This window comes from Diplotaxodon limnothrissa, linkage group LG15 (genome assembly GCF_057381915.1).
Source record: "Diplotaxodon limnothrissa isolate DT_005_m linkage group LG15, D_limnothrissa_male_GT1.1, whole genome shotgun sequence".
NCBI lineage: Eukaryota > Metazoa > Chordata > Actinopteri > Cichliformes > Cichlidae > Diplotaxodon > Diplotaxodon limnothrissa.
The window spans coordinates 6,220,014-6,292,102 of record NC_140610.1 but is presented as its reverse complement, the minus strand read 5'-3'; the positions used below and the strand labels follow the sequence as shown (position 1 = coordinate 6,292,102).

Here is a 72,089-nt window from a genome sequence, read left to right as displayed (position 1 = left end):
CTTATTATTATTATTTACATTAATATTACTGCGTAAAACTGCAGTCACTATACAGTTTAAAGGATTTAGCAGTGGATACTATAAAAAAAAATAAAGGTACTGAGACATTTAATCATTCCATGCATTGTGTTATTACTAGCTTGTAATAATATATTCTTGTGTTTAATATATAAACTTTGTCATACATTGGGTTTTTGAAAATAATGCTCTTCTGTATGTATTCACATTGTATTAGCAGCAATAAAAGCATGAAGCAAAGCGGCTCGCTCCATCTTTAAGAATTCAAGCATGAAAGGATTAAGCAATTACTATATACCATAATTATTTGGTTCATTAATCACTGCTGAGTCATGACTGCCTGTTTTTAATACTCATATCCCAGAAACGATTAGCTCATAGCTCACAAAATAATAGCAACCGTGACATTCTAAATGGTTATCGGTTTTGTTTGCCCAGCATTTACATTTTACACTCTAAAAGTAGAAGAACCTCAAGGATCCTGTAGGGGTTCAGTCACAATTGCCACTGTGAAGGAACCGTGTTGATTCAAAAAGGTACCTTGAGATACTTCTCAGAAAGGTTCTTCAAGGACTCACCTTGTAAGGAAGATGATTTCCTTACTAGTATCACTTGTATTGTAACTAGTATAGCACTTTAGGAGGACCTTTGCACTTTATTAAAAGCACTTTAACCAGCACTTTATTTAGCATGGCGCTTTAAGCATAGATTTGCACACCGATAACCATTTGCACTCAAGAGGTTTAATTATATATTGAATATTTCTTGAGTATTTTAATAATTAGCAGGTAGCCTTTTGTTCAAGGTCCTGCACAGCTGCTCCTCATTGAGAAGTGTGGTGGTTGTCTGTGAGGAGGAAAGAATTGTTACTGCAGCAAATAAGTTCTACTGTTAAGTATAACGTATGCAAATATCTGTGCAAAGTCTAGAGGTAAGAGTGTTGGTGCAAAGAAGTGCTGTGAGATTACTCACCTGTCTTTTCTGTGTCCTCTCCAGGGTGTTTGGGCAAATGTTTCCCCGGGGTCCGGACACTGTTTAAAGGTTCCAGAAAGGCCAAGAGTTAAGGGAGTGTGGGGAATCTCTGTACAGGGTTTTAATTCTTTTGCAGTAGGGTTAAGGTATAAGGTTAAAATGTAAAACATTTAATTTTCAGAGAATGGTCAAATGTGTGTATATATTTAATTAGATTTGAAAAACTCACCTGAGAGTAAATAATGTTTTGATCCGTAACAGCTGAGAGTATTAAAGGCTGCCATTTTGTCATTGGACAGCAGAGTGATTGCTGTTGCTGTTAGCAGCTTGACCTGTCATTGATTGTCATGGCGTTAGTTATCTGTGGGCAAATAAACACCTCTTGCTTCCACCATACTTTGTGTCAGTCTTCATCTTCACTGTAAACTTGCTTAGTTTTGTCTTTTATTAAGTCTGTTTTATATTTTAGTTTGGTGGCGTGGTCAGACCTCTGTCACAGAGAAAAACTCACTGATTCAGATAGTGAGATGGTCCAGTGGTCTGAGGTGAGTCAGTCCTGTACTCTAAACAGGTACAACGGATGGCTTTATCAGTTCTTAAAAATGGTTTCCATCCTCTATGGGGACGGAGGTTTCTAGTTCCAAGATGCAGGACAAAGATTTCTAAAAACAGCTTTGTCCCTGTTGCTGTCACTGAATTCAATAAGAATTGTTTTTGATTTGATTCATTTTGTTTAGGTACTAAATATGTGTTTTGTCAGGTTTCATTAGGTGTGTGTGTTTGTGAAGGGATACCAAATGCTATCATTTTTCTGTAAAGCAAAATTACCCTTTTAGCAAAGAACAAGTAGCTCTTGGAGAGCACTGAGTAAAATGTTGGAGTATTGTCTTTGGATTCGGAGAATGTGTCTGCAAAGATAGTTCAAATAGCTTCGGCCAGAATCAGCCAGATATTGACATTTATATATAAATGTACATACTATAATATGAAGGATGTGTGTGCTTTATATTATAGTATTGTTATATAGTACTCATATTACATACTTTGTATATGCTTGTCAGTGTGAACAGTGAGTGATCAGGGAAAGGAAAGTGATAGTAAAAGGGATCAACGTAATACAAGAAAAATCATGTTTGCCAAGTCCAAGTGGTGCTTTGTTAGTGTAGGCAATTGCTTTAATAGTTGGACACACATATTGGCATGAGCTCGAAAGGGAGTCAAAAATGTGGATGGTGTCAGGCATTGAGTAGCTCAGCTGGGATTGTATACAGCTTGTGCCACAACATCAACTTACTGCCACTTACCTGCTCTATTGACTGTTAAACAACAGTCTGTAGTAACAATGGAGCTTGGAATGTGGAACAGCTCAGGGTCTGCACAATTTGGTAGTAAACAGGATCTGCCTCATTTCACAATCTTTAAACCAGTATGGCTACTGGAACAGCAGACAGCAGTATAGTTTGCAAAATGCACATGATGATTATTGTTCATTGTTTAGTCTGTAAACAGTCGAAAACTCAAGTTTAGAATTGAACAAAACAGAGAATAGAGGCCAGCTGGCACGTTTAGGAAGCTCGGTCCAATAAATCTATGGCACTGCACTTGATAAATGGGCTAAACAAAATGTAATGAAAAGTCTTTTCAACCTATTCTGTAAAAATCGACTTATTCTTTAAACCTTTAAAAAAAAAACATCTATTCATGGAAAACCAAAAATAAGTGTAGATGTAATAAATATGGCTGCTACTATTTCATATTGCTTATTTGGTTTTTAGAAGTACAGTTACATACTGTCATTCAGGTGATCGACTTTCATCAGGAGGCTCTGCAGTGAGACCGCAGAGTGAGTTCCACTTCATCTATTTTTTTATTTTATTTTTTTACTTTCTGAGTCTTAATTTTGTTCCAAGATTAGTCAGATTTTGATTTTACAGCATAAACCAGCACACAAGGAGCACCTGGCCCTGAACGGATCCCTGTTTTTTGTTTTTGTTGTTTTGGGGGGGGAGGTTGAGAAAAATTACCTTGGGAGGCCTTTTCATAACACGCATTTACAACAGATAGAACTAAGAGCCATGTTTCCATGGTAACATAGATGGCTAGAGTAACCTCTTAGGGACACGCTGTTGGGGCTTGCTCAACCCCAGAATACACTGCGTTCTTTTAATTGCTTAAGGCACCCAGAAACCAAACAGCGCTCTCGAGCTGAAGTGACTGATTGATTAACCAATTAAAAAATAGATTAATGATGCCAAAGTTCAGCTTCTCAAATCTGAAAATTTTCTAGTTTTCTACGACACTAAAGTCAACATTTATTAGTTTCTGACAGCTTGTTAGAAAACACACATGCACATGCACACGCTCGCACGCACACACACACACGTGCACACACTTTGTTTGAGCATATTAAACTTTTTTGCTTCCTCACAGTAAGTAAATGATGAAACTGCCTGAGGTTTTCCTTTTCTTTTTTGACACAATTTAACAAAACACTGCCTTTAAAAATAGTCACAACATCAAATGTGATAACTGACGATAAATGAACTGCTTCTTATATAGCGCTTTTCTACCCTACATGAGCACTCAGCATTTTATACAATATGCCTTTAAGCACTTTTATCTATGCATAAATGCTGTCTAGCATTCAAACTCTGATGGATGCATCGAAGAGCAACTTTAGGTTAGTATCTTGCCCAAGTATATTTGGCATGCAGAGTGGCGCAGGGAAGGATCGAATTACCAATCTTCTGATTAATAGATGACCTGCTCTACCCCCTGACCTGCAGCCACAATTAAGGTGTTACCACTAGACTTATGAGCTGTTCCTCTACACATGTCAGTAGACCCTAATGATATGGGGGAAACTTGAGGCTTCTTGGAGCCCTGGTAGTTAGGGTAATCCAATATTTTTTTTGGTAAGAATGAATGATATTTGCTGACTTTTGACAAATAACAAAAAGTGGTTAAAGTAGTGCTAAAAATATTGGGTCTCGAAAACTGCCATGCTAAGAAACAGAAACCACAATGACACCTTGGAAGCTCAGGATGTTGTCAGTTGGCTTTTGCTGCGACTGACTGACAAGTAGAAGAAGTAGTCCTGTCATATCAGGAAGCCAGTATTTTGTTTTTTCTACTGTAGCACTCTCCTCTTGTCTTTCCTAGTGATTCTCCCTTAGAAGGATTGAACTGCTTCAAAAGGCACTTCTTAGTCTTTTCATAGAGTTGCCTAAAAGAGAATAAAAGCAGCATTTGTGTTTGGTTTATTCAGTCGAAATACTAGAACCTGTTTGCTGACACATTTGCATGATCAGCGTATCCTTTATCCCGGATTAAAAATTTGATTGAGGATTACCGGTTTTTGGGCACGTAGCAATTCTAGTACACATACAAACACACACACACATAGAACTGCATAATGAGTCTTAAGTTCATCCTTCTTCTCATTTTTTTTTCATAAAAAACAATAAGTTGCACAATATCAATAGTTTTTTTTAAGTGTCTGTAGAGGGTCAACCCACCAATGAGCTGCATGTGTGGAAGAATAACAGAGGCAAATGTAAAAGTAAACAGCTGCAGGTGGTAAGAGTATTAGAGGAGATTATACAGGTAGCAGGCTGCGAGGCTGCCCCAGCCCCATTAGCATCAATACCTTCCTGGCTTTGGAGCAGAGGTGGCGTGCTGCTCCTAAGCCCTGCTTCTGGGGCTCCTAACTCCACTCCAGATGTTTGGCTCCACTAAGCTTGACTTCATCCAGTGCAGGGTGATAGAGGCTTAACTTCCCTCTTTTAATGCTGGGTTATGTGTGTGTGTGTGTGTGTGTGTGTGTGTGTGTGTGTGTGTGTGTGTGTGTGTGTGTGTGTGTGTGTGTGTGTGTGTGTGTGTGTGGCAGCAGCAGCATAATAAAATTAAAGTTGTGTGTTTATTTTGTATTTTATCCGGTGGCCCTAAGGGGGAAAACACAATAACTGTTGAGGTTTATGAATTAGCTGGCTGAAATTTGGGGGAATCAAACCTCCAGCAGCCTCTCCTCTGTGTGCGTGATTTCCTGTGTAACACAGTGCTACCAGATGAATGCAAAATGCCACATGAACATTTGTTCCAGCATTTGACAATCTGTGCAAACCTTTTCATGCGGCACACAAAGTGCATTGGTATAGCTTAGAGCAGGATTTGTGCTGACTTGTTTATGTCAAACAGGGTGGCGGTAAGTATTTAGCTTGAGTGAATTTTAATGACACCCTTATCTTTCACAGCGGTGCTACTTATTTATTTTTTAATAGAAAGACATTCATAAAGAAAAGACACCAAGGGAAGAGAGGTCTTCAATTTTCAGGATTTCTCTCTGGTTTTAGATTGATTGCCAATTAGATAGGCAGACTCTTGGTTCAAGTTTAGGGACAGGTATTGAAGATATTGACGCCCCAGGCCCTCTCCCTTTGCTTTTGTCTGGTATTTTTGATAGGGTGCATTTGTGTTACAACAGGGGCATAGAAATGAACCGATCTCTTATTTGCACTCCTCTGTTCTCTTGGAGGGAGCTGCTTTTTGAATGCTAAACAGTGTTGCTATATCTTCAAAAGGCGACAGTGGATTGATACCCCTGAGCTACAGAGGACTTTTCCATCAAATCTGGGATCAATTTACCTCTGTGCCCCACCCAGCATCCTCTATCTGAAAGTGAAAAAGCAGACCTAATTTCAGATCAGGATCCAGGCTTGAAATTTACTGAGAAATTTACTTTTGTTCAGTTCTTCGGAGGTCGTTGATTGCCTATTCAGAGCATACTATGCATGAAGAAAATAGGAAATTGCAAAATGTGTTTTCATTTAAAATGTATGTATTAAAATGAACACCAATTCAAACAAGCTAAATTCTTTCTCTGATGTATTTCACAGTCTGTAGAAAAAATGTAATGTAATAAATAACTGTGGCTTTTTAATTACAGTATTATACTAGGACTATAATATTGTAAGTTTATGCAAATGATGATTAGTGACTATTTGAACATCAGCATTGAAGTATCCATAGAGGCCACTTATGCTGTGTGAAATACCACCGCACACAAGATACAAATTGATAAGATTATTGCATTTTGATTAATTTGTGTATACATTTTGGTCATAATTCTTTCTTTCCAACTATCTCATACAGGACGTTAGGTACAGTAAAAACAAATACATGCAAATATATTCAAAATCTGTCAGAAACTTGTTGAAAGCTAAAAAATATATTGAGACAGAGAGAGGGAGAGAGAGAGGGAGAGAGAGAGAGAGAGAGAAAGAGAGAGAGAAAGAGAGAAAGAAAGAGAGAGATAGAATTGTACTGTTTTACAAAAAAGCAGAAGAAAGTAAAGAAATAAAGACATTACAGTCTCTGCTGTGTGATTAAATGTTGCTGAATATATGCTAGAGGTATTTCTGGTCTTTACATTCACATTTCTCCATATAATGAACTGAAACTCAATGTCTCATAGTTACTATTTAACAACATAAACCTAAAGGTTACAGCCCCACAAGTGCTCCATGTACAACACAAATCCCTATCCTAATGAGTACACATGTGATCTTTCTATTAGTATTTAGGTATGAACACTAAGTTGACAGCACGAATCAAAGGTGAAAACCAGCACAATAAAACTTTAAAGCGATTGTCACAGTGATTCTACTGTAGAAACATGAGCAGATAGAAACAGAGGCTGCACCCTGACTGCTCATAACTTTGTTACCTGTTGAAGTTCAGGGTCTGGCAGCTGGGCTGGCGTCGGTATTCACTCAGCTTTAACATTACTCTGGGTGCTTGGCTAGCTTAGCATTGGCATGCTGTCTGTGCAGATGCTTGCAAAGTGCCAAAGTTGTGTTAGCAGCATAATGCGATTGTTTCCATCCTGCATGCAGTTTGCAGTTTACCATCACACGCTTGCCTTAGGATTAGAATTGAACTTTATTGTCATTACACATGTATAAATACAGGAAAACAAAATGCAGTTTGCATCTAATCATAAGTACAATGTAAGTGCAATAGGAGCATAATATATACAGATAAAGGTAGCATAAAAGGTGGGAATAGTTATGAACAGAGCAATGAAAATAAAAACAATGTCATATCAACACGGTAGACTGTGTCACTATTTTCCTACATTGGCACATGAACTGATATCATCTGATTGTAACACAAGTGGAAGTGGAATGGATAAGTAGAATCGATGACAGGTCACTCTCATCCATCATTTTCTCCACTCCACCCCTATAGCACACTGAACATCTATAGTAACACAATATCTGCTGTCATGTGTTTCCTGAAACCTTTCCTACAAAGTCGGGTGGCTAGGTGTATTTTCAGTGCCACACCTGCTACTAAACAATCATAGAAATATTAAAAAATAAAGCTATATGAATATCATGGGAATGTGAAGGCAGCGATCCTACGTCAGCACCATGGACAGCGTCACGGGTTCCAGACATCTAGCTAAGGCACTGATTGCCTTAGCACTGACTGCATCTTAGCCTAACAGCAGAGCGACGAGTGATAAATGCAGTTTATTTTATAGCTCGGTAATTTAGATTAGTGATAGTCATGGCTTAAGGGAGACTGCACCCTCATGCGCATTCATAGGCATGTTTGAGATGTGTGTGAGCGAGAGTGATAGACAGGGTCAGAAAGAAGGTGGAGTAGTAATTACAGCCTCGCTTTTTACAGGCATCTTGTGTTTTTAATTATCTGAACTCTGCTTTGTCAGTTTTTCTCCTCCTGGACCCATGGGCTATTGGTCCACCCACACATCACTAACATGTTTCACACTCAGACTGGAGGACAGCAAAAGACAGATGGTTTTGAATTCACCTTAGGAGTCTTGATCCAGGGAGTTCAAAACCATGAATATCTTTTAAATCAGTGCTTCAGGGAGTAAGGCTTGTCTGTTTGACTGTCTTTATCCAGCAAAGCATGCCCACAAATCAACCCAAGCGCACTCACAAATTAATCAAACACGTTAAAAGATTGTATCTCACGCAAGTGCTCCGTGTACAAATTTGCCATAAAATATAGAGTGTTTTCTCCTCTGTGGCAACATCTGGGCTCTATACTGGACTTGAAATATTTTTTTAAAGAAGAATAAATCACATCTGTAACTCAACTAACGAATTAAGCAGGGTAGAATATTCAAGTATCTCTTGAATTTGCGTACCACTTTTAGGAGGTTGATGAACTTTAGAGGTTTTCTAAACCTCTTCTGAAGGAGTGGGTTCAAGTGGGTTTTGGAGAGGCCACTGAGTAAAATAGTTTTTAGAGTAAACATCAAACTTTTAGAGACAGGACAACAGCAGAAGGTGTGTTTTGCATAATCAAACACTTGAAGGAAGGAAGAGACAGAACAAAGAAAGAAGAGATGACTAAAAGAGATAATGACCAGAACAGGAAGTAAATCCAGGCTTTATTTCTCAGGGACAGCTTAGTGCACATCTTAAATATTTAGATGTATATGAATATAAGCTGAAAAGGCACAAAAATATGCATGGACAGGCTGGAGATCCTGGTTTTCTTACTTTATTATCACCAGATGGGTTTTATAAACACACTGAAAATGGTGTTTCGTTTTTACAAATGCCAATGATGCTGATGTTTACAACCAATCATATTCAACTGTAACACAATGGTATCCTAGAACAACAGAAAGTATAACTAGACCTTCTCAATATTTCTTATTTTTTGCTATGAGAAGAAAGACGTGTGCTTTGTGGAAGGGAAATTCCTGCGTATCTTTCACAGGCTTTTCTTTTCATAGAGGTTGTTCAGTTTACTCATGAGAAGCCATTGTGACAGTCAGTATTGTAGCTCAGACAGTAACAATAAAACTCCTTTACCATTTTTGCACTCTTCTGCTCTTTTGATGTTCTCTGCATCGCTGTATTTATCTCATCTCACCCTCCTCAGTGACATTTGGAAAATGCTACTCACAGCAATGGTGCATTTCTTAGTTCAGAGACTCAAATCTGATCTGTTCTTTGAAGTTCAGTCTTTGGAAAGATTGAAAGGAGAAAAAAATTTAGGACTCATTTGACAGTCTGCAAAGTAATTATGTTTTTTTTTCTCTCTTTTTATTTGGGTGTATCTCAAGCCACTTCTTTGTTTTTCCTTGCTGTTGTTTGGAAGCTGTTGATGCCTTGGTGGATATGCTGCACAAATAAATCATACTTTCATAGAGTAAACAAAAGCCGAGTCATGAGACAAAAAACAGGCTGGATGAAAGGAAACTTTACCCTGTTTATGCTTGAAATTCCTGAGAGCACTTGACGGAAAACATTTTCTAGACTTTGACTGTTTATTTATTTATGTTCAACAGGTAAGAGACAAGACAAGATGACAATGAATGTTCAGTGTTTCTTAGGGGAAATGAGACTATAGATATAGGCAATGGATGTATTACATTTGTCTGGTCTTCATTAAGAGCTGAATAAATGGATTGCATGAATTACTTTTCAAAGACAGAGGAAAGTTTGGAAGACATTGCTGAAAAGTATTCAGCGTTAGAGTCCAAGGAGGCTCTTAGGAGGAGACAGTTTCATATCTAGTGCTTTAAACAGACTTTGATCATAAATAATGATAAATCATAACCTTCATTGCCAAGAGTTGGAAAGTTCCATAGCCTACAGTAGGCTAATTAAATGGCTATAACAGGGAGTTAGCTTAGCCCACAGCAAGTGGATAACTAGATACCATCTGCCTCTCTCCCATGGTAACAAAATCCACTTTTTTAAAAAAAGTACACATTAGTTTGCTATCGAGGTGCCATCAGACAAGTGTTGTTAGTTCACATTCAGACAGAGGGTGGCATGGTGGTACAGTGTTTAGTGCTGTCGCCTCACAGCAAGAAGAGCCTGTGTTCGAATCAGTGATAGAAAATTCTACATGGGAGGGCAAAGGAGGGGCAACAGGTCTGGGCAGGGTGGCACATACCTCTTCAGCGAAGCATGTGAGAATCCCCTATATGGAAATGGAGTCAAGAAAACATCCACAAAAACACTTTAAGAAAACAAATCTTTTGAACAAACAAGCAATTTTACAAGTATTTTAAGGACATGAAAGTTGGGGGGCCACGGCTCTCAGTTGCTCCCCTTTGCCCCCCTGCAGATCCGACCCTGGTTTGAATCCATTCTGGGACCTTTCTAAGTGGAATTTTTGTGTTCTTCCCATGTATATGTGGGGCTTTTCTAGGTACTCTGGCTTCCTCCCAGAGTCAAAAGACATGCATAGCATTAATTGGCAACTCCTCCCAGTCTCAAACCAGAAATCTTTTTCATGTTAGGAGAATCTGTAAACTACTATATATCTAAATGTCTAAATCTTGGCTAGAAAGCCAATGCTATTTGTTACAGTTTTACTGTTATTGGGGTCTTTGTTCAAAAGTGCATTACTCAGAACATTACCTCCTGGCCCATCGATGCTAAATGATTTCTTGCCTTAAATGTATATTACACTTGATTGGAGTGTTTATTATTTTTCTTACTCATCTTTATTTATATAGAATGAGAAATTGGTTTCTGAAGCGTCTGAAGTTGATGTCATCGTCTTGTTTTCCCTTCTCCCTCTAGAAGAACACGGATTGGTGATGAGAAGAGCTGATTAAAAAGCTATAAAGCTACAGAGGAAGAGGGAGAAAAAGCGACAGATTATTTATGACAACGAAATAGAGACGGTGAGGGATATTGCACTGGGATCATCTCCTTGTGGGCGGACTTCCTCTTGAGTATTGGTTTTGATAGCTGAGTGAGAGTTTACTTGGAGAGACACTCGTGGCTGATAATGAGTAATGCAGTCAATATTCTCGTGACAGATTAGACCTGGATACATAGCAATGCAGCACTGCTCCAGCTGCATGCTTCAAATGAAAGATCTGGCCCAGGGGATCAGTTGGTCATCTGTTGCACGGCTCCCAGAGTTTGTTTCCAAAGCTAATCAGTCAAGACAGATTGAAGTTCCAGCCGACAGGGAAAAATGCCATTAAATTCAGAGTTAATGAAAACAAAGCAACTCCCTCTCCTTACGTTCTGTCCTCTTTGCTTGCTGTATTTATAGAGAAAACACATAATTAATTTTTAACCAACTGACAGGCCAGCCAGATTGCTTTTGGATCATAAAAGCAGATACAAGTATATCAGGTGAAATATAATATCATCTGGATGAACGTCTTTCTCTTACAAAGAGTAAAGGGAAAAACTCAGCAAAAACTGGAAAACAAAATGTAACATAAGCCGACACTTGAAGAGAAATTTTGGGTGAGATTTTAATTGATTCAATTTCAATTACGGTCATGAGTGCCTTAGCCCATCCTGTGCTTTCAACCTTCTGATATCTTCTTAAACGTCACATGCCTAATATCTAGTAAGTTGGTACAGATGACCAGTCTAGAGCGTGTTCTGTGCATTTCCACCATAACAGACTGGCGGCAAAAAAATAGCATCATCGCAAGAGCATAAAATTGGAACAGTGGATGTTTGTGGGTGTGAGAGAGATTATTGCATTCCAACAATTAGCAGATGTAGCCCATGATTTTCTTCTCATTGAAATCACCATAAATCCTGCTATGTAATGCTAAACTACATGCAATTGTTTCTGAAATGACACCCAGACTAAACTGTGCATGCTTGTACAGGGTCTAAATTCTCCACATCATCTAGGCCAATTAAAGTTTTTATGTTTTCTGTCATTAACAAAGCAACTTCCCATCAAGGGTAAATGACCCGCAGTTACAATTTGAATAGTATCTGAATTGCAAAACTGTATCCTTCCCATTGTATCCCAACTGTGGCTCTTAAAAGCATCAATGAGCTGTTATTTAATTATAATTATTATATAAACAATCATGCAAAACTTATTATTACTTATTATTTATGCTAAGCCTTTCCAATCTCACATGGGTCATACACTATATTGCCAAAAGTATTTGCTCATCTGCCTTCAACTTGAGTGACATCCCATTCTTAATCCATAAGATTTAATGTGATGCTGGGCCTGCCTATGCTGCCATAACAGCTTCAGCACTCCTGAGAGGGCTTTCCACAGGGTTTAAGAGTGTTTATGGGAATTTTTGAGCATTCTTCCAGAAGTGCATTTGTGAGGTCAGACACTGATGTTCAATGAGAAGGTCTGGTTCGCAGTCTCCGCTCTAATTTGTCCCAACGATTGTTTATCGAGTTGAGTTCAGGACTCTTTGCAGCCAAGTCAAGATCTTCCACACCAAACTATCTCATCAATGTCTCATCGGTGGCACTTTCAAAGATTCAAGATTTAAAGTGTTTAGAGTACGGGGCTTAGAGTACGCTTGGGGAGTGTGATCGTGTGTACAGCGTCTCTTTATGTCTGTCTCCACGTTGGTTGAGTGTGGAGTAAGTGTATATGAGAGCATGAGGGTGGGAATGGATGTTTGTATATGTGTGTGCCTGTATTTCTGTGTCTATATGTCAGGTTGGGTGTCAGGCGCCACCTCTCTGGGGACATCTTAGGCCCTCCAAGGTATGGAGGCCTATCTCCCCGTACCACCACTTCCCCTGCCAGTGGCGGACTCCCTCAGACATCGGTGCGTTGGTGGTTCTTTGTGTCCGGGGATGGGCGTCCAGGAGCACACCGGCTCACTCCTTGGCGGCCGCTTATCGGGGCCTGGAGCCTGGGGCTTGCTCGGGCCACTTCGGAGGTGGGGTGCCCCCGGCCTCTCGGCCTGGGGCTCGGTCACTCAGGCGCGTCACTGCAACTCCCCCTGGACTCCGCGGCTGCTGAGTGAGCCCTCATCTGGGACTCTCCTCAGCTCTTTCTGGGACAGTGGGGCGGCTGCCCCTCTGTTGGTCTTCCTTGGTCTCTTGTGTTCTGGGGGCCTCTGGATGTCTGGAGTTTTGATCTCCTCCATACCTGCTTCATGCCCTGGAGGACGGGGCTGTGGCCCCCCCACACCCTCTAGCAGATCATTACATGAAGGAACCTTTTAAAAAACAAAAAACAAGCGCGTCCATGCTCACAGGTGTACACACGGGTGATCACACCCACAAACTACACCCTTTTTGGCTCCTACCTCAAAGCACACTGTGTTCTGTTGATCTTATGTGCTGCACAATAATGTTTAATATTTAGTATTTACTGTCATATTCCCATATATCATTGTGATGTTGTTTATTCTATTACTCTTGTTCTCTTCTGCTTGTTTTCTTTTTTCTTTCTCAGCAGGTGACCCAGGTGATTGATATATGCATTTTTTTTCTTTTTTTCTTCTTTTTTTTCTTTTTCTGCTCATTCTGTTGGTTTTTGTCTTTTGCCCTTCTCCCCCGTCCCTCTTCTCAGTTGTTTCTCTTTCCCTCTTTCTTTCTCCCCTTCTTTCCCCCAATCAAGTCTGTCCCATATTCAGTAAGTGAAAATAAAATAAACAATAAAAGGTGAATCAAATGGACCATTATGGCAAGGCTGGGATGGTCAATTTGGTAAAGTAAATCCGTTGGGCATCTTTCTTTGCCTTTAGACAACAATTCTGATGGCAAAAGAGCCAAACGGGACAGGCAAAAAAAAAAAAAAAAAAAAAAAAAAGATTTAAAGTGTTTATTGTCATGTGTCACAAGAGAAAAGAATCAGAATCAGAATCAGAATCAGAATGGGTTTATTGCCAGATGTTGAGGTTTACAACATTAGGAATTTGCTGCATTTCTCTGTGCAATGAGAGTCTTTCTTTGCTGTCCACCCACAGATGCCGATGCCCAAAGCCGACCTTGCTTTGGGCACTGGTGCACAGTCATGTTGGAACAGAAAGGGACCATCCCCAAACTGTTCCCACAAAGTTTTGAGCATGAAATTGTCCAAAATGTATTGGTATTCTGACAGAGGAAAATTTAGCAGCATGGAAATTTCATAACTGGACATGTTGCACAGGTGACATTCTATCGTGGAATGCGCTGAGCTTCTGAAAGCAATCCAAATCTTTTACAAATAGTACAAATGGTGCTTGTTTACACCTGTAGCCATGGAAGTGCTTGAAAGACCTGAGTCCAATGATTTGGATGGGTGAGTGAACATTTTTGGCAATATGGTGTGCACACTTTACAAAGAAAACAAAGGGTCTTCAAATTTTAAGACACTGAATTGTGCACCAAGCTAATGAGAGTAATGCTGGCAGCTCTTAATTCTGAAATGGCTCAAATAACAACTGCTCAAGATTGTAACAAATCTTAATTTCACAAGTTGGCTGAATAAAAATGAACTTTTTGTTTAATTTAGTGAAAAATATTAAATTAGAGACAAAAGAGACAAACAAAAATGAACTGAACTGAGCAGAAAATTATCTGTATGACCACGTTTTCTGCTGCTTCAGACCAAACTTATATAAACACCAAGTAAAAAGCATCAAGAGCAAAATAAGCATTCCTTGAATCTTCAAAAGAAAAGGAGAGAGGGAGCTGTGTTTTAGTGCACAACAGGATTAAAGTCGGCATAAATGCTGAGCATATTTCAGGCTTTGATATGAGAGGTGAATTAAAACTTCAAGAGTACGAAAGTGGAAGCAAAACTCTCACCCTACTACTGTGGGTAGCTTTTCATGTTTGTTCCTGTATTTGAGGTTTTGCTGAGACTAAAAAGAAAAGTTTGCCAACCTTCCAAATCATTTTTCATAGCTGCCCTCTACAGACCTCTGAAAACAGCTTCAGCATCTGAAGATTACAGTAAACACACCCTCCCTTTGAACACCTCAAAATATTACCCAAAATATTTTCTAAAATATTTGCTGATGCAGCAAACCCAGAGCAGCTCCGCACTCCACCTTTTCTTACTCTTCGTCTTTGCCTCCCATTAAAGTAACATGATGAAATCACAATATCTTGATCTCTGTATAAATGAGAACATGGTGTGCTCAGCAAGCGTCCTTCCCAACATGAATCCAGACTTTTATCTTTAAAAAACTTTTGTGTTGTTCGCCCACACCCCTCCCAGCACCCACATCTTTTATACAAACCAGCAGAGTCCTCTATCCCAAAGCACATTTTTAATACATCAAAAACATCAGAAGCACTCCTGTGGGTGACATTATATCCATAACTACCTGTGCAACATAGGAAAAAGTTTTTAAAGTCTTCTTCCTCCTTAGTGGGTATAAGAAACAATGTGGTCCAATTCTCTAGATACAATCAAAGAGTTCTGCTTTTAGAGCAGGCAGATGAACAAATGCACTCAGACAGAGGATTTGGGACTCCTCTGCCTTTGTGTGAAATATTACAGACCTGATTGGAAGTGACACAGCTATAATTCAGCAGTGTGAGAGGAACCATAATTCAGTGAGAAGAACACACACACACACACACACACACACATGCATGCACGCACACACACACTCACAGAGACCATATGGGCACTTCTAAGGTACAGATAATTTTCTCCTGTTTTACTCAGTATATCTTTATACAGCAAAATCACTTAGAATTTTACAGCCTTCTGGCAGGATGATAAAGAATGGAAATAAGAAATAATAAACAGCAAATGTAAAAGGCAAACAAAAACATTAGATGATGGATGGATACTTACACAACATTTGGTGATGAATTAGACTAAAGCGAAACAGGACTAGTGTGTTTTACCCTTTAAGCTCATTTAGATTCTTTTTTCTTTTTTTTTTTGCTTTGTTTTTTTTTTGTTAGAGCTATGAAATACACAGTTGATCTTAAAGTACATTGTTATTAAGCTAGAATATATGGAAAAAAATCTTTTGTGGCTGATGCTAATGTCAGAATCCAAAATGCATACTGTTAAATCCCAAAGGCATCAAACAGAAATCCAGATCCAAAAGGAACAGGTGTTGAGACAAAGACTGAAGGGAAGACAACAGTATTTATACACAAAAAAGTAATCAGGGAATTGAAGGGTAAAAAGACAACAAGACTCAGGTATAGATAATCAAAGACCATTAGACAGGATGGGTAAGTAAAATTAAACATAACACAATACAGACAAATAACTTCAAAATAAAGTGAGAAAAGTAACCACAAGGGGTAGTGAAGACACACAAATGAACTACACATAAAGGAACCGACACAGGAAGATGAGGCAGGATACAGTGCAGGAACTTTCTATAACTAGAACTGAAAATGCTAGAAATAACTGAGAATTCAACACCAAACATCAGATACAGGAATGAAAGACTCACAATAATATCAATAACCTAAAACTTAAAAAGAATAACTCACAAAAGCAGAACAAAGCCCACAGCTATGCAGTCTGCCTTTATAAATGTTTGTGAAAGAATGGCTTGTTCTAAAGGGCTCATTGTGTCCAGGTTTGGTAGTGTAACAGGACACCACCATCTCACCAAGAAGTTCTGAAATTCTTTTCCTCAGTGATATTCTACGATCAGCTGTAAGTGGTATTATAGCAAAGTGGAAGCATTTGGGAACCATGGCAACTCAACCATGAATAGGAAGACCACATAATGATAAGGTGCATATTGGGTAAAAGTTGCCACTCTGCTGACACACTAATGCAGAGTCCCAAAAGTTCCTCTGACATCATGATCAGCACAAAAACCGTGTACCAGGAACTTCGTGGCAAGGGTTTCCATGACCCTTGCCACAAAGGCTCATGGTCTTGTAGGTGTGACGTGCAAGTGCGCCAGTGTGTTTGTCGATCTAGTGTATGTTGTGATTCAGGACATTTTTACAACCTTTTAGATGGACTTGCTATTATGAAACAAAGGCACTTTATGTGCATTCAGGGATCTACTTTTTCTTCATTATAGTAATACAGAAAAAGACAGACACCATGCTAATGTTCTTCTAATCTCCTTGGATTAATTAGCTTGTGAAATAGGCCAGGCCGTACTGAGTTTCTGGATTATGTTGAAAGGAACATAAAATAATGATTTCCTGTGAGTATAAATAATACATAGCCCTGTGTTGAAATTCCTGAACACAAACACATGTATACTTGCAAGTGCAAACACACACACACACAGTGGACTAAAGCGCTCACGGAAGCCGCTCTGTAGAACATTTAGTTTGTGAGTGAAATGTATTTCCCCAGAGTGTACATTTTAGATGTAGTTGGGGGAAATTTCTTTAATTACTGCAACCCTGAAGCAGTCTAACCAAAGCTTGAGAGGTTGTATGACTAAAGCAGGAGCAATAATTCAACGTAATATACTCTGCAAAGGAGTTAAATTGACACAGGGGATGATTTGTTTCATCCAGCTTGAGCTAGATTTGCCTGTAATTTTATTAAACTTGAATCTTGCTTCCAAATTTCGGTAGTGTCAAGGTTTAATTTTGCTGCATTGTGATGTAATATCCTGATCCCAGAACAGCACATGTCACTATCAAGTTCCTGAAAACACCTGTAACCCTCTGTTCCGGGTTTGTTCTTTCCTCTAATCACTGTCTGAAGATGGAAACTTAAAAGCACAAGTTGCAAAGCTTGGTCATTTTAAATCACATATGGAGGCAGTTAAATCATATTATAATAATGAATCCTTTTATCTCGATATACCGTAGCTATTCGGTAGAGTAGGAAGTAAAGCGGTGATGATTGAGAACAATTAGACTCTCACTGAGCATGTTCTTCCTTGTCATAAAAGAGAATGACTTTATTATTCTGGGTTCTTTTTCATTCTCACTTAACATTTGAAATAAAACTCACAATTGTCACAAATGCTAAAGTTTTCACTTAAAGTGTTTGCCTCTACTTCGTAAACCATCCAGCCAGTTATTACTCAGACTCTAATTTCCTGCCCCTCCTTCATACTTATTCCCCTGTACGTCACTCTTCTTTTCTTGTGCTGAAACAAAATCTAGCTATTAGCTCTTATCGTCTCATTCTGCAGACAATAGCTGCACTGAAATGAGTTCATGGTTCATGGTCGCTGTGCTTTTAATCACAACCCTGGACATTAGCCATTAGAGGAACCAACAGCTGTGCTTACACCCACCAAGCTCACAATAAAACCCAGATGGCTATTATGGGAGGTTCATTTGGCGAGGCTGAGGTTACTAATAAGGCTCTCTTATTAACATGGGGGATCAAAACAGGGCATTAGCCGGGATATGGAAGATAGTTTCCCTATCATTTTGACAAGCAGGATTATCCGGCCTTCAGCAGACACCCAAGAAGACACACAGGCGCTGAGTGTTGTAATTATCTTAGGGCTTTTGCCTGTCACATGTTCTCCTTATAGCAAAGACAACAGTGAAAACATGGTATTACATACAGATGAGGACTGAATTATTAGGTGTCCTATGACAATTTCATTTTTGTAAGTATTTCTCAAGCAAACTTTTATTTTGGATGCTTACATTATTTTTACTTTGCACACATAAACAAAGTTATTTCATAAAACCTAAAAAAAAAACCAGGGTCAAAATTGTTAGCCCCTCTGATGCTAATAGTAAATTGTGTATCCTTTTTGCTGGATAACAGCCTGTAGTTGTTTGTTATAGTTCACAGTCATCTCCTGATCGATCCCAGCCCATTCTTCTTCTGTGAATCTATCAAGTTCCTCCAGATTTGATGGTCTTTTGGCATTGACCTTGGTCTTTAGTTCAACACACAGATTTTTAATTGGATATAATTCATCATTGGGGTTACTGTCGTACTGGAAGATGAACCGATGGCTGAGACCCAGTTTTGCTGCTGACTACTTGAGGTTTTCTTTCATAATCTTTATAAGATTCTCAGTTCCAGACACACTGATGCATCCCCACAGTGTAATCCTCCCACCACTGTGGGTGTGGGTTGTCACCTCTCCCTTCTTTCTTTAAACATAAACAGCAGCTCCAAAGAGCTCCAGTTTCATCTGATCTAACCAAAGGACATAGTTCCAGTACGCATAATCTCACTCCAGGTTGACCTTAGTTTACTTCAGTCTGGCTTGGATGTGTCCCTTCTCCAAAAAGTGTTTTTCTTGGTCTACAACCTTTTAGTTTGTTCCTGTTCAGCGTTCCAGTGATTTTCTGCTTTGAGACAACAATTCCCAACATGGCTAAGTCATTCACTGGTGTCCTGGCAGTTATTTTGGGAGTGTTTAAACACGTGTCTCAGGCTACGTCCACACTAATGCGTTTTCATTTGAAAACACATAATTTTCTCTCCGTTTTGGCCTCCCGTCCACATTGAGATGGCGTTTTCCTCTAAGGAAAATGCACTGTTTTTCAAAACGCTCTCGAAAACGAATACATTTAAAGACTGTGCTTATGCGTCGCAGTGTGGACAGTGAAAACGGAGACTTTGGAAAACGATGAGGCACGTTAGTCATATGATGCAGTCATGTGACCAATTAAACAAAGATAGCGGAGGGCAGTTGTTTGTTCTCAATTTTGACAGCCCTATTAAAGATTATTAATATCACTTTGTACATGCTTCAGATGGCTTTTCTTCGAATTCTTTAATTCGGCCGTTTCAATGTGGACGTGGAGCGTTTTCAGACGAAAACTCAGTTTTCAAATCTATCCAGGCTAGTGTGGACGTAGCCTCAGTAGTTTCTGTCCACTGTCTTTGCAGTCTTACACTTCCTATGTGTGCCAGGTTTGTCCTCATCTGGAATATTCCTACCTGGAATACTCCAGTACTTTAGGTCACGTCACATTCTGGATACCTTGAAAGTCATATGTCAGAATGAGTGAGGAAAAACGGGATTTGTTTTTTTGTTCTTAACAATGAATAGCCATTCAGGTATCCCTGGCAATACAGCATGATACTTATTTTGTTGCACTTAAAACAGCACTGCAGCACCTTCATGGATAGAGCCTGGTCAGTGCTCTGCATGTGGCTTATTTAATTAGTCACAAACACACAACAGTGACAGTACAGATTGAAAGTTTTACAGTTTTACTAGTGTTTATGTTCAGTGCCACCATCTTGGATTGTTAGCTTGGAGTTGTTGGCCTTTTTAAATGTGAAATTTGAGTTGAGGGAGTCTTCCAGATTCAAACTGACTGCAAACTCTGAAATTCCGACTTAGACTTTACAATTTTTCCCTAGTCAAAGGTGTGTAGACTCTTAAGCTGCATGTATTTCAACTGTTGACTCATGCCACTGCAGCAAAATAAGATTTTTCACTTCACCTGCAAAAGGTTGTTGATTCCAGCTAGAGACACAAAGGAAGAGCATCTGTTGTGCAGCTCCAAATGAAAACATGCAAAGCTGACTCCCGTGGCAAAGGAATACCTGAAAGCAGCTTTCTTGTCTCGTTTTATTGTTGTGGCCAACTATCACCTGACCACCCGATTGTTACAAATTCCATCCAATGTTTTATAGAAATGAAATATATTTATCTTAAAACTATGCTAGAAAAGTGCTGTCTCAGTTTTGGTTTGGAATACAGTTATGCTAGTTGTTCTTTCTTTTCCAGTTTTTATGCTAACCTCAAGAGCTGCTGATATTGAACCAAGAGTGATATTGATCTCTCATTTTGCCAAGGGAGCAAAACAACCTTTTTTCTCGCCGAAACTGACAGTTGTAGCCAGGAGAGGTTTTAGTCAAAACATATTAAAAAAAGTTTAAAGAAAAGTGTAGTATAGCTAATTATTGCTTTCCTTGCACTTTTAACTGAAAATTGATTTTCAAAACGGAACTAAGACTTGTGATGGAGGGCTGGATGCCCAAGAAGATAAAAAAGATTTTCCCTTTCACCTTCTTATCTCCAGATCCAACTTTATTGAACTTTGCAGTTCTGCTCTCTGGCTCTCAGGAGTTGCATTGCAGTATCAAGCCTCTCGCTTTTTATCAGCTTATGTTGAAACTGAACAAGTGTTAGAAGTTACAAGACCACAAAGCAAACATACACAAAGGATTACTTGAACACAAACAGGGATTACCCATCGAGGTCTTTATGTATCTGACCTTTGACCCTGATTATCATCTGTCAACATGTGGGAGAGTGCACTAGGAGAAATTGTGATGGAGTAGTTGTTGACTGCATTGCACTAACAATTCGTCGTTGCATGGACAGACTCACTGTCTCTCACTCTCCTTTCAGAGAGCCCCAAAAAAAGAATGATTATTGATTCAGTGCAAACAAACAATATAAAAATTGATGTGGGGAAAGTGAGTCTGGTTTTGTCACTCATTGGTTTGCTTTTCAGTGCAGGTCCCCGATTAGTGTGTGTGTGTGTGTGTGTGTGTGTGTGTGTGTGTGTGTGTGTGTGGGGAAATGAAACAGGAGGTGCTGGACAAACAACAACAACTAGAAGACTGCTGTAAATCACTAAAATAAATATGAGAGGAAATTGATCAAAGCCATGAGGCAGCAGTAAGTAAATACAATTCCTACTGTATTAACTGATGCTTTCCTCCTCAAGTTTGTATTTTTTTTTTTTTTTTAAAAGTCCTTCTTGCCATGCCCTCAAGATCTGAGAAATCTCAGACAGAGCACGATGCATAATTAAGCATAAAAATGGCACATTACTCATGGAAAATTCACAAAAAGCTTTTTTTCTTCTCGCCTGATGTGAGCGCTTCAAAACTTCATCTCACATCAGCCTCATTTTCAAGTCAAATGTAACGCCTCATTGTTCCTTTGTGAGCATCTTGGTTTAAACTCTGCAAACCCACTTTGGTTTTTCTGCCATCGAGTATTGAAAATTTTTAAAAAAAAAGCGTGTTCTAGTGCTCATTAAAAAAGTAAACTTCAGATATACTTTTTTTTTATCACCTAACGTGACAAGGTGCTGATTCTAATTATGCTGGGCCAGCTCAAAATGACCAAAAATTGGATCTTTTTTCTGAGGAGTGAAGGACTTAAAATTGGGAGCCTTAGTTCACAAATAAGCCATCAAAGCTCAACAGGTAATTCTGCCATTAAAATAAAACAAAGACCAAATGTAAATGTCGCACATGAGGGTGAGGTGGCACAGATGTGCTATATGTACTTAAATTAAAAATACTGCAAAAAAATAAACTTAATGATGTTACCTCCATTCGGGTGGTCTTTCAAATCTTTATCTTTATTTCGGAGATTGGAAACAAAATGTACCGGGGTGATGTGAGCCATTGTGATTTAGTGAATCCCGGACCCATTAGCTGATCTAAAATCTTACCTTTAGCTCTCTTGGGGGGCCCTAACGTTTGAGGCAAAGTGTTTATTCAAATGTTATTTTATTTTGGGGGTTGAATTTCCATGCCGGAAATAGAAACAACCAATCAAGTGTTCATGCATAAAAATAATCCCTGACTGGGTCTCTTAGGTGTTCTTGTCTCTCCATGTTTTCCTTCTTTCTTCTTGCACTGTTTAATCTGGCATTAAACAATTTGTTTCCCAGATGTTATCTGGTTTCAGCATTAGTTGGCTGCACTGTAGGATTATGTTTATTAATGGAGATATCACAGGAGAAATCTGCACTGAGCACCCTGAGCAGTGCAGTAACATATTGATTTTTGTGTCCAAACCAAAATGTGTGTGCCTGAAACCAGAGGTGTGGACTCGAGTCACATGACTTGGACTCGAGTCAGACTCGAGTCATTAATTTTATGACTTTAGACTTGACTTGAAAAAATGTTGTAAGACTTGTGACTTGACTTGGACTTTTACACCAATGACTTGGGACTTGAATTGGACTTGAACCGGTTTACTTGAAAAGACTTGATATTTTACCCCAAATATAAAATTTAACATGCATATTATATAGAGATTGAAAATGTGACGTCATTCACGGGTAGAACCGCAAAGGATTCTGGGAACTCGTGGCAAGAGGTACTAGCGCACGCAGGCTTTCAATTAAAACCAGTCACACAGCGATAAAAAGAAACACAAAAATGTCAAGAAGCTGTTGTATTATTAACTGCAATAGCCGGTCGCATGACAGCCACGGGAAGCCGACGGGTAAAGAGATCGGTTGTTATCGGATTACGTCGTTGAAGAGAAATTGTTCGAGCCATGTTTCCGAAGTGACAAAGACGTGGCCTGGATTGCAGCCATTCAAAGATCAAATATAACGTCCCAGAACACTCCAGCTCACAGGTTAGTCTGCTCCAAGCATTTACACAAAGGTCAGTCTGCTGTTGTAGTTAACATAATTGGTGATATAGGTTACAAGCAAGTCTGGCGCTGAACAGAAATGGTCGCGCTATGCTCCTTTATTTATTGTGCATAAATAGTGAATTGTCCTGACACAATATTGCGTTTCGCTTCTGTTATTATGGTACATTGACAAAAACATATACTTTTATTCACAGGATAAAACAGGTTTTTTGTATCACTAATTGCCCAGTACGATTACAGCATACAGTATTATTGTCACTGCTACATTTCTGTGATGGGTACCACAAATTATTTCCACTACTAATTAATTACCGTTGAGCTCAAAGGTCCTATTAATAAACGGTTAAGGAATGTGTATTTATGACAACAATTTGTGAGACTGGTAAACTTATGATACGTACGATGGTCTTTCGTTCTACACGGTGCATTTCAAGGTCCTGCACCCATCCGTCGGTAAACTGTACCTGGGCTTGTTGCAGTGACCGGAAGTTACTAAACTTCATGAGTGTATGCACTCACTCCAAGAACCGTATGATTATAAATATGCATATAAATATGCTACGATGAGATAGCTGACTTCATCTAACTAGCAAATGTTTTCAAGGCTACGTTGGTGATGCAGTTTTTTTTTTAAATGATATTTTTAAAAAAAATATCATTTATTTATGTATGATATTTTTGTCATGCGATTTCAAAGCCGGTCCTACAACCGCATCCAAGAATAACATGCAGCTTATCTCAGAACTGTCGGTGAAAATTATTCTTGGAGCTAGGTTTAATTGAGCTGCATTTTAAAGAGGTGCAATTTCACAATTTGTGTATATTTTCTAAGTTCACTATTTTGTCATGTGTTGAGAAAAACACAGATTAAAAAATTACATGGTCTAATATTTACATTTAGCATAACTGCAACATGCTTTTTTTCGGGGGTTTTTTTAAAGACTCGAAAGGACTTGAAATTCAAAGTTTCAGACTTGTGACTTGACTCGGACTTTTACACCAGTGACTTGAGACTCGACTCTGACTTGCCTGACATTACTTGAGACTTGACTTGAGACTTGAGGATAAAGACTTGAGACTTACTTGAGACTTGCAAAACAATGACTTGGTCCCACCTCTGCCTGAAACCTTTTCACAAAGGGAACCAAACCGAGGAAATTTTCTTATGAAGCAAACCACTGCCACCAAGTGGGCAAACGTTTTAAATGCATGCTTTGGTGGATGTAGATCAGAGCTGTTGTTAAATGAAGGTGGCAGAAAACACATGATTATCCTGTGTGGCACGGCTCAGTTTTGAGTAAGGAATTGAGATCATAATGACTATCTGGTAATTTCTAAAAGTCATCAGGGTTGCAACATTTTCAGTAATAACTCACTTTCTTTACTTCCTTTCTTGTAGGGTCAAATGTCAGATTGCGTCTGCATCACCATTCTTGTCAGAGAATAATTGGCAGAAAACTGGAAGCCTAAAGAGTCTCACAGGCCTGTTTTGTTTACTGATAAACCTGGCATCCTTGAGATGCCTCTCTGCTTTATCGCTCTGTCTTTCTGAGGCAACTGCAGTATGCTAATCCTTGAAGACTTCAGCTCCCACCTGCCAGCCCTCATTATTTTCATGCTATTTTTGAGATAAACAATGCAGAGTAGCTTAGTGCCAGCGAGATTTCCCTCCATCATACAGTAATGAAGATAGAGATGGCAAACAGGCCCAAAGGCAAAGAAAGAGACTTCATCAAATATTTGCTTATATCAAGGTCAGTTACTTTGAGACTGCACGATGCCGATCACATTACTATTTAAAATGAAAAACTTTTCAAATTTTTATGTTTAAGCTGAATTGCACATGTATTATATTCACCAGCTTTTGATTAGTGCTACATTGCATTCCGAATCATTTATTACAGATGCAGAATATGGTTTGGAATCCACAGGCCCAGACGTCATCACCCACATCACTAAGGCTGTAAACAGCAACAATGGCAAGAACAGTTTTTTGTTTAGATTTCATGTAGGGGAGACCGGGGATAGTTGTAACGTGGGTCAGTTGTAACACTTCCAATTTCTCCAATCAGGGCTAAGTTTCAAATGATGTGATTCATCCTGTACATGCCCAATTCAGTTCTGCTATCACATGTGAAAAATCAGCACATTTTGTCAAACACAGACAATTTAACATGAAAAAAATAGTAATTTGTATGCCAAAAAGTAAGTTTTTCTACTTTATTTCAAACAGCATTATCTGCTTTGCAGTTAAACTCATCAAACTTAAATTGTGTTATTTGTATGCCTATGGGGATATATTCTGTGTAGGTCTTTAGTGCTAATGTTAGCTAGTTCATGGCTACAGGAGTCTGGGTCAGTTGCAACAGCAACAGTCTGGGTTAGTTGTAACAATAATGCAGATGTTACAACTTACCACACTATTACTTTAACTTATATTAAACAAGTTGTGGATATGACATCAGCAGAGAGAGGTTCACTGGTCACCTTTGTATATGCGGTTAATGCCATGGCAACACAATTCCTCCACTGTGTGTGTTCCCATACATACATTATGCAGACCACTGTGTCAGAGATGGACCAGTAGGACTTACTGGTAGTGGAAATAAATCAGGATGGGTGCAAGAAACAGATTTCCTCATCTTTCTGAAGCACTTTGCAAACCACACCAAGGTAAGCCAGGATAAAAAGTAATGGAATTGCGATGCTGGTGAACAACTACATTTTTTCAACTTCATTGTTATGTTCAAAATTGGTGCAAGAGTTGTAAGTTATAATGCCCACTGAGCCAATGAGGCCAAACTCAAGGAAGACCAACCAAAATGAATGAAATATTCAGTTGCAGAAAATTCCATAATTTGTCTTTTTTGGGGGGTTGGAATATGTTCAAAGGCTAGATTTCTGCATTCTGTCACACACAGCTACATAAATGGCTCTAAGTGCATTCGTGTGTTGAATAAAAAAAGATTACATGTTAATGTTTTGTTAGTACCCTTATTTCATTGTGTTACATTTCACCCCAGGATATGTTACAACTAACCCAGACTATGGGGTTAATTGTAACATTTCACTCTTTGTGTTTGAGACCATACCATGCAATGGGTAATTGCGCTGCAGAGAAAATAGCTGCACTATTTAATAGCAGAGACATGTAAATACTTTGCATTACATTTTGAATCCACTACCTTAAAAGAGCTCCAATTTACAGACAGAAATGTCAAAAATGTTACAACTATCCCCGGTTTTTATAAAGCCTTCTTAAGTTAACAAATTGTTTTGCTTCCAGACTTGATGTCCAACCACAGGGCAAGTAAAATCACTGAAGAGTATGTAAGAAACATTGCGCTGGAAACTACCTATTTATAATAACTTGTGAATTTCTACTTGTAGTAAAATTCCAGTGTGGCATCAGCTATTCATTACAAGGGGTTAAATGCTGATTTTTAAACACAAAAAGCTACACAGAGCCCTTCTTCCTTTTCATTACCTCCATCCCTCCCCCAAACTCTTGGATCTCTTGGTCTGATCTCCAACACTTTTATCCGCATGCATACAATTACCCCCTTCCCCCCTTTCGCCCTCACACTTATGACCATTAACATGAGCACAATAGCTAAAACAGAGAGGAGGCGGCAAGCAGAAACCACAAAACCAGTCTCAAAGCTCATTGTTATTCTTTAGCCACTGGCTCGGTTTGACCTGCTCGTCTGCGGTTATATAAAGGGATTTTGTTCTTTATTTTTGCCTTGCTTATGTTTTGCACAGCATGGAATTTGTTAATATGAATATACTGCCTATGCCTCACTTCCTCTGGGTCATGACGCACTGTGGAATGAACAATTTCACCTGTTAAGTGGTCCAATTCATTCTACCAGACAATCAAATCAGGATTCAGTTGATGGAGTACAAGATTAGATATGCTCAGAAAGGGGTTGTTGGTATCCATCCAAAAACTTGGAAGGATGACCAAGTTATTTAGAAAAAGTAGAGGTATTCAACTATTTCCCCAATCTTCCATATGTTTGCAGTAAACAAGGGGTGGTTTTAATGCTTTGCACCAGGTAACCCGTGTTCATGAGCTGACATAAAGCACTGCACTTCTTAGGTTCATATGCAGTTAAAAGAAGCAAAACCTGTGCTGAGAAGAAAAACAAAACATGCCAGCATTCTTAACTGTACACTTTTCAGACGTAACAAAAAACAAATGCTCAGGTCAAATTTAGACTAAATTTATTATGGGGAATCCATAGGGTGCACAATACAAAAGAGTAGCTTATGAAAAGAAATCTTCACAGATATTTTACTGATGTAGGTAGTTCTAAAATTGTGTGCACAACGGCACGTCTTCATACATTCAATTTTTAGCTTGTTTGGTTTTTTTTTCTTTTTTTTTTTTTTTCACAAAATTAGATTCAGTTAAAAACAAAAAAAACAACAACAATAAAATAATAAAATACTCTGAAGTACATACTCAGAGTGTGTATCACATTCTCATTGCTATGGATGTCAGATACTGCCACAAATCACTGGTGTGCCAAAAATATGCACAAGATGTCAAGAGAAAAGTGTCACCCTAAATGGAAACCTCCTCCGATTTGGTCTGTTAAACATGATTTTTTAGCCTACAGGAACCTTTTTAAGGTGGCCATTTAATCCAAGAATGTCAAGATCATTTCCTCTAAATCTAACCCAGTAGTTAAATGGAGTGGAAAAGGAGTCAAGGTCTTCTGGTTGACAAACCAGTGCTGATTTACACCACTGTAACTCCTGCCTCAAATGATGCATGGAGGCACGAGGTGAAAAGGACACCATGTGGATGTTTCTGCAGTATCACTGGCCTATTGATAACATGGCAGTAACTGACATGCTGGGAGATGGAACTAGATGGTGTAATGACTCAAGTAATACATCCAACAGTGTACTGGTACTATTAACTACTAAGTTCCTAAACAAAAGTCAAGCCAGCATGTCAAAATCTTAAGATCATTTAAAAACTACCTAAATTGTCAGCTCACCAATTCGCTCGCTAATTTGTAGTACAAAAAAATAAAAATACACAACAACAACAACAACCTGAAAGGAAAATGCAACCCTGTTTTTTTATAACGAAAAGTAATCTTATCTGAAAACTAACACTGTTGTTTACATTCAAAGAAATAAAAAAAAATTTAAATTTTTTTTTTAAAAAAATCATTAAATCCCCAGGCCAATTACAACGAAAAACTTACACTTAAGCATTAAGAATTAAAGAAAATAAAAAAGTTAAAGAAAAATAAGGACACCCGAATTATATAGTGGGGATGGGGATTAAAGGAGAATGTAGGAGATGCAGGTTCAAACAAAATGACACAAAACAAAAGCTTTGAACTGCCTTTTGCCTGGAGGGTAACATGCATGGTTTGAATGGACCCACAGCTCAGTTTCTTTTCACACATGTGCATGTGCAAATGTCCAGGAGGGAGGAATGACCTACTGGGGTGGTACTGGGGGGAGGAAAGGACAGAATGCATTTAAATGCTAAGCCCATGTATACAATCTTTTAGAACATTAGAACATAAGGCAACAATGTGTAGGTAGTTTGTTTAGAACAAAACGCTGCGGTATGAACGTGACATAGACTAGCAGAGCTTTCATTTTGCTCCTGAATGCCAATTTTTAAGTGGCACAAAAGCTTTTAAGCGTGAATTAGTGACACCCCGTGATGCAAGGCTCGCTTCCACATGTAGTAGGTCGAGCGAGGGGTGAACGGGAAGTAGGACCTGAATTCTTTAAATGTGGGGAAGGATTTCTCCTCAAAGCGCTGCTGTAGGAAGAGCTTGGCCTTTGCCTTAAAGTTGGCCAGAGTCACAACATCCATCGGAAACATCGACTCACCTACAGGTGCCTTTCTGTGAAGGATGTGGGTGGGGACAAAGGGGGGCATGGTGGGCCTTTCTAGAAATTTAGGGGTCTCAACAACTGGGGCTACATGCTGACTCTCCACCCTGCTTTCAGTGGTCTGGTTTTCTGTACCTGTGCTCTCCAGCGTCTTGAGGACATTGGCCTCTGTGTTCTGGGTGACCATTTTCTTTTTGTGGTTCTGGCTACTACGCCACAGCCAGTAGAGGCAAGTTGACATGGAGGGGAATTTCATCTTAAACTTTGCCAGGGACCATTTGGCCTTCTGGACGTGCAACTTTGCAGCTTCTCTGAGCTGTTTTTTGCTTATATATGCAAGCCTGTAGCTTCTGTGTTTTTGTCTGTAGATCCTCATCCTTGCCAAAACAGGCTGGCTGACATTGCGCAGCTCTGGTGACAGACTTTTGGGGCTTTGACTCTTGTCTGAGCTATCCTCACTGCTGCCAGTGCTGCCTTTGTACCCTCTGTTGAACAGCATGGCTTCTCTTCTCCAGTTGTAGTAGGTTGATCTTGAGATTCCTGGAAAATTTCTTTTAAAGATTCTGAAGGGCAAGGATGCGTTCATGGCAATGCAATTTTGCAGGCAGCGCTTAGCTTCCTGCATATGTGCAACATTGTGAGCACGTTCTGCATCCAGCTTGCCAAGGTTGAGGCCAAACATACCGGCAACGCTATCATTAGGATCCAGCTCATCCTGCTTTGCATCAGGTGATGACCAGGCTTCCTGCTCTGTGCTATCTCCTGAACTCGTCTCCCCAGTGGAAGAGGTGGTGGAGAATTTTCCTCCAGATTTCATGAGCTCATGCTTCCAGTTGTAATAAGATGACCTAGAGATCTCGGGGAAGAACTGTTTAAACAGGTGCAAAGGGATGAGCTTGCCTGATAAGTAGCAAGCTTGCAAGAAATGTTTAGCCTCATACCTGGCGGCTGACTTTTTGCAGTGTTCCTGCGTCTGCCTCTTCCAACGATAGAAGGTTCTCTTGGTGATGTTGTACTTGTCTTTCAGACTGGGATAAGAAAGCTGGGGGTCCTGAATTTGCTCGTCACTCTTAATGGCTGACACACTCTGTGTGTTGTTAGGGCTTTCAAATGTAAGGTCATTTGTGCGGACTAATGCCACAAAATGATTGGGTCTGAATGATGATTCGGACTGCAACTCACCAGACCACATAATGTGGATGGTTTGGGGCTCAAAGTCTTTGGGGCAGGTCCTCGGGCGTATGATTCTGTTATAATAGGGCCTGATTTTCAGATTGAACATGGGGTAGATTGAGTAGATGTTGAACTGAAGAACTGATGACAGGGCGTACACATGCCACATGTTAGCATAGGTGCCAGGGAAGCAGGAAGCTTTAACATCTGCATCAAAGATGGCCTCCAATACTGTTCCAGGCAGTTTTACCATGTCCTCAGACTCTTCAGCACACAGACTGAAGCGAACAGCCTGCAGCATCATTTTAGAATCTATCATCCCAGACAAGTAGTATCTCTTCCACAGCGCCATTTCCACTGTGGTTCGTACCTGTGAGGGACAACAACAGGGACAAAGAAAATTTTTGTTGTTGTGCTTCTGTTCACCAATTTTAAAATTCAAGTGTAGACTTTCAACTTTAATTCATGGGGCCATTTTGCATTAACTGCTGATGAATTGCAATTTTTATACGTAGTCCCCATTTTCACAGGCTCAAAACTATTTGGATAATGAACTGACAAGTACTTCGATGGCCATGTGAGTTTTTTTGCTTGTTATTTCATGACAAATGGCAGATATAATTTTGGAAGTATTTTTCATTTTGACTGTAATTTTAAATATGACACACAAAAGACATGTCAGTACAAGTGAGAGAGGCTAGTTTTGGGCTGAAGGAAAATAAAAGGAGTGACCAAATCAACAATCTGGTCTATTCTTTACAAGAATAAATGTACTGCTTGGCTCAGAAATACCAAAAGGCTTCTAAAGCCTGTATTATACACAGTTACGGACATTGTTAGCTGGCGACCCAGCAACCAACCAGTCATTCACGTTATACTTCTTTGAAGTCCTGGGTTCATGCATAGTTGGTAGACTGTTATGTAAATTCTCCACTGACGAGTCTGTGCAATCACAAAAAATAGGCAGGCACGCAGACATCCACATAGACCATTGCTCTAACTGTCTGATGACAAAATGAAAATGAATGTATGAATGAGAAGTATGATCCCCACCTAAAAGACCCTGCATAGCGTCAACTTGCTAACGGAGATTTGATTTGTTAATCCTGATATTAGAGAACTTCCCTTTTTTTGCATGAAGCAAGCCTTAAGGTTTGGTCACATATCTATGGGGCGCCGTTTGTAAAGTGAAATATGCTGAAATTAACGGCAACATTTTTCCACATTTAGCTCAAAACAAGTCATTTTTTACAACATTTAGTAAAATATTTGTAACTTTTCATATTTAAAACAGGATTTTAAATGTTAAATATTCAATCTAAATGTTAAATGTTAAATCTAAATGTTAAATGTTAAATGTAAATATTATATTTAAATCTAAATGTTAAATCTAAATGCTAAATGTTAATAATAATAATAATAATAATAATAATAATAATAATAATAATAATAATAATAATGGACTGGATTTATATAGCGCTTTTCAAGGCACCCAAAGCGCTTTACAATGCCACTATTCATTCACTCTCACATTCACACACTGGTGGAGGTAAGCTATGGTTGTAGCCACAGCTGCCCTGGGGCAGACTGACAGAAGCGAGGCTGCCATATCATATCGCGCCATCGGCCTAAATGTTTAGGCTAACATGCAAATTTATTGCACGGATCAGCGGAAATACCAAAATAAAAGCTTTCCGAAAACCACCGGTGCAAAAGTGTGCCGGTAGTGGTCAGACACGTTCTCACTCCCAAAGCATAATCATTTTCGCTAGGTGACAAATTGTCAACATTTTATGCTTTCGGGTACCCAACACGTTCCTAAATTACGGCATCGGAAAAAGGAGAGCACATGAGAACCGTTTGGACTCAATCTACACGTTTGTTCATTTTCTAAAAATCGCTTTGGGAAACACTATTTTACGTCATTTAACTGCTAGTAAAGGTTAAGAATAAGGTTATAGTTAGGGATAAGGTTATGTTTAGGGCTGGAACGTCTATTATGGCGAGACCATCATTCCACTGGAATTCAGCCATAACCCGGCACGGATCAATGACTGTATAAAAGTCATTTATACATTTATACAGTCATTGGCACGGACCATGAGAAAGCACGTCCGGCGATTTAGCTGAAAACATCGGAAGATCCGTTTCGTCGGCCATCCAAAGGTTCAGCAGTAGTGCACTCTTAGCAGCTGCAGTCTCCACTTCACAATCGCTGCAGCACATGTCCAGCGATCGTAGGCAAGAAGTGAAGCAGCACATGGCGGGGAGAAGTGAGGAGGAGAACAGACACAATTTTGCACCGGAGGTTTTCGGGAAGCTTTTATTTTGGTATTTCCGTTGATTCGTACAATAAATTTGCATATTAGCCTAAACATTTAGGTTTAACATTTAAATTTAACATTTAGATTTAATATTTAACATTTGATGAAAAGTTACAAATATTTTACTAAATGTTGTAAAAAATTACTCGAAAAAACATGTTTTTGTAAGGTTTTGAGCTAAATGTGGAAAAATGTTGCCGTTAATTTCAGCATGTTTCACTTTACAAACGGCGCCCCATACATATCCTGGTCACTCACTCTGAACCTTAACCGAAACCCCAAACTGCTTAGCTTATATCCTTTAAAAAAAAATGACAAGACATTTAAGGACCACTCGTTTCTTATGAAGCTTCTGATATGATCCATGCCACATGAACTCATCCTCAGTTTGGAATAAAAGCTATACTTCTTTAGAGTTCTCTCACTGCGTGGACATTAGGACTGCTAGCAGTCAATACCCTTACACTGAAGCACAAGAGACACTGATTAACAGTCATTCCTCCTGCTGCACAGATTAAATATTCTTTTCACAGTTGGCATCATATGATTGAGATGATTGAGAGCATTTCTGAGTGAGGATGATTGTGGTTCTTACTCCAGGATGTTTAAGAATTTAAGAAGTGGTCTTTTAAATACAGACTGCATTCACAGTCGATTTGTTCTGACAGCATCATATATTGAAATGATTTCACAATGAAAATTAGTTGCTAAATGCAGACGAGACTAAAGTTTGAGAGTACAAAAGATCTGAAAATGTTGTGCTGACATTGATGCAATGCTGACACCTTTGCAGGTGCAAGTGGAAAACATGATTAGTGGGGGGGGGGAATGCCATTTGCAATTTTTTTTAAAAAAAAAGATCAGTAAAATTGTAGGTTTTTATCTTCAAACTTTTTTGAGATACCCATGCTCATTGCTTCATATTTCAATCTGAAAAGAAAGAGGCCTGAGAGTAGGTGGACAGGTCTTTTAAAAAATATATCTAGAAATGTAGTTGACATATCATTGTATATGTCAAATTTTTAAATACAAAATTTCTGGCAAGTTGGAGGTTGTTTTAACAGAGATGTTCTAAAAACATGATGATTTGAGATGGAATAACCTGATCCCTATTCGCTAATAATGTTGATGATTTTAAATCATGCATTCAATATATGACTGAAGTGCACAATTTCAAGTGGTTTTATAAGAAAAATTGGAGGACATTTCTAGGAATTACAGCCATTTTAATATATATAGTCCCCCATTTTTAAAGGCTCAAAATTGATTGGACACTTGACTGACAAGCAGTTCCATGGCCAGGTAATGTCTTTTTAATTGTTATTTCAATTGAGGGGACATAATAACTGAAAATTGATTCAAAGTGTTAAATTACATTTTACAGATTTTCACTCTAATTTTAAATTCGACATCCAAAGACATGTCAGGGCAAGTGAACAAGCACACCAGTCAGCTCTGCAACACACACACAAAAAAAATATCCCAAAGATCACAGAAGGCAACTAAAAGTACAAAATGAGAGAATTATTTGAGTGTTAAGAAAAACCAGGTTGAGCATTTCTAATGAAATCAAGAACACTCTTAAGGAGCTTGCCACATCATTTTAAAAGTATATAAAAGAGATACATTAATGTCAATATGAAAGGTTTACAGTGAGGTGCAAAGCACTGGTTACACTGAAGAACAAAGGGGCCATATTAGACTAAAACAATCTATCAAACCCTGCACCTAGTTGAGATGAACGTGTATCAATATGATGGGAAAAAAAAAAACAACCTCCCATTATATGTCAGACACAGTGGCAGCGTTATGGCCTGGGAGTGTACAGCTGCTAGTGTAACAGAGTCCCTACAGGATCACCTCTGAAGTGAAGCTGATCAGAGTGCTTCAAAGTGCAAAAAAATGATGACCCCCCCAAAAAATTCCAAAAGTAACACAAAAGTGTATCAAGGAAAGGAAGAAATTAGATATTTTTCCACCGGTCAAGTCAGTCACCAGGTCACAGAACATGTGTTTCAGTGATGGAAGATAAAACAAAAGACAGATAAACCCACAAAAAAGGCCTAGCAGCACATCTCAAGGGAGGAACTCCAGCACTTGGTGGTCCATGTGTTCTAGACTTCAGGAAGTCACAGCAAATTATTTTTATCCAGTGATTAAAGACAATCCTTATATTTAACATTACATAGCTTTGCTAATTAAATTAAATGAATGAAATGAGGCTGTGTATAGAAATGACTGTAGTTCTTAAATGTTTTCCCTTCCACGAAAACCAGGGGTAACCTTTTTGAACCAAGGCAGTAGATTTAGACCATTAGCGCACACGATCCTGCTTACCTGTAGCTCCAAGCTCAGTCCAGTGTTGCCCACTAACAGCAAGCTGATTGCATCAAACAGTAAGTTGCCTTCTCCATCACAGTTTAGAGGCAGGAGGCCCCTGGGTGCATCAGCTGGGTACAAACCATGAGCGGCATCGTCAACTCCTGCCCACTCAGGGAAATCCTGACAGGTGGTCTTGGGCAGCTGAAAGGCAGCGAGGACTTGCTCCACCTTCTGGGCCACTTTGGTCACTGCATCTAGGCCAGGGCTCTCTGTGGCCTCCTGGAGCTCTCCCAGAGCAGACAGCATGACCTCGTCCCTCTGAACCATACCTGTGGATCACACCAGAGATGCAAGGAAGGAGGAGGAGATAAGACCTAAAGGAAGAACAGTGGGGGGAGAGAACAATTCCAGATCCCAGGAAAACTGAAGATTATTTGAGATTTAATTATTTAAACTGTTAAATAAAATATGACCGGTAAATCTTATCCCAATGCCTTTATCACAAGTAAACTACATTACTGAGATTACTGTGGCTGAAACATGTAAAAGCAACAACTACAACAACTTTAATCCTGAATTACCAAATGCTGTTAGTAACAAATAACTCCACACCACCTCCTCCTTAATTAAGGAAAGGCTAACCTGGAAATTAAAGCATGTCTCTACTACTCATCTGAGCGAGTGTTATTGAAATGTAAAATTATTGTGTTTTCAGCAGAAGCGCAGCGTATTCACGTGATAAAATGTTGATTATCAATTATAAAATTAAAGCGAGCCCAAAACATTGCTAGAAGCTCTCACCTGCAGCTAACAGGCCTGACCCCTCCTACACTGAAGCGAGGGGGTCAGCACAGGTACGATACAGTTACATTACAAACACTAAAATCTCCTAATGCGTCAAAGCTAAACCAAAATAAAACTGGATTAAACTAAGCAGGTCCTATGCATCTGTGAAATAACACCTTTTAATTATTGAAAGTTTCATAAAACGTTATGTTTAAAATTTAGATATAGTCCCGTTAATTGAAAGAAGAACAACAAAAAAAAAAACCACTTTGTTTTAACTCAAATGAGTGCATCACACTTCCGTAAATTTACAGGTCGCCTAATAAAAATGCAATCAACAAAAAGTCTGTAAAATTGGCCTGGGTCATAGTGGCCCGTGATGAATATTATTTTTGTTTTTATTAAAATAGAGAAATTGTTAGCTACATTATTTAAAGGACAAAAAGAAAGAAAGAAAAGAAATCTGAACAATTTCAAAGTCATTACCTAGTATATGGCTCAATTTGCGCTGCGTCATGGCCTGTTTGTTTTGGGGGTTTTATTTACCCGTGTTTTTGTTTTCTGCCAACGCTTATTGATTACTTAAAAAAAAAACATACCACTGACGCCTTCTTAGTCACCAAAAAAAACCCAAAAAACCCCCCCAAAAAAAAAAAAACCCTGAACGAACGCCGAACAGTAACTCCACATCACAACCCAAAACAATGATGGAAGCCATTATCTTTCTTACCTGAGCGCCTAGTGACCTAAGATGAGTATCAATGAAAACCACGTACTCTTACTGGTATCTTACTGGAGGGTTTCACAGATCATAGATTGCTTTCACGCTGCGAGTGTTTTAGTCCATTGCGTCCGTTTAACCTCTGGGAGTCCTGTTCTCCGGTGTGCAGTTGAGATGTGGACATCGATTAACGACACCTCCCTTCAGGAAACAGTCCACGGACGACCCTGGACGCCTCTCGCCGTCCCTCCCCGCGAAACACCTCCTCCTTTTCTCGTCTTCCCCGCCTGCTCCTCCTTACGTCGTGCCAGGGTCAATTTCAAAGTGAAGTGTTAACAGGAGCAAATGTGTTAGGGGCCATAAGAAGAAGGTACTTGTAGTTTTTTTTTTTCCTCAACGCGTTTTGGCTTGTTTTTGTTCACACTGAAAAGTTCATTTTCAAGGTTATTTGTCAAGTGCTTTCGGGTTAAGAGAGCAGCAGGGCCCCATTTTTGCTTCATTAACTGACCAACCTTACGTTTATGCTGCATAAAAATACACGTTGTCAGTTTATTTTTTTATTATATTTTTTTCCACTCAGAAGACTACAAATCAGTTTTAGGTTGTCCAGGGTAGACAGTAGTGTAAGTGCTACTTAGTTATTGAAGTGGATATGTGTAGACAGGGTGTTGACATGAGAGGAGAAAAAGGCTCCAGAAGCCCAGGTCAACTTGTTTCTATACTGTATCACTTCTAACACCTCCTCTCCTGCCTTTTGCAGGATTTCAGGGATCAAGGCCTTTTGTTCCACACACACAGAGACACCCCCCCCACACACACACACACACACAATCCCAGTGACTCTACCCTAACCCCCCACAGCTGGAGGACACCCTCTCTGGAGGACTTTTTTTTAAACCTCCAAAACTCCCCCATTGCATCCACACACCAGGGGACAAGAGCATTTGTCCCCTGGTGTGTGGATGCACACACCAGGGGACACACCAAAGATCTGTGCACTCCAAGTTCTGAGCAGACTCACTGGTGCCTGAGTTCACCGGGGTTCAAGGCTTTGGTCTGAAGCTTATCAGCTAATTGGTCAATGTGTGAATGTGGTTGCTTGTGTGGGGGGTTTACAGTAGAATGGGTACATTTTACACTTTGGTTTGTATAGTTAACACTGCAAATAATGCATACAAACACCCACTTGTTAAAAAGTGCAGCTCTAGGTGTGTGGACAATTTCTTTTCCTTTAGATTTGCATCCATTGTCTTAGTTTAAAGTCTAAAAACATGTGGACATCCACAGAAAGGGTTCACTAAAATGTAGATTTTGAAAGATGATCACTATGGTGATGCAGAAATCACAAAGTGAAACAGGCAAAGAAGCTTTTAAATACGCCGCCATATTTATTTATTTTTTTGGCCTGAATAATCTATAGAAGGAACTGAAACTGTCAGATCTGGATACTACAAGGAAGTTTACCCATATGGAAAAGAAATAGTAAAAACTTATAAAAGACTTGCATAAGATGTGGGCTACTTCATATAGTGAATCATATCAGGCTTATATGATTTACTCATGAAAGTGGCCACTTTCTCATTACTTTTATATATTGTTTTAGTAAGTATCCAAAACATACACGTTTCATTTATATAATTTTTCAAGGGATCTTACATCTGTTTTCACTCTTGTATGCTATCATACAAGTTTCACACAAGACAGATACAAACTTTGTAAGATTTATATATACCTTTTCCATATGGGTAGGTTGGTTTCAAAAGCTTGAGAACATAGTTCTTTTGGCCAATAAAGCTACTCTGAAATTCATTTGAAACTGAATCTTGTTTTTCCATAAGATTGCATATGAGTTGGATTTTGTCTTCCCTAGGTTGTACAGTGTGGCAGTGCCATTTTGGCAAGGTCCATCTAGAAATGGTGATTTTTGATCTCAGGAAGGCTCCACTTGGATGAATAGAGTGTGAGAGACCACACACCACACACATCATTACAAATTTGACTGAAAAGTACATTTTATGTAGTTCTAGTTCAGTAACATTTTAAAACATCTTCATGTCTGCTCTTAAATTTCATCTGTACTTTAGTGGCTTTCAGGCAATTGGCAGAAAAGGTACTCTATCCATCTTCACTTCTTGCATTCCTATGTTTGACATTAAAATAATCGTACGTCTTCAGAATCTGATAAAGATATTTGCTTCTACTTAACATTGTATGGAATAAGTGCCTTTAGCCAATTCCAGTGAGGCTCCTCATGTGTATTCATGCCACCTTTCTTGTCAGTGTTTGTCTTTACCATCTCCTCAACCCCCGCAGACTCCTGGCTTTAGCCTTAGGTGTGTAGATTAGCTGTGCTGCGTTGCGCTGTGAACACAGTAGTGGGCTGGCTGCAAGTATTTAAAATGTAAATAGGGCAGCACCAGGACCGGCTCCAGGAATTTCTTACCTGCTGTGGATGCATGTCTGTGTGTAAGTGCGAGAAAGAAGGGACAGAGCTTTAGATTGCATCTAACATTGCACTCTATACAAATTTAATTAACATTCATGGCACAAATTGCTGAATGGTCAGTTTCTTGTACTCCATCACTTGCATGAACATGCGACTCTGCTAAACGATTCAGTTAGACTTGTTGTGCTTGTTGTGCTTTTTATGTGTTATCAATCCAGTGTTTTGTTTGTGTACATGTGCTTCAGTTTCTTCCCAGTTACTCCACCTGGTTTGCAGAGCAATTAATTCAATTTAACAAGTACTACAATTTGCATAGGAGTGGCCAAACATGGAACTGATTTGCCTAAATCTAAATATTTTAAAATATTTAAAAAATTCAGTTTTCAGTGTTTTTGAACTTGAGATTGTACAGCCAGATAATTCTGGAACTTAACATATAAAGCATACAGTGATTAACAAGTTATTTGACCACCACAAAATGTATCGTTTACATGTTGGAACAGCTCAGTACTGTGTTTTATGTGTTATGCTTCTGTAATGGTTAATCCACCAATATGCCCAGGCTCTTTAACCAAATTGTTGTTCTTATTGTTAAAATATAATTACTGTTGCTATCAATGAATTTTTAAAAAAAATATTGTTTAAAAAGCACATTATTATCTTTGATTAAGTTTTTTACTTGCATTCCTAAACATAAAAATTAGTTTTAGAGGTTGAATGTGTTGAATGTGCTGGTTTAAAAACATCTACTTACATCTCTTCAACTTTCTTCTTTTTCTTATCTCACTTCTTGCCTCATTTTCTTATCACTGATCCTACTGCCCAGCTGAAAGTTGCAAAAATTTCTTATTCCGGGTGTCTTTCTTTTGTTGCACTACCTAAATACCCTTGCCATTGTTTAACATTAACATGTGTATTTCCTATGCTGACTGACCTGTTTGGAGCTTGTCTACTGTCCCATTTCAAGGGATTCTTGTGTGGTAGTACACAGTAGTTGATATATTAAATCTTGGTGATTTCTCACTGCTCATCATTTAAGAGCTCAGCCCCTACAAATGAACTCAGTGGATTTTTTACTAGCTTTTCTTTTCTTTTCTAATAATCACCCAAGGGTTTTTATAACATCCAGACTTGCTCCAGACTGGCTGTTATAATACTGTAGGACAAAGTTAAATTTGATTTGTTCTGCTAGCTGCATCCTTTTTTAACTGATACTTTTTTCAACAAACCTATCTTTTTGCTGGATAGCTTTCTTTACCTGACCGTTTGTTGTTCCCTACGGAGCCACAGTGGCATTTCTAATGCCTCAAGCATATACTGGTGTTGTTTTCATTGCCCCTAAGCAAATCCTCAGAGACAAGCCTGAATAATATTCAGGTGTGACGATGCCGACTTGGCTGCTGAACCATACCCCACACATTGATTTCCTTTTTGCCCAGACAATCTATGCATGCACATATATTTTAATATTGCAGTATCAGCTTCTCGTTCTTGCCCCACCACATAACCCATGACATTACTGCCGTTCTAACTGTATTACTCATATGCAGTGCATGCCGACTTTTATTAGTGATTTTTTTTTTCACATTTAGAATCTAATTCAGTTCCCCATGTTTCCACTTTCCACCAATTTGTCCACTTTCCTATCATTTTTTAAAAAATGATATCTTCAGTATATTATTCCATTATATAAAGTATTAACCTCATTCAGTGCAGTTTGATCATCAAACTCTTATTTCTCACCACTGCACACGGTTTCCACATCAGATAACACTGTAGCTGCTGCCTGTTAATTAACCTGGGCAGAAGAGGTGGTCCAGGGTGGAGCCTGCTTTGAAGAAGAGGCCCAAGAAAAGAACTAAAGCATGAGACTTGACAAACAGCATTTGGGGGTGGGGAGGTCTTTTTGTAATGAATTCTAGTCATTGTCTGTAGTTTTCCCCTTTTTGCTTGTAGACCAGTGCATTTCCTATATGCTGTTTTTGTTAAGTCAGTTAGACGTGGGTAGGCAGAAAATCTCTTTGTCCAGAGGAAACCAAAATTTGCAATTGCCACTGTCACTTCCTATACTGCGAACCAGGTGTCATCACCAAATCTCTCAAGTTAATAGCGACCATCCATGTCAGAGTATGACTCTGACCTAAAGCACAATTATCATCCATCTGAACCATGTTTGTAATCTTATCATCTGTGTATTTTAGATTTAAACACACTTTTGCACCTTAAATTTTAAACCTTAAATTACATTTACATGTTTAGGAAATACACAGAAGAAAAATCACTGGATTAAAACTTCAATCTCAAAAGGAAGCAGATCTTTTTTAATATATCAAACACATCAATGCTGAGAATATAGTGATATATAAAGGGAGTGCAAAATTATTAGGCAAGTTGTATTTTTGAGGAATAATTTTATTATTGAACAACAACGATGTTCTCAATGAACCCAAAAAACTCATTAATATCAAAGCTGAATGTTTTTGGAAGTAGTTTTTAGTTTGTTTTTAGTTTTAGCTATTTTAGGGGGATATCTGTGTGTGCAGGTGACTATTACTGTGCACAATTATTAGGCAACTTAACCATAACACAAATATATACCCATTTCAATTATTTATTTTTACCAGTGAAACCAATATAACATCTCCACATTCACAAATATACATTTCTGACATTCAAAAACAAAACAAAAACAAATCAGCGACCAATATAGCCACCTTTCTTTGCAAGGACACTCAAAAGCCTGCCATCCATGGATTCTGTCAGTGTTTTGATCTGTTCACCATCAACATTGCATGCAGCAGCAACCACAGCCTCCCAGACACTGTTCAGAGAGGTGTACTGTTTTCCCTCCTTGTAAATCTCACATTTGATGATGGACCACAGGTTCTCAATGGGGTTCAGATCAGTTGAACAAGGAGGCCATGTCACTAGTTTTTCTTCTTTTATACCCTTTCTTGCCAGCCACGCTGTGGAGTACTTGGACGCGTGTGATGGAGCATTGTCCTGCATGAAAATCATGTTTTTCTTGAAGGATGCAGACTTCTTCCTGTACCACTGCTTGAAGAAGGTGTCTTCCAGAAACTGGCAGTAGGACTGGGAGTTGAGCTTGACTCCATCCTCAACCCGAAAAGGCCCCACAAGTTCATCTTTGATGATACCAGCCCAAACCAGTACTCCACCTCCACCTTGCTGGCGTCTGAGTCGGACTGGAGCTCTCTGCCCTTTACCAATCCAGCCACGGGCCCATCCATCTGACCCATCAAGACTCACTCTCATTTCATCAGTCCATAAAACCTTAGAAAAACCAGTCTTGAGATATTTCTTGGCCCAGTCTTGACGTTTCAGCTTGTGTTTCTTGTTCAGTGGTGGTCGTCTTTCAGCCTTTCTTACCTTGGCCATGTCTCTGAGTATTGCACACCTTGTGCTTTTGGGCACTCCAGTGATGTTGCAGCTCTGAAATATGGCCAAACTGGTGGCAAGTGGCATCTTGGCAGCTGCACGCTTGACTTTTCTCAGTTCATGGGCAGTTATTTTGCGCCTTGGTTTTTCCACACGCTTCTTGCGACCCTGTTGACTATTTTGAATGAAACGCTTGATTGTTCGATGATCACGCTTCAGAAGCTTTGCAATTTTGAGACTGCTGCATCCCTCTGCAAGATATCTCACTATTTTTGACTTTTCTGAGCCTGTCAAGTCCTTCTTTTGACCCATTTTGCCAAAGGAAAGGACGTTGCCTAATAATTATGCACACCTGATATAGGGTGTTGATGTCATTAGACCACACCCCTTCTCATTACAGAGATGCACATCACCTAATATGCTTAATTGGTTGTAGGCTTTCGAGTCTATACAGCTTGGAGTAAGACAACATGCATGAAGAGGATGATGTGGACAAAATACTCATTTGCCTAATAATTCTGCACTCCCTGTAGTGATATTAAACACATGGCAAAGGTTTTCTTTTGTTTTGTACAGCATGCTTTTTGTGTTTGACACAGGTGTATTGTGTGGATTCGCACTCTTGAACCCACAGTGTGTCTTAGACTGCAGAGAGATTATTGTCTGCATGCATCACATCATCTACATTCATCACCTAAACAAATAGACAAATAGACATATTTATTCACTTTAAAAGCAGGTTAGCAGTTTACATTCTTTGAAGACCTACATTGATGGAAGTAATTGCGTTAGATGGGTCATTAAGTAACTGAATTCCTACAAAAATAAATAAATAAAAAACACATGCATTCATATTATTGATATGATTGCATGTATTGTGTCCTTTGAGGTCTGAAAATAGAGATTAGGTACTTTTTAAATGTTGAAATAATGTTCTGCAATGATGAGACATGTTCTTTAACACCACATCTAATCTTAAAGAATAAGAGTTAGAAAATAAGCAATGCTGATATAGTGTCTTGGTCTATTTCAGCTTTACTAGGTTTTATCATCACTATTATAATCGGACCACTTCTAACTAGCTCTCTTTAATTGGGTCTCTTTAAGCGAAGTATGAAAAATAATTTAAACAGATTTCTGCCAAAAAATAAATAAATAAAAGTGAAATACACTGGTTGTCTTTTGCTGTACTTGGGATGATGCTCACAGGTGTCTGAGCTGGTAAAAGCAATGTTTACAATGCCCAAATGGTGGTTTTAGAAAAAAACAACAACTTCAAAATAATATATAGATCTTGCTGGATTATCTGAAATATGTAAATGAGGATTATAAATTCACCTATGCAAAACAAACCTTTTTTTTTATTGTATATGAATAAGAATAAATCTGTACTTAGAGGTTCAGGTTCTTGATCCACGATGAAGCCTCTTTCTCTCCCTTTCAGTGCTACAAAAATACATTTGTTATTATCTTTTCTTTTACTTTCAGTATGTCAGAGTCTACTGCAGGGTTAACAGTTAAACAAACCTGACACCCTGACCCACAGCTCCACTGACATTTTGGCTTGCTCATCCACAATCATCCAGCACCTGAATTTCTTGTTTTGGGGACTTTGAAGAGTGACAGTCAGAGTTATATCACAAGCAGTCTGCTGCTTAATCTGATACTGAGCGTCCTCTTGTATTTGAGCACCAGTTTCATGCACCCACGTCTGAATGATCAGCTTTTGTTGCTGTTTATATCAATGTTTTTGCTTTGGGTAGGTGAACAGAATATTCTGTAGTGACAATGTTTCATCGGGCATGAGGTTATGAGAGAAACAAGAAAATGTGTTAATTGCATAGATTCGTTACTCAGGGCTTTCTTGTTATTATCCTACAAAAAGGCTTTCATGTTGCTAGTGGATTGGATTAACGGAGATGTTCGCGCGGCACGGAACACCGCCTTTGCCTCCGCGAACACATCGGACTACAAACACGCACATTACCAACTCCGGAAGACGATCAAAGCAGCCAAACGTGAGTACAGGGACAGGGTGGAGCAACAGTTTGACAACCCTCGGAGTATGTGGCAGGGACTAAACACGATCACAGACTTTAGAGGGAAAACCAGCACACCGCAGACCACGGCCTCTCTGTGTGAGGATCTAAACGTATTCTACGCTAGATTCGACACAGCGAACACCATGAGACCGGACAGTGTGCGCACCGCGGATGACGTCAGTGCGCACACTGTGTCTGAGGAGGATGTGCGGAAGTGCTTCAGGAAGGTGAACGCACGCAAAGCTACTGGTCCGGACGGGATTCCCGGCCGCGTCCTCAGGTCATGCGCGGCTCAGCTGGCTGGAGTGTTCACGCACATCTTCAACCTCTCCCTCTCTCTGTCTGTAGTCCCAGCCTGCTTCAAAATGGCCACCATCGTCCCTGTACCCAAATCCTCCACCATCTCCTCATTGAACGACTGGCGACCTGTAGCCCTGACCCCCATCGTAAGCAAATGCTTCGAGAAGCTGGTCAGGGACTTCATCTGCTCTGCACTACCCGACTCACTGGACCCTCTACAGTTTGCATACCGCCACAACAGGTCCACTGATGATGCCATAGCCCTGACACTACACACTGCCCTGTCACACCTGGAGAAGAGAGACACGTATGTGAGGATGCTGTTTGTAGATTACAGCTCAGCATTCAATACCATCGTTCCCTCGAAGCTGGACAGGAAACTGCAGGATCTAGGACTGAGCAGCTCCCTCTGCAGCTGGATCCTTAGCTTCCTGTCTGACAGACGCCAGGTGGTCAGACTGGGCAGCATCACCTCATCCCCCATCACACTGAACACTGGTGCTCCACAGGGGTGTGTACTGAGCCCTCTCCTGTACTCACTCTACACCTACGACTGCACAGCCACTAACAGCTCCAACATCATTGTGAAGTTTGCGGACGACACTACAGTGGTGGGTCTTATCACCAACGGTGATGAGACGGCTTACAGGGAGGAGGTCAGCGCCCTGACCCACTGGTGTCAAGACAACCATCTCACCCTCAACGTCGCAAAGACAAAGGAGTTGATAGTGGACTTCCGGAGGTGCAGAGAAGTACACACCCCCATCACCATCAACGGCGCTGCTGTGGAGAGAGTGAGCAGCTTCCGGTTCCTTGGAGTACATCTGGCTGAGGATCTTACGTGGTCAGTACACACAAACAAAACAGTGAAGAAGGCGCAGCAGCGCCTCTTCTTTCTCAGGAGACTGAAAAGATTCGGCATGAGCCCCCGCATCCTCAGGACCTTCTATCACTGTGCCATTGAGAGCATCCTCACTGGATGCATCACCACCTGGTATGGCAACAGCACCGCCTACAACTGCAAAGCTCTCCAGCGAGTAGTGCGGTGCTCTGAACGGATAATTGGAGGTGAGCTTCCCTCCCTCCAAGACATCTACAGGAAGCGCTGCCTGAGGAAAGCGGGGAGGATCATCAAGGACTCCAGTCACCCCAGCCATAAACTGTTCAGACTGCTTCCATCAGGAAGGAGGTTCTGCAGCATCCGGTCCCGTACCAGCAGACTGAGAGACAGCTTTTTCCATCAGGCCATCAGACTGCTGAACACGTCATAGACACCTCAGCTTCACTACTGGAACTTCAACATTATGCACTCCACACTGTATATAAATGCCACTTGTTTTGCACATATTCAACTCTGTATATTTTATATATTATTATTATTTTTTTTTTTTTTTTTATTATTTTTTTTTTTTTTTTACTATTTAATTTGTAAAAATGTGTATACACACACACACACACACACACACACACACACACACACACACACACACACACACGTAGGAAAATATTTAGTATACACATCCAGAAATGCATACACTATTATATATTGTACATATATTTATTAGTTTCAGGTTGGCCATTCTTGTATTTTGCTCGTTTGTGTTGTTGTGTTTGCACATCTCTGTTGCTTGTGGGGCTCGCACACAAGAATTTCACTCGCATGTGCTGTGCCAGTGTGCCTGCACATGTGATGTGACAATAAAAGTGATTTGATTGATTTGATTGATTAGTGCTTGCTGATGTGAGGAGAGTGACAGTGGTGATGTCCAGCATCTTTCACAGTGAGATCTTTGATTCTCAGAATGCATTTTGACTCATCATCCTATGATATAGATGCCTGGATGACTCCGTTTGGTAGTACAGCATTGTAATCAGTTTCTATTTTTGTGCCAAGATTTTATACAGTGAGGAAGCAGATAAAATCTTTTGCACATGGAAATGTAATATTATAAACTCGTTCTTAAAATATTGAACAATCTTTCCCAGTTACACCTGTGGAAAGAGGAACAAGAGGCTCTAAGATCCTGGAAATAAAAGATTAGATTATCAGACTGAGATAGCATGATGAGACTGGGTTCATTTGTCTCTCATTCTACAGTGGGGCAAAAAAGTATTTAGTCAGCCACCGATTGTGCAAGTTCCCCCACCTAAAATGATGACAGAGGTCAGTAATTTGCACCAGAGGTACACTTCAACTGTGAGAGACAAAATGTGAAAAAAAAATCCATGAATTCACATGGTAGGATTTGTAAAGAATTTATTCATAAATCAGGGTGGAAAATAAGTATTTGGTCACCTCAAACAAGGAAAATCTCTGGCTCTCACAGACCTGTAACGTCTCTGTAAGAAGCTTTTCTGTCCCCCACTCGTTACCTGTATGAATGGCACCTGTTTGAACTCATCATCTGTATAAGACACCTGTCCACAGCCTCAAACAGTCAGACTCCAAACTCCGCCATGGCCAAGACCAAAGAGCTTTCGAAGGACACCAGGAAAAGTATTGCAGACCTGCACCAGACTGGGAAGAGTGAATCTACAATAGGCAAGCAGCTTGGTGTGAAAAAATCAACCGTGGGAGCAATCATCAGAAAATGGAAGACATACAAGACCACTGATAATCTCCCTCGATCTGGGGCTCCACGCAAGATCTCATCCCGTGGGGTCAAAATGATCATGAGAACGGTGAGCAAAGATCCCAGAACCACACGGGGGGACCTGGTGAATGACCTGCAGAGAGCTGGGACCAAAGTAACAAAGGTCACCATCAGTAACACACTACAACGGCAGGGAATCAAATCCCGCAGTGCCAGACGTGTTCCGCTGCTGAAGCCAGTGCATGTCCAGGCCCGTCTGAAGTTTGCCAGAGAGCACATGGATGATACAGCAGAGGATTGGGAGAATGTCATGTGGTCAGATGAAACCAAAGTAGAACTTTTTGGTATAAACTCAACTCGTCGTGTTTGGAGGAAGAAGAATACTGAGTTGCATCCCAAGAACACCATACCTACTGTGAAGCATGGGGGTGGAAACATCATGCTATGGGGCTGTTTTTCTGCCAAGGGGACAGGACGACTGATCCGTGTTAAGGACAGAATGAATGGGGCCATGTATCGTGAGATTTTGAGCCAAAACCTCCTTCCATCAGTGAGAACTTTGAAGATGAAACGAGGCTGGGTCTTCCAACATGACAATGATCCAAAACACACCGCCCGGGCAACAAAGGAGTGGCTCCGTAAGAAGCATTTGAAAGTCCTGGAGTGGCCTAGCCAGTCTCCAGACCTCAACCCCATAGAAAATCTGTGGCGGGAGTTGAAAGTCCGTGTTGCTCGGCGACAGCCCCAAAACATCACTGCTCTCGAGAAGATCTGCATGGAGGAATGGGCCAAAATACCAGCTACTGTGTGTGCAAACCTGGTAAAGACCTATAGTAAACGTTTGACCTCTGTTATTGCCAACAAAGGTTATGTTACAAAGTATTGAGTTGTATTTTTGTTATTATTATTATTATTATTATTATTATTATTATTATTTATTGTCATTGTCAAAGAACAATGAAATTGCGTTTGGGGCTTCCGTACAACCCGTAAAAAAAACAAAAAAAACAGCAGCAGGTGGAAAAGGTGGCGCGCAGGGTGATGTTGGTCCCGCAGGATACTGTGCACCCTCCTCAGACAGCAAGTGGGGAAGATATTACTAATCTCTGGCAGAATTGTTCCAATAATTCTGCCAGCTTCTTTCACCACCCGCTGGAGTGCTTGCTGGTCGGCCTTGGTGCAGCTGGGGAACCACACTAGAAATCCATGCGTCAGGACACTGCTGATGGCACAGTTATAGAAGTTCAACATCAGAGGTCTGGGAATGTGTGCGCTCCGTACACAGCAAATCCAGCATGTCCAAATTAACACTGTCGGATTTGATTTCAACACTATTAAAGTGTCTATATGGGTCCACACCAGAGAGTGTTAATTTAACTCTTTTTGGAGGGTTGGTACGTTAACTCTGATTTAGTGTTAAACACCAAATCTGTCTGGAGTTGATAATTTAACACTTGGTGTTAAGAGTTTATATATTAACTCTCAAAGAGTATTTTAGTTTAACTACGTAAGAGTTATCTTCTAATTCATTCTAAAAAGCGGGAATTTTACTGTTCTGAACTTCTAGAAATTTCTTTTGGAAATAAACATTTACTAAAAAGACGCAATGGTTTTTGAAAAACATTTATTCTGAACTGTGCACCACAATTTCAAATCATTTTCTGAAAGATGTAACAGTGTACATATTCTCACTTTCATTAGAATTTTGTTTATCAAAAGGTCTGACATGGTAAATGCAAATAACAGCATTCTCATCACTTATTTCTTCAATACAATATGCATGTCCTTCATTCATCCTTTGTGGAACTTCAACGCACTTCTGCTCTCCCCCATATTCCATCTTTACAGGCATATCCTGTGCGGAGATTGAATAACAATTAGTTGACACTAATTAATGGCACAAATAATCCAGTAAACAATTGCAGCACAGTAAAAAAAAAAAAAGGAATCCTCTTTGAGACATTACTTGTGTAAAGTATTTTCCCCAAAAGACAAGGACACAGGCAACAGGTAATACTGAACTAAATGTAAAACCTCAACCTTTTTAATTTTTACCTAAACCGTGTGCACAAAACTCTGGAGGGATCTATGCTAACGTAGAATCCAGTCAGGATGCCTGCTACTGCTGTTTGCTCGTTTTTTTTTTTATGGGAGATCGTTTTCAGGCTTCAAGCAGCACCATTATACCAACATTTCACATTCTAGACATTGTTTTAGGTGTATTTGACCAAAAGTTTGACTGAAAATTCACATCCAAGCTTTTTTTCAAGGCTGTGGTATTTGCCCGCAAACAATACCTTTCAGCTAGCTAAAACAGAATATTATGCTATCACCGAGCAACATGGCTAATGCCTTTCACACAGCTTTGTCTCAACTCCAAAGAGCCACAGAAGTAAAAGCTAATAATAATAATTGAAACAATCTTTGAAAAAATGACTTACCAAGCATGGCAAACAACTCAAATATGTAGAGCAAAATGTTCTGAAATGGCTTCACTTCAGCTTCGATTGGAGCCGTGCTGGGGGCGGAGTCTGTCAATTTACTCTATTGGTGTCATAGCCTCTGTAGGAGTTCAGAGTTAAGAGGTCAAGAGTTAATGTTTCCATTGTAACACCTCCAGATTTGACAGAGAAACGCTCATTTTTAACACTCGATTTTAACTACTATCATTTTACACCTCAGAGTTACATTAAAAGAATGTGACTCTACTTAGAGTAAAATTAACTCTACTTTTGCAAGAAGACTCTTAACACCAAAACATTTAACACTTTTGAATTTGCTGTGTAGTCTCCTCAGGTAGTAGAGGCGCTGTTGGGCCTTCCGTGCAACTAAGGTGATATGGTTGCCCCAGGACAGGTCCTCGGTCACAGTTACCCCCAAGAATTTAAAACTGCTCACCCTCTCCACCGCCTCACTGCCAATGAAGAGAGGCAGATGGTTGTTATGACCCTTCCTCCGGAAATCTACAATGATCTCTTTGGTCTTTTTGGTGTTTAAGACCAAGTTATTGTCGTGGCACCATGACTCTAGTTGTTGCACCTCTGTCCTGTAGTTTGTCTCATCGTTGTTGGATATAAGTCCGAGCACTGTGGTGTCATCGGCAAACTTAACAATGAGATTGGACGCGCAGGAGGAAATACAGTCATGGGTGAAGAGAGTGTATAGCAGAGGGCTCAGAACACACCCCTGAGGGGCACCGGTGTTGACCACAAGGGTGGAAGAGGTGTTCTTACCCACTCTGACACTCTGTCTGCGGTTAGTGAGGAAGTCCACAATCCAGTTGCACAGAGAGGAGTTGAGTCCCAGTTGGTGGAGTTTGGGACGGAGTTTATATGGCCGGATGGTATTAAAAGCCGAGCTGTAGTCTACAAAGAGGAGCCGTGCATAGGTGTTCCTGTGTTCCAAGTGCTTCAATAATGTGTGCAGCACTATGGCGATCGCATCCTCAGTTGACCGGTTCTCCCTGTATGCAAACTGGTGCGGGTCCAGAGATGGTGGAAAAGCAGCTCTGATGTGTTATTGACCAAATACTTATTTTCCACCCTAATTTATGAATAAATTCTTTACAAATCCTACCATGTGGATTCATGGATTTTTTTTTTTCACATTCTGTCTCTCACAGTTGAAGTGTACCTCTGGTGCAAATTACTGACCTCTGTCATCATTTTAGGTGGGGGAACTTGCACAATCGGTGGCTGACTAAATACTTTTTTGCCCCACTGTATGTGTTCTGATCAAAGATAAAAGCAGCAGCCACATAATAATATGACATTACCAACCATCCCGTGTGTGAATCTATTCACGAAAAATTCAGGTTTACTGTCATTGCGCTTCAACTGAAATTGAATTCAGTAGAACGCTGTAATACAGCCTTTTTTCTAATTTCTGAACATTTACATTTAATTTAGTGTGTTCAGTACCTATATAGTATATAAATACTTTATGAGTACAGGAGAAGAATGGATTAACAGGTGGAGATAAAAGAAATAAAATTATACTCTGCACAATTTGGCTTTCCTTGGTAATGGATGTAATCCATGCAGTTGGATTATCTAAGCACTAAGATTCTCTTATCCTAACTTTTTATGAATTCTGGTTCACACTTGAACTCATGACAGTGTCGACTGAGGTCAATAAAAATGAAAACATCCAAGGTTTTTGTTTTGTTTTGTGTTTTTAACTATAACATCACAAGTGTGCATTTTGTGTGTTTTATTTTGTATTCAATTTTGTGTCTTTAGTTGTTTTGCTTCCCTTGTTACTCTTAAACTGTGGCTTTCATTTAGTTTTATGTATTTGTTTATTGTTTTTATGTCCATGGTGTAAGTAGATCTGTTCTGGATAAAAAAAATATGCAAATACCTTTAATATGAAATTATATATTTCTACCACATTCTACTTAACTATCAAGTAAATAAATATACAGATGTTATTCTGTAATGCTGTATTAGTGCTAGTTTTTATCAGCCATTGGTTTGGTTTTGTTAAACAGATGTGACAAAACTGTTTATGATGGTTTACTACAGTGTAACTATTTGCACACATGCCTTGTTCAAGTTTTAGCTCCTCATCCACAACCTTGTGTCGCCCTCAGTGTCAGACAGTTAGTTCAACTTCTCTTCTTGTTGTTATCCTAAGATGTAATTTTCCCTGCATTTGGTAATCGGTTAGAGTTTAGATATAGTTTGAAAAACAATGTGAAAGTTTAAATGAAAATATCCATCACTGCATGATTTATGTGTCATTTATAGTGTAACACTCGGGCATTAAAGTGGACTGGAGGGATTTGAAACAGCGTTTTAAGTGCTGATGTCGATAAGTTGTGGTCGTGGCACTTCAGCATCCAACTACCACTGCAGAAGAGGAGCGAGTGCAAGCAGAGCAACAAATATCAGGAAAACACACAAACTTTCTGCAGAGTTTATTGCACAATGTGTCTGCTAGCTAAAGGAACAGATGCTGGATTTATAGAGGTGCAAAGTAATGAAGTACAAATACTTCATTACTATACCTAAGGAGAATTTCCAGGTATCTGTACTTTACTTGAGTATTTAATTTTAATTTTACTCCCTATATTTTTACACAAATATCTGTAGCTTCTACTCTTTACACTTTAGGTTTAACACATTTTCAGGATGTTTTTATTGAAGGATTGAGCCTTGGTGGTTCCTGTGTAGTTCCTGAACATCTTAATCAGTTTCCTCATAAAAGGATGAAAGTCTGGCCCTATAACCTTGGCAAAGTTACATCCAAATAACTTCTAATTGCAATTGTTTAAACTGATGATCTTGGAATTTACAGTTGTTTAGAAATGAAAGGGACCTTTTCTAACTTGTTTGCCTTAGATCTTCACAGAGTTCCTTGCACTTTCTTATTGTTCTGGTCAAACCAGTCCTTTTTCATGCTAGCAAAGAGACGCTACAACTTGTACTCAATCACGATCACTAAAAAGTTAATATGCATCAGCCCTGTCAACTTTATTGACTTTGTTGAACCTTCAGCAGGGCTGGAATGCCACAAAAATTGGCCCTGGCATTTTGACTAGAGACCGGCCCACCAGGCATTATAGGAAAAACAATAAAAAGGCTTTGAATGAAAAAAACAAAACAAAAAAAAAAACAGTCTTGTTGGCATATATGTATGATTTCTATACATTTTACATCAGATAATTATTTAATAAAAGCTAGACATTTTAAATAAGAATAAGAAAGAAAAGTATTTCTTTGTGCCCCACTTTCCCTGTTAATGCCCTACCTGCCCCCCTGACAAAACTCTGCTAGACCCGCCCCTGCACAGTTACTAGCTGTCAGCTACTTAAGAAGGACAAACAACACCTTAAGAAGGTGTTGTTTGTCTCTCAGAAACAGTTCATAACTTCCCTTCAACTCATTCATGTCACCTAAAAGATAAACCTGTTTCTCCATCACCTGCTCAGCTCAGTAAGGACATCTCCTGGTTTCATCTTCATATTTTCCTCTCACAAGACATCAAAACCGATACTAGGACCAGCAGCGTTTACAGACATGGCTCCAGCAAACATCAGCTGATACTAGAAAGTAATATAAAATAAATTCTAACAACAGCTTATCAAACTTAAACGTGTTGTTTAGCGCGATATCCGCTGGTTTCCTCTTTCTGACGCAAAGTGGGCGATAAACAAACAAAACACGGGACTTGCGTCAGAAAAGCCGATCAGCTGATCATTGATCAGTAGCAACAGGAGAGGGAGGGGAAAGACTGAGAGAAGAAGACACAGAATAATTCAAGCACTGTCTTTTTTTCATTCTAGCTGAAGTACGGGACAAATCACGTTCCTTTTCACCTCCACACTATTTTCTTCTGTTTGACTGTGATAAGACTGCTTTCAGCGCCCTTGCCCAAGCAAGGGGGAGGGTGTATCCGACCTCCTTGCCCAATCCACCACATTTCATTGTTTATACCGCTACAAAAAAAATCACCATCGGCCCATCGGGCAATTGCCCGGAATTTTCCACGGCCAGTCTAGCTGTGACCTTCAGCATCACTTATTAAAGATTTAGGGGAGGATTTGTATATATTTGAGCCCGCATGTATACTCTTGATCTATTGTGGATTAGAGAAATCCCAAAATAAATTTGTGCACCCAATTCTCGTTTTTTAGTTTTTCTGGAAAAAAGAACAATTCAAAGAAATTTAAAAAGAAAACATTCACGCACAGATGAGTGGATGTAAACTTCTCAAAACAAAGGTAGGTTGTCATCTAGTGACGAGTCAGTGTAAATGCAGGTTGTTGTCGTTGTTTTTTAATTCAACACTGAAGCCTGAAAGAATGTGTAATGTATTTGTTGTTGTATTTAATGTAGTAGTATTTCAACTACACTTTGATCAAATCGGGTTTGGCCCTTGAAATCTATATCTCCAACTCAAGTAAAGAAGAGGTGTGATTATTACTGTTCAGAAATGTGCTAATCGCAGAGCTACAGACACACAAGCAGTATTGTCTGATTGTCAGGAATCTATTATTGTAGGGTCTTTACCTTACAGTATAAAGTATCTTGAGGTGACTGTTGGTGTGAAGTAAAGATGAAAAACTGCATTGACTAAGAAGACTGAGATAAAAGAAACAAGCAACTATTGAAATTATTTTTATTTACCCAGTTGTACAGATCTTTATTGCCAAAATAGACAAATAGGTTCTGCATGGCAAAAATATCACGTCTCAGCTTTTTTGTGAAAATACACCAGGTACCTTAAACTGATTAAAGACAGTTTAAACTTAAACGTGGTCATTCAAGGCATTGCACTGCATTATTACTTTAGAATAAAAAATATATAATATATATTTAACCAGTCACTTCAAAACAATCCTGCATTATCAGAATTATATCCTGTAAGTATTGTATCTTTTAAAGAGCTGGATTAAATAAATTAAATATTTGTCATGTAATATGCTTCAGATGTACTTTATAGCCACAGATACCAGTCGCTGTTTGAGAAGTTGAATATAGAGTTAAACAAAAGCAACTTTTGCATACATGGCAATCATGCTTTCATTCATCACCGCCACCACAACACAACTCTGTTTAAGTGAAGCATCATTGAAAGACTCCCCCAAAATACTTAACTCTTAAACTCTTAAAATAAAAGACCTCCACATCAAAACAGGTGTGTTACATTCAACAAACGTGGAATTAGTGCAGCTGCAGGTAAGTAGATTGTTTTAATGCAAAACATGTTGGGTTTAATTTGCTGCCAGTGTGAGAACTTAAAAGCTCGAAAAAGCTTTGATTGGAGTCTGACAGGACTGACAGAAAAGTATCCCCTTATTGAGAAGAAAACCTCAAGTTCATAGCAACATTTACATTTAAACATGAACACTGATCCAAAATTTCTTCTTTTAAATTTGTTTGCTGTTCTTCATTCAGCAAAGGATGTTACACCACCAGAGCTTAAAGGCAGTTATGGTTAAAGAAATCTGGATCTGTTTTCCCTGAAACAAGACAAAGTCAGAAGAACACCAAAGTGCAATGAATCACCTAGAGCAGGGGTGTCAAACATAAGGCCCAGGGCCTAAAATTGGCCCAGCAAAGACAGCTGGTCTCTGGATGACTTTAGAAACTATCACGAAGGGCACACATTTTTGGATTAACTTTATTTTTTTATACGTTTTAAGCCTTTCCTGCTGATAAAGACCTCCCCCACAGTCATTCATACTATACCAAAGTAGTTAAGTAATAGCTAAACAATTAAATAACAGAGAGGTTCCTGTTATAGAAATTTCAGTTAAAACAAAAAGACTTTCATTAATCAATGAAAGCTTTAGGTTTTATAAATACAGTACAGTGTGTTCAGTGAGCTACCAGAATGTTTTCTGTAATTTTGCACATTTACAACTTAGAAAAACAGAGGTTCTGTTGAAATTGCACTTCTTTACTTCATATTAATATATCTCATAGATTAAATGCGCAGTTAAACAGAAAGTGGAGTGTCACTTGTCCGGCCCATTTAAGATGAAAGTGGACTGCCTGTGGCCCTCAATGTAAAATGACTTTGAGATCCCTGACCTAGAGTAAAAACAAGAAGCCGCATGCCTGCAGTAACACATTCACACGTTAAACATGAATGGTCAAGAAAATAAGGAACATCCTCAATCTTGTGTTATTTGTTGGTTTCAGAAATGCAATTCTAGCAGATTTCTTTAAAGTGCCCCAGCATGAATATCTGGCCTTGAATATCAGGCACACACTTAAAATCACCTTTAAAAAGAAGATAATGACAAACAAAATAGCAAGGTTTTATACTAGACCTTTAACGCAGCAGTGAGTAACAATAATAAAACTTGATATTATTTGGAAGAACACAACACCCACAGGCAAAACAATAAAACAAAAACGGCAACCGCAACCTCGATTCACACCCATACGTTTTTCATTCGATCCCTGAAGAGCTGTTAGACCTGATGCTTTTTGCTTGCATCCATACTGGCATGTGCTGCACGGGCTAATCGTGCAATGGATGAGACTGAAGCTGTGATGGTTTTTGGTTTGAAAGCAGTTTAAATGTGAAAAGTTGTGCACCCTTATCACACGCTACATTGGTTCCCTGTTACTCACCCAAATCTTCAGAGGATACACTTCAGGTGCTTTAGCTTCCTTACACAAAGAAAAAAACATTTTATAAGGCAGGAGAAATTCTTTAGATATACATTAAAAAACGATTCTCTGGAATATTTAAATCCAAATAAACCCTGCAAATTTGAAGATATATGTAAATAGAGATATTAATTTCCAGTGCCTATACCATACACACAATCTAGCCATACTGTCAGGTTTGAGGCTAAGTAACAAATCCTTTTCTTTTATACAAAATAATCCAAAGGATGAGGTCATTTCAAAAGCTGTAGAATCTGTCAGCTTCTATTTCCCCCACCTTATTAGAGGTATATCAACTTCTGCATCTACAGAAGCAAACACTAAACTTAAATTATTGCTAAAAGTAAAGATGTTTTGCTCTCCTTTTTGCTCCATAGAAAATAAAAAGTGCTGATATAAAGTATAAGTATATTTGGATTCAAAACAAGGAATGGCTGATGTGATGCGAAACCAAGTCAGAGTAACAAAAAGTTTGAATATATATTTTGTTTTGCTGTATTCTTCTAAAGTGCCTGGGTTGAGGATGAGCACTGTATGCTGTCACAGGTTGGTGGGCCGGGTCTGCTCCTCTGTCTGTGTCGGGGCCGGCTCACAGTCTTTAGGCCCTCTGTCCTCACCTTGTACGTACATGAGGAAGAGGGTGACGGTAGCAAAAGTGGCAGCATTCACAGGGAAGGCTCTTAGCAGTGTGGAAGTGAGGCCTCGAGTAAACACCATGTAACCCTCTTTTCTGACACTCTGCCGGATACAGTCAGCAATGCTGCTGTACTGGTTCACACCACCCACCCCATCTGCTTGGAGTCGTGATTTGATCACATCTACGGGATAGTTGCAGACCCAAGACGTGACGCCTGCCATACCCCCAGCAAAGAGCAGTTTGGGAATCAAAAAGCGGGCATCTGGCTCACAGCCGAGGCTGCGAGTCAGCAAATCATACGACAGGAAGTAAACCCCGAAGGCAGGTGTTTCACGGACAAGTGTAGTAACCATGCCCCTGTTTACACCTCGCAGACCCTCGTGTTTGTAAATGCGTAGCAAACAGTCAAAGGAGTTCTTGTACATCTTTTTATAGCCCGTCTTTACCCCTGTACCCTGCATTTGCATGCGGGTTTTGGCCAGCTCCATGGGGCAGCAGACCACAGTCTGGATGGCTCCTGCTGTAGCACCAGCAAGGAACTGGTTCCTTGGGGTGTCTTCCCCCAGCCATCGCATTGTATTTCCCTGAACACCAAACACTATAGCATTGATGAATGTAAGGCCCATGATGGGGGATCCAATGCCTTTATACAAGCCAAATACCTGTGGTAAGTGTGAAAGATAAGACATACAGTAACACATCACGATAAAATGAAATCAGGGTAAAAGATAAAAAGAGTTTTAATTAAACAGTTTCTGTTTTTTCCTTGTTACTTAATTTTAAATAGCATTAATATCCAATAATAATTTTAATAATCATTAAAAATAAAAAATAAAAAACAGGTTAACTCGCATTTTCTGTTTTCACAGAAGCCCATATATTTCAAGCTAACACTATAAATTAAAGCCTATATGTATTCTTGATAGCTTTTTCATATCCCAGACCTATAATATATTGTTCCTTCATCACAATGAGGAACTTATCTACACTTGTCATTACTTCCCTGATCTCAGTTTGAACAGCTTTTTCTCTTGAGAACCAGAAGGGTCAGAAAAAAACACCTACATTACATCTTATAAAGTGATGGCAAGAGCCATAAGTTGCTTTATCTTTCAAGGCAGTTAATTATTTTCTACATACCATTCCCTATGATAAAGCAGCCTGCAGTACCACAGTGAGACTGATAACATGCATTTGCATAACAAATCTTATGACCATTTTATATATATTTCCAACAGTATCCTGAATCCTAAAGAAGAAAATATGATGATTTAGGGAAAATCTGTGAAGTAATTACAGTGAAAGTAAAAACATAGCACCATTCTGATGGGAAGTGTGGTTAAAATGGCCCATAAAACCAAAGCCATTTTCAGACGTGTGTGTTACCCAATGGGGCCAATGTCTCTTGCTGTGTGTTACACGTGAGAAAGTGCACCTTTGGACAATGACCCACTCTGATTCTCCTAACACTGCCTGGTGTTAGTGTAGGGATGGGTATTGATAAGATTTTCACGATTCCAATTCCATTTTCGATTCTGTTTAACGATTCGATTCTTTATCGATTCTTTTTAAAAAAGGAGAACACTAAGGTCGATTAGCTCAGAACTTTGTTTTTTATCTTCTCTTTGAATAAGATAGAAATTTAGGAGTAACATGGCCTTACAAACCCAACAGTGAGATCTTAAGAGATCCACAGCCTACGGCTCTTTAACGGGGTGTCACAGGGTCCCCAGGAAAAAAGACTGCAGCGAGAACTGCCAGCATCTGAGCCAGACTCTGTCTGTCTCATCATGGTCACCTAAATGCACAGTAATGGCAGGTTTTGTAATAAGGCAGATCGCGCTAACATAATATACACTGTTAGTTGATTATTTACCTGCTGCATTAACGGGAGAGGACGTGCAAACGTTACCGCTGCTGCTGGTTGAGATTCACGAGTCCGGAGCGGAATTAAAAACACGACATTCATTTAAGGTTATCACGTGTTTTGTGAACAAATGGCTTTTGCATATTCGTAGTGTTTCCTCCCTTAAATGAAGTATCTACTTTGCAAGTATTGCAAGTTGCCCTGTTGTCATCCGTTCTCGTAAAGTATAACCAAACTTTTGAGCGTTAGAGCCGCTTAGGCACCGTGTTTCCTGCCAGGTAAATGACGCTCCGCAACGTGGTGACGTCATTCGTGGCGACTGAATTCGATAAGGGAATCGTTTGCAAAAATGGCAAACGATTCCAGGGAATTGAAACAGTGGGAACCGGTTCTCAAGAAGAACCGGTTTTCGATACCCATCCCTATGTTAGTGTGTGAAAAAGAATCAAGCATCACTTAAGTCTACACGTCACTTTGACTTTATTGACTTTAATCTAACAAGCAAGTTATATATATTATATAAGCTATAATATATAACTATGATCTCTGTAATCATATTATAATGCATACTAGCATTAGATTGATCTGTGAAAGCAATCTGCACGCCCTGCGATAGATTGGTAACCTGTCCAGCATGTTCCCCGCCTCTTTCCCTATGAGAGCTCAGGTAGGCTCCAACCCTGCACTGGATAATATGAAGAAAATGAATGACTAAAGAAATCCACATACCGACTCCTGACGTATGATGGACTGGAAGCAGTGGAAAGTCCCACGATAGAGAGGTTTATCAGCATTCTGGACCTGCAGTCTAACCTGAAAGACAAGATGTTTGGAATGATCACCTCAACACTGGAAGACTAGAATCATGCATGTTTTACACATTATAAGCAACTGATTTCACTTTTAAAACATGCAAGGAGAGAGAGTGGGGGGGAAGAAAAAAAAAAACGGGAAAAAATGGCAATAACGTTGTTATTACCTACCTTTACTGTGTCAAATGGGTGTCCAACCAACACTCCAGCCGCACCTACAGACAATGAAACAATACTGGAATAATCATTTGGTTTTAATCTGGAGCAAACTGAAGCAAAAATAGGAAACCCTGAGAGAGGCACTCTCTGATTACACATGAGATATCCTGCAATTCATATGTAGCTATTCATTTATTATTCATATGTTTCTATTTAAAGCAGTCTTTATAACCCATATGGCCCACTTGACCAGTCTTTGAAGCTCAAAAACTCTTGCTGCAGTTGTGTCATTTTAGAGTCTACTGCCATCGCCTCTTCAGAGCCACCTCTCTGAGCATCAACACTCTCTAAAACTCTCTTCAGCATGCCTTTGAATGTTGCGTAATCTGGGCCTGTAAAGCACATACCAATGTTGTGATGCCAGCTTGAACTTTTCACCTGAGCCTATGTTGTAACACGTGCTGATTATATCTCTTGAACTGGTGACAAACATCATTAAGTTTTAATATCGAAACCTTCACTAGATAACGTACCTGTACAGCAATCCAAGACGGTATCAGTAAAAACAAAATCTTTTTTTTTTTTTTTTTTTTTTTTTTTTTTTGGGGGGGGGGCCTTCACAAAATATAAATAAAAACATATACTACTACATGTTCATCTATGTTTACATATATACGTTTTAAGTCAAATAACAAATGACATATCCCATCACATTTTTGCAAATACTTGCTTATTCTATGGTTTGAGGTTAAAAAAATGCAATTGAGAACCAGTTTAGCAAACATAATACTATAATGACTGTTTAGAAAACACACATGTATGTTAATCAACCATTTGTAGCACCGTGGTAAACAAACAGAGTGTACTAATCCTGCATAATCACATGCTTTGTCACTTGACCTGTTTGTAAAATGAGCCCCTGGGAGCTCAGTTCCAGTTGTAAGCTGGGAAACACACCAAATCAGACATAACACAATGATGAGCAGTCAATAACCTTTATTAGTCCCACACGTGGGAAATTTGTTATTTTGAAATTTGTTAAATTTGAGCCAAGCCCTTTACAGCAGGAAAAACTGGTGGTGCTTGTGTCACTGCTTGGATGCTTTCACTTCTCACTGAGCTAAACAAGTGACACAAGGGAGCCGTAAAGAAAGTTGGCATACATTTATAACTAGAATTTACTTGCAGCAAAACGACAAATGTTTCTCTGTGTTTCAAGCCTCGAAAGGTTCTGCCACACATTAATTAGTACAGAATAAGTTAATTTAAGCTACTGAATAATAATTCTGGAACACAGTAAAGTGAGTTAACCACATCTACATCCATAAATGAACCCAATCAATCGGTGGAAGAGGCATTAATAGAATGAGGCTCAGTAATGCAGTTTCTTAGAAGCGAAAGCAAACTTCAGTGTCATACCATTAGTGAAAGTGAAACTACAATATTTCGTGCGTCATATAATCACACATTATGTGTGTGCATGCAAACAAACAAAAACATCATAGTAAGTTAGTTTTTTTAAATGTATATATACATTTTTTACACACGCACACACATCACAGTAGTCATTTCTAAATACACACACACACACACACACACACACACAGATAGATAGATAGATAGATAGATAGATAGATAGATAGATAGATAGATAGATAGATGTGTGAGTGTGTGTGAGAGAGTGAGAGTATATAATTATATTTTTTAAATACGTTTTACATACACATGTTTTTATGTATGATAGTTTTTTTAAGCTGCTCAGTGTTTTGATGGTTTGCTACCATGACAAATATCAGGAACCGCAGTGGGTATCTGACACGGTAAAAACGAACAGAAGTGATGAGTGACTTACCTCCTAAGCATCCAGCAATGAAGTCCATCAATAATATCTAAAGCACACCAAAAGGTTCTCGATGTCTTTCTGTCTTTCTCAGCTTTTCCCCAAACAACCTTTACTTTAACGTTTCCGAAACGTGTACCTAAGCGTTTTATCTAGCTGATGGATCACTGCTAAATGATAATATCAGATAACGTTTGTCTTAGCTACCATTAGCTAGCTTGTAACGTGCCTCTCTCTGTTACAGTCACGAATCCTGCTAATAGTATTTTCTCTCTTTGTGCTGGTAAACCTCTCCTGTTGACCTACGCGCTTTATATGAACCTTTGCGATGTTTACAGTCAATGCAGACTTCCTCCACACTGTCTGTAATTCAGAAGTTCATTACATATGTATGTCAAAGGAGCTTGCGTCACAGGAAGTTGCAGGTAACGGTAGGACGGCCCGCATAGAATTGCTATCCAATCAGGGGAACAGACACCACCGCGTATCTTAACATTTAGAAAACAATAAATAAATAAATACACACTACAGCTTGATGCTACGGGTGATATGAAACTATATGTTTTTACTCATGTGGTATATATCGCATTTTGCACATTTTGAATGCTCTCTCGTTGAATAAAACAGAATTTCTTCTTTTAAAATGTGATAAACACGTTAAAGCGCGGTTTCCCGCATGGTAAGTTGCATCCACAGAAACTGGCAGGCGTAATCCGAGTTGGTACTAGTCAGCAAGATTTTGATTTACAGTCAATGCAGACCTCGGCCCTGTTTCAGGAAGCCGGTTTGGAAAACTCAGAGTGAAAAACGATACTCAGGGTTGAGTAACCCCGAACTGTCCAACTCGGAATATTCGGTTTCAGAAAGGCTGATAACAATTAGTTCAGTCAACGCGGAGTTGCTTTAACCCCAAGTGAAGCGCGCGGACGAGGATACATAAAGCCCTGATAAGCGGAGCACAGATTAAGCGAGTCACCATGGAGACGGAGGGAAAGAAGGCGCGGTCAATGTATTTCACAGCGCTTGAGGCCGAAATTCTGATGGCAGCATATGCCGATAACATGCAAATTCCGCGGAAAAAAGTAACACAGCCACAGCTGCAAAAGCATGCATGGCAAAACATAGCCGACAGAGTCAATGCGTGAGTGTTAATTTAAACATTGATCGAGGGATTTCCACCCATTTAACACGTTATTTTATCATATGTTATTTTATTTGTTATTTTATACATTTTATTTTGTGATGTGATGTGAGCGCAGGTGCAACCCAACAGGCCCCAAACGTGCCTGGCAGCAAGTAAAAATGAAATATAAAAATATAGTCCAAACAGGTAAGGTGTAATTGTATTATGAGCCATAGTGCTTGGTCTGTTTGTCCGATGTAAATCAATTGCAGTTAGAGGCTACATTAATTTTCTTTCTGTAAGCACTTATTGAAATTATCTGAGCACATTACAAGTACATATTTGCTTACTCTGTATGCTCAAATGTGGCCCGTTATAGCCAACAGAAAAAAAGCGGAGGCCCGAAAAACAGGTGGGGGTCCTCCACCACCACCACTCACAGAGGCTGAGCAGTTGGCCCTCAGCCAAAACAGTGGGCGCCCTGTGGCCGAAGGCATCTCTGCGGGGACATCCTCTGAGTCAATAACCCCGCAAGACACAAGTGCCTACATAAGGGGTAAATTCAAAATAATACATGATGTGCATACATCCTTTCTTCACAGTCACCTTTGCAGTGCGACACATTCATTTGATAAACTCTTTACCATAATGGATTATTTTGTAGTGAAGTTATTTTCCGACTGATTTTGCCTTCCCTCAGCCTTGGTTGTCTTTGAGAGCATAATGACAATGAAGTGTAAGGTGCTTGGTATGTTTGTTAATTGCCATTTGGTCCCTTGTAAGTTATAAGTGACCTGTATAAACCTCATATTCTATCAGTTGATGGTGATGGTGTACTGCATCTGGTGCAGCCTCCTGTTGAGCCAGACCAACATGCAGTTGTGAGTAATACTCCACAGATTATATGAGTTTACAGTAGAACAGCAATGTTGTTTATTTCTTTACTACAGGAAAATAATGAAGAAACATTGACAGCTGTTACAGAGGAGGAAGCAACAGAGACACTTTATGAGGTTTACATCTTTTAATACTTTGTGTACAGGAAATACAGGCGACCAATAAAGCCAGTTGAACAAAAAATCTGTTTATTCTTCTTTCAACATGTTGAGGTGATGGGTCAAAAGAAATGATTGTGACATATGGTGTCTCTGACTGCTCTTCCATCTTGTATGTCCGTGGGAGGGTCAGGATGTTCATGGTTTGGATCACTGCTGATGTTTGGTTCAGAAGGACAGTGTTCTCCTCTAATTGTGGCAATGTTGTGAAGAATCACACATGCCACAATAATGTCACATGCCCTTTCTGGGGTGACCCTGAGTCTTTGCAGGCACTGGAACCGGGCCTTAAGCATTCCGATAGTCATTTCAATTCTGGCTCTTGTCCTGCAATTAGCCAGATTATATCGCTGCTGTGGGCCCGGTTCAGGGTCAGGGTAAGGGGTAAGCAAATAGGGTAAACATGGATACCCCCTATCACCAAGCAAGTAGCCAGTGAACTCTCCTAAGACAGAAGGATACACTTCAGTTCAAATGTCCCTGAAGCAATTGGTCTTTATATATTTTAAAGTATTCTCAACTCACCATGTCCAAATTTTGTGCTCAGTGTACATTCACGGAATATTTGTGAGTCATGGACAGAGCCTGGCCACTTGGCTTCCACATTTGTGATAATGTTGGCAGCATCACATATGATCTTCACAGTGCAGAGAACACAAATTAGCATCCATTACTATAATGAAATAATTTGTTAGTTTGACATGCTACAGGGAACTATGTACCTGTACATTAATGCTGTGGAAAGACTTCCTGTTCACATAGTCTCCTTCATTTACTGAAGGAGCAATGATTGGAATGTGAGTGCCATCTGTACAGCCAATCACGCCTGGGAACCCTGAAAATAAATGTGCAATTTAAGTAGTAGTCCAAGTATCACCACATCATAAATTAAGTTTTGTTCATCCTGATACCTGCAATTTTGTGGCATCCCTCTTTGATAAATCTTGTGGGTCTATGACCGGGGAACACCACAGACGAGTACAGGAGACGTTTCAGTGCAACTGTAACATTCCTGACTGCCCGACAGACGGTAGCCTTGGAAACGTGCTCAGCGTCACCAATATTATACAGAAAGCTCCCGTTTGCAAGAAACCGAAGTGCAATACAAATAATATGCAATGAACTGAGAGCATGTCCGCGATGTGTCACATGCGTAATATATGGCCTGAGGATGTTATCCAAATAAATTATAGATTGTGCTGAGAAACGGTAACGTTCACACAGAAAATCATCAGGAAATGATAAAATGTCCAAACGCGCTCTGATCACTCTCTCCCGGCGGAGAGCCCTGCGGAGAATTTGGGCTTCACGATCTACTGGCTCTTCAAGGAAGTGGCACGCCATGTCCGACACTTCCTACTGTCAGGTTTCCGACAAAGGGGCGGAGACAGTCAGGGTTAGTTGTAGTAAACCTGCTAGGGGGCAGGTTAGCTTCACGGAGTGTGTCGTCATAGTGACTCACTCAGGCTGCAGCTGAACTCGCTTTGTGAAACCGAAAACCCAGAGTTTTCGTTAACTCAGGGTATACTTACTCAGTTTTTCCACTAAACCGGCTTCCTGAAACAGGGCCCTCCTCCTGAATTTTGGCTAACTGGGTTTTCTGTAGTGATGTGTCCTGTGTGTCGAAGCTTCGAATCGTGCGTCGGGTAATCGCGGGGGCGTTTTTCTGAAGCGCGTATCGAGGCTTGCTTTGATTACGTATGCAGTGACGTTCGAGGCCTCGCGGGCAGTCCGTACCACGTGACTGATTCAGGGACTGGTTCATCGGTTCGCGCCAGATTCGAAATAACATGGGCAGGAAAACAGCTGATTCCCCATCACACCGTGTTGTGGAATTGGATTACGTACGTGCTACATAGTTACTTGTGCATTTCTTCTTCGATGGAACCAGCAAGGAAGAGATGTTTTTTTTTTTTAATTTTGTCTCTCCTAATAAAGTATGCACACAGTAATAAATATCACAAATGATAAACACCAAAATATAAATAAACAACACTACACATCCTATAATCTGATTTCTGTCTTTTAGTTTATTAAAAAGTGAAGCACCAAACACTAGTTTGTGTCATTATCCAGATGTACATAAGGTTTACACATCATTATAATCAAAGAGCCCGCTTCACTTGAATTGTCCACTTGATGGCGCAGTAGAGCAAATGAATCATCACAATGCTTCGAACCATGAGTCGACCAATTGGATGGAAAGCTTCAGTTCATCATGAGGCTTCATCTCACCATCACTAGTTTTCTGTACTACGAACGTGGTTCGCTTCTTACCGAGGTATATGGTAACTTGTGACCCAACCTGCTCCGGAGATGTTCTCCAGAAAATAGCGTCACCTGTCCTGGAAGGTCCCTCGGACCTCTCCGAGGACCAAAATTTTTTTTTGCTTGTGTTTCTTTTTTCTGTTTGTTTGTTTTTTAATCGCATACAAATACACATATTTGTCGCATATTTGTCTTTGTGTTTCCCCTTTGCGTTTTAGTCACAAATAATATCGATATTTAGACGCAACTTTATTCCTTATTTCGTTCTATTTGCAGCAAAACAACTTCACAACAGTAGTTGCTCTTAATATTTCATAGAACAGGACTCCTACACTGTTCTTGCTGATCTGAAGTTTCATTTCTGCTCTTATGTTTCATTTTTACTCTCTAAGCCTTAAATACCGCAGTCTGCAGCGAGAAGAATAAAGCTGTCAAGTTATTTTCCGTTTCGCTTTCAAATCAGCCGCAAGCGCTACGTCATTTCTTCAAATAAAGCATGTTTATTATAGAGTCTTTGCTCTGCGAATACTTTTACATGTGCAATTTGTGAAGCTGTATCTTATTAAAACTGTTGTCACGGGAATGTGCCCGTATTAATATGATTATTCAATCACATTGATTTCACGTTGTTCTGCGACAAACAGAAGGGATTTCCGCGTCTTCCTTATCAGACTCTGGGACAGTAAGCTTCAATGTTAAAATAAATCCAGTAAAAAAAAAAGCTTCAAAGCTCTAATGTGCAGCCCAGGGGCGTTTTTAGCCCATTCCTTGTTGACACTGGATTGCCCAATTATATTTCTAGAAGATCTTGTTTTCTTAGAAGATTTAAATAGTTATAAAGTATTTATGTGGATATTTTGTTGGCTCCATGCGGAGTTTCACATACTATACTGCAGTGATTCCTGAGATTAGGGACAAAACAGGTTTCAATTTTCTAAAATATATTTTTTGATTTTTCAAAAACATATTTACATATAATTGTTACACAAAGTTTTGGCTGTCTCACCATGTTTTGGTACAATCTCCCAGGTGTAAAAAATTTTTAATAATTTATGTTTTTGCTGGAGAAGTGCAAGGTTTTTGTCAACACCGTCAGACACAAAGAAATGCAAAAATATATATTTTAAATTAAGTTGTTTCAGCTATTTTGACTATTAGCAGATTCTCTATTCTATTGTTTATGCACATATGTTTTCAAAGCAAGTATACCACATTTAAAAGTAAGATTGTTTTGGCTTTTTATTATTAGAGTTACAGTCATACATATTTTGGGACTTTGTGAAAGAAAATCACAACAAGATGACATTCAGGAGTATAAATTGGTGTTTTGAAGATAAGAGTACAATGACATTGTGATTGAGCTTTAAAACAATTTTAAAAGCATACCAAGAAGGCCTCGACATCAGACTCTGCATGCTGGGGAGATCGCAAAGCTGTGTCGTTTTGTGTGTTCTGCCGGAGTGGCGAAAGGTGCCGAAGCGGGGGCATTATGATGCCTGCTGTCAGTGGGCTGGGGGAAAGACTGTGGAGTGGTGAGGGCTGTTTTAAAAAAGACCTTGCTCCCCCTTGTAAAATGTTGTAGATCCGCCACTGAGGTGGGGTAAAACGCTGAGAGAAAACAATAAAACGAAACTAAAAATAGATGCGGCACAATGTGACAAATTAACCATCATGTTAGATGCTGTTATAGCTGCTGCACCGTGACAACAGTATCAGCAACAACTAGTAACCAGGTCTTACACTCAGAGGAGGGAAGATGAAGTTAACGTGGTAAAGAAATGGATGGAGGGACATCATTAGGAAGGGTGAGATTCGAGGATTCAGATAAAATGAATGGCAACTTCTACCATGAGTCACTAATAGCTAAAGTGTAGCTTTTAATTGTTGTCACATGTGCACTGTACAACTAAGAACTAACCCAACAACAGCTTTACCAATCTGAAGATATTTACCTGTGTATGTTGAGCGAGCTTCACAGTATAGCGCCCCACTCTTTTTTAAAGAGTTTTGGATCTCATAAAACCGAGCAGGACTGCTCCTCCGTGTGTTTTTGTCATTGTTTATCTCAGACAAAGTCATACTTAAAACACTCTCTTATTTCTCTGACTAACCAACCCTAATCGCAAGAATCAATCACAGCCAAGATTCCATCCATTTCAGGAAGAGAGTGACATAGAAAGAGAGTTTAGAACTTAAAATCAGTTTCAGCTGATAAGACTGAATTTGAAAGTTCATTTTGAAAACTTCTTCCTGTGGTATATGATGACAACTACACAGATTATTCAGTTCAATTGAAATCAATTTTATTTAAGGTAAGCTAAAGACCCTGCAATAATACAACAAAATTCCCAACAATCAAACAGCCCTCTATGAGCAGGCACTTGGCAACAGTGGGAAGGAAAAACTCCCTTTAAACAGGAAGAAAACTCCAGTAGAACCAGGCTCAAGGAGGGGCGGGCATCTGCCGGGAGGGGAGTAAGATGGGGCAAAATGCACACTGTGCAAGAGAGCCAAAGATCAATAATACCTAACAATTAAATGTAAAGTGGTGTATAAAAGCAAAGATTGAAAATGCTAATTAAAGTAGGATTCAGGATCACTGGATCCAGCCCTAACTATATGACTTATCAAAAAGGAAAGTTTTGAGCCTAATTTTAGAGAGTAGAGGGGGTGTCTCTATCACAAATCCAAACTGGGAGCCGCAGTCACAAAAGAGGGGCCTAAAAGCTGGAGGCTCTGCCTTCCATTCTAGTTTTACATATCCTAGAAACCACAAGATATGCCTTCAGTCTGAGAGCGAAGTGCTCTGTTTGGGTGATATGGTGCTATGAGGTCTTTAATACAAGACGGAGCCTGATTATTCAAGACCTTGTAAGTGAGGATTTTAAATTTTATTCTGAATTTTAAAGGGAGCCAATGAAGAGAAGCCAGTATAGGTAAAATGAACTCCAGCAATGAATATTAAAACAATAGTCCATCCTACAAGTAACGAATGCATGAACTATTTTCAGCATCACTCTGAGACACAATTGTTCTACTTTTAGAGATACAGTGCAATAGCAAGAAATCAGTCCTACATATTAGGTTAATATGCACATTGAAGGACACATCTTAGCCAAAAATAAGACATGAGTCAGAGACCATACAAAGATCATTCACTAATGCGGTTTCGAAACTGTGATGAATTATGAATTCTGAGTGAAACTCTTCCTCTGCAGATGATCAGTTAGCTGTTTGACAGCTTCTCTGTTTTTGAGGTAAAAGGAAGGAGTCCTTGAAATTTAAAATGAAGTTGAAATGTAAATGAACTTATAAAGACATGTACCCTGTGTTGAAGGGTTTCAGTTCTATTCAGTCAGAAAAACTCCAATCATTTCACGGTCACCAATTAATTCTGTCAAGTCTGCTGTGGCAGACGTGTGGAGGGGAGAGAGAGTGTGGACCCAAATGCAGACACGAGCAATGGACTGAAACTGAAAACGTGCCTTTTACTGAGGCAAAACAAAAAAACACAAAAAAATCTCAGGAAGACTGACAAAACCTAAACAGGGAGGAAACTCCAAACAAGTATAAAGAAACTAAAAAACCTGAGATGTGAAAACTGGACCATGGGAAATGCAGTGGGTGAAATACAGAAAATCCAGGAACAAACAGAAGAAGACAATGGGCTTAAATACACAGAGAGATAAAGAGGGAATGAGATACAGGAGGAGAGCTGGGGATAATCACACACAACAAGTCCGGGAGGAAGCAAAACTGCAAACACTAACATAGGACGTAAAACTGTCAAAGTAAAACAGGTAACAAGAGACATTCACAAAGGCAAAGACTTGACACTGAGACCTGGAGATATGACTGGGGAGGCACAGGAGATGCACAAACATAGAGACCGGGGTGACTAGACATGAAACATGAGGGTGTCCAGGACGGATGGGGTGCCCACAAATAACACCAAATCAAATAATATAAATTAAACAACAAACACAAAACACTGGGTCATAGACCCAGTATTGTGACAGATACTAATTGTTAACATCTGAACTATCTGTCTACTGAAGAGAAATCCACTCAGTCCAGTCAGAAAGAACCTCAAAGTAAAATCTGCCAATGACATGATTTATCTCTAATACAAATCTATTTGAAATTACCAACTGAAAATAACTATCAGAATAGAATCACAGATGAGTTGAACTGCAGTTATTGTTCCCACGGTGTTATCTCCACTGTCATGCTGAAAACTGAAAGGTTTTGCTGTAGCTTAAAATTGCTAAACCTCCTGTAAGCCAGTTTTTACAATAAATGAAAGCTGATGTTTGTTTTTAAATGTAAGACCCTTTGTAATGTCTACTTTTAGAAAAAAGAAAGAAATATGGAAGTGTCAGTTAAATTCACCTAAAATAACCAGCTGGAATTGTTTCTAACCTTTAGCTGTGTTGTTGTTTTCATTTTAAAAACCCACAGTGGGGACTTGGTAATCAGCTGTTTGTATGTTATAACTTCTGTGTTTTTTGCATGGCTGGATAATGGACCAAGTACAGAACAAGCAAAAGCGTTGCAGTCTGCTGGTAGTCCAGGAAGGAGCCATCTGCCAGATTATAACTGTTGTTGATGGAGGCAGTGTACAAAGTATATGGCGCTCCTAGTCTGTGGAACATTCTTGTCTGTGCTGTTTTGTGGGCCGTGCAGAAGAAGGAAGTTGAAGAGCTGAAGTGAAACCGAATGTTAAAAACAAAGACATTTTTCTACTGCAGCCATGGGTACTCTTAATGCTGTACTTCTTTTGTGGTTTTCTCGTTGACCTCCACTTTTGCTCCTTTCCCATTTCTGGCCCACATATCAGATGACTAACATTCGATCAGAATTCATGGTTCAGAACAGATGGTGCGTTGGCAGTCTGCTGAACAGTCTAGTTGGACCTGCTCAGATGAATCTGTTCTTACCATTATGGTAGATTGGTAACACAGATATGGGAGTGTTTTAAATGTGACTTTGCAAATGATAAACGGTGACAAAAAAAACCACCTGGATAGTCTTCTCCTTAAATAAACATTTGTTTTATGACATCCGTGATTATTTAAAGAAACATCCGTGTCCCCACCCAGGGATGCACACATGGTGAAAATAAAAATGAAAGCAAAACTAAAAGGAAAAAACCTGCAAAAACATTCATTAGGCTGCAAAGGCACACAAATCCAGTAGGATTAAAATGCAAAATAATCTGATTGATGTACATTCTCTATTCTTATTATCATCATTTTTATTTATCTATTTGTCTGTATATCTATCTATTTATATCTCTAGATGGATCTGCCTACATTCACACATACACAAAGTACACAGCATGTACTTGGATATGCAAGGTATTGTACACATACTCTAATTACATAATATGTAATTATGTATGTTGTTTTGTTTGTTTCAGTCTGTGCCTTGTTCCTGCCATTTGTTTTGTTGTAAGTTTGGTGTCATGTTTACTATAAAATAAAAAAAAATAAACAAAAGATGTAATAAAAGAAAAGAAGTGCTTTCTGTTTATTCGTTTCAAGCAGTCAAAGCAACATATTATCAAGAGGTGGGGTATAGGTAAAATAAGTATTGAACATATCAACAATTTTCCAAAGTGCTATTGACATGAAATTTTCACCAGATGCTGATAAAAATCCATATGATCCACACATACAAATAAATCAAACAACAGATGTCCATAAATTGATTATGTCTAATAATGAGTCACAGGGAAAAGGTATTGAACACGCTTAAAATAATTAATTTAATACTTTGTCACAAAGCCTTTGTTGGTGATGACAGCTTAAAGACACCTCCTTATGCCTCCTTATGGAGGAACTAGTCATATGCTCCAGTGTGATTTTGGCCCATTCTTCCACACAGTCTTCAGATCTTGAAGGTTATTTGTGCCCCTTTCATAAACTCTGAGCTTTAGTTCTTTCCATAGATTTTTAGTTGGATTCAGGTGATTGGTTGGGCCATTATGGCAGCTTTAATTTCTTTCTCCCAAACCAACTGAGAGTTTCCTTGGTTGTGTGTTTGGGATCATTTTTTGCTGAAACGTGCACCCTCATTTCATCCTTATCCTCCTTGTAGACGGCAGCAGATTTTTATCAAGAATGTCTCGGCACATTTTTCCATTCATCCTTCCTTCAGTGATATGACACATGCCAGTGCTGCATATTGAAACACAGCCACACACCATGATATTTCTGCCTCTAGACTTCACTGC

General features: G+C 39.4%; 2 protein-coding genes and 1 pseudogene across 2 annotated transcripts; all 3 read right to left on the bottom strand.

Moving 5' to 3' along the window:
* Positions 1-28,649: 28,649 nt before the first annotated feature.
* vrtn (vertebrae development associated) lies at positions 28,650-34,998 on the bottom strand. Its single transcript, XM_085373363.1, has 2 exons — positions 34,687-34,998; positions 28,650-30,395 (listed from the first exon to the last, which is right to left on the bottom strand). Exons 1-2 carry the CDS (start codon positions 34,996-34,998, stop codon positions 28,650-28,652), a joined length of 2,058 nt encoding a protein of 685 aa, XP_085229489.1.
* A 7,994-nt stretch (positions 34,999-42,992) lies between these two features.
* Positions 42,993-53,428, bottom strand: LOC146616897 (uncharacterized; annotated as a pseudogene).
* A 3,202-nt stretch (positions 53,429-56,630) lies between these two features.
* Positions 56,631-61,445, bottom strand: LOC146616896 (mitochondrial basic amino acids transporter-like). The gene is made up of 4 exons (XM_085373114.1): positions 61,418-61,445; positions 59,578-59,621; positions 59,324-59,407; positions 56,631-57,389 (listed from the first exon to the last, which is right to left on the bottom strand). The coding sequence occupies exons 1-4, from the start codon at positions 61,443-61,445 to the stop codon at positions 56,631-56,633; spliced, it is 915 nt and encodes a 304-aa protein (XP_085229240.1).
* Positions 61,446-72,089: the final 10,644 nt, after the last annotated feature.

What these genes read in the sequence shown, in the direction of transcription:
- vrtn (XM_085373363.1), bottom strand. Translation starts at nt 34,998, where the DNA reads ATGGTTCAGAGGGACGAGGTCATGCTGTCTGCTCTGGGAGAGCTCCAG. An exon ending in GACTGAGCTTGGAGCTACAG is followed by an intron (nt 30,396 to 34,686) that starts GTAAGCAGGATC and finishes TGTCCCTCACAG; the next exon opens with GTACGAACCACAGTGGAAAT.
- LOC146616896 (XM_085373114.1), bottom strand. Translation starts at nt 61,445, where the DNA reads ATGGACTTCATTGCTGGATGCTTAGGAG. An exon ending in CATTGCTGGATGCTTAGGAG is followed by an intron (nt 59,622 to 61,417) that starts GTAAGTCACTCA and finishes CATTGTCTGTAG; the next exon opens with GTGCGGCTGGAGTGTTGGTT. An exon ending in ACCCATTTGACACAGTAAAG is followed by an intron (nt 59,408 to 59,577) that starts GTAGGTAATAAC and finishes CTTGTCTTTCAG; the next exon opens with GTTAGACTGCAGGTCCAGAA.